The sequence below is a fragment of the Ochotona curzoniae genome, unplaced genomic scaffold, assembly GCF_017591425.1.
Source record: "Ochotona curzoniae isolate NIBS_2020 unplaced genomic scaffold, NIBS_Ocur_1.0 contig_2210, whole genome shotgun sequence".
Taxonomy (NCBI): domain Eukaryota; kingdom Metazoa; phylum Chordata; class Mammalia; order Lagomorpha; family Ochotonidae; genus Ochotona; species Ochotona curzoniae.
Genome location: NW_024465369.1, coordinates 53,751,093 through 53,823,181, shown reverse-complemented (window position 1 = coordinate 53,823,181; position 72,089 = coordinate 53,751,093). Strand labels below are relative to the sequence as shown.

At 40.0% G+C, this 72,089-nt stretch overlaps 1 pseudogene; it reads right to left on the bottom strand.

Moving 5' to 3' along the window:
* Nucleotides 1-41,728: 41,728 nt before the first annotated feature.
* On the bottom strand, nt 41,729-69,586 carry LOC121150547 (annotated as a pseudogene).
* Nucleotides 69,587-72,089: the final 2,503 nt, after the last annotated feature.

Sequence of the window (72,089 nt, the reverse complement as noted above, 5' to 3'; positions counted from 1 at the left end):
TGGATTCCAGTGCCAATAAATGGTCTAATGTATCTTGTTTCCAGGCATTTCTGATTAAAATACTCAGAAAAAAACAAGCCAGAAGACAAGAGGGGACTAGAAAGAGGCATTCGTTAGCAATCTCAAACTAAATGGTTATCATAATCCATAAATTATTGACCCAATAGTAAGAAATTTCCTTTTTTTAAAAATCAATTAACATTTATACATGAGCCATTAAAAACTCGTCATACTTATATGCCATTACAGTGTGTACCTATCGTATTGATCAGCATACAGTCAGTTATTAATTAATGATGTCGGAACTCTCAAACCTCTCAAAGGCTTTTGTGCCTTCAAGCAACCCTCCACCTGCCAGAGCTGAGTCCTGCTCACCTGCCAGTAGTACTTTAGTACTGCTGTAACCCTGAGCAAGGCCCTGTTCACAGACCTTCTGCATGCCAATCCAGTGCATCAGTTGGTCCATACTATATAGTATGCCCCTCCCCTAAAGCAGCCCATCTCCTTTTGCAACTGAGAAATTTTATCCTTGTTTGTATGAGTGACAGCAGCGTGCTCACTTCTCAAAGCATACCCAGATGAAAAACACAGTAGTTTGTAAGGAATGGACAACATCTCTCATTGAAAGCTAACCAGCTCTTCTAACTCACTCTCACTCCATTCTTAATGGGACCCAATCATGTGGGCCCCAAACTATAAGAAAACAGTCTTTATCATGTCCGAAGTAGGAATATCAAATGTGTTTTCTTTAATCCAAAGCATGCCCGAGTACTTTTAACATTTTTATGCATTTTATACTTCAATTTCTAAGACGGCAGTCTCTTTAGAAAATAAATTTATCTTCAGAGCTTTAAAACTGAAAGTTTTAGTTCAAATTTCTATGAAAATTTAAAATAAATGAAATGCTGACTTCTACAGTTTCTGAAATGCTGCAGTGCAGTAAGTGGGAGGGAGCACACAATAAGTCAGAGGGCACAACAGAGTGGTACAGTGCAAGTTACCCTAGGGAATCTGAAATCTATTAAAGAATGCTAATATTATCCTTCTATCAAAATCAAATTAATCTCTGAGAAAAACAGACATGCCACAAATTAATTATTCACCCATCCTCCATTAACATGAATAAGTTAGTTATACCAATTCAGCTGATTTCAAATTCTTCAATTTTGTATTTTGGGGGTGCCAGCAAATTATTGTCCTCTTTCAGAGTCATTGCAAGTATAAAGAGTTAGATAAGTTGTGCTAATTAAGTCTATTGAGATTGCAATAATAAATGAACACAGTAAAGGCACGGCATGAACTCCTCCAGCATCACTCAGTATGGAAGAGGACTGGAAAACACAAAGTGAGATGATATGGCTGTGGTCATTTCTTTCATGATTCAAAGAGTTCCCTTATATTCAGTGACAGACCGAACTGTAAAAGCTCTGAAATAATGATTAATGCATGATAGGAGACAAAAAGTAGATTAAATAAGGTGCCTCTCTCTAAAGCTCACATTAGAAATACATATCTCTGATTTGAAAAAAAAAAACTTCTTTCACAAAATAATTTTTTCATATGGGATTTCTTTTTCTTTTCCTTTTTTTTTTTAAACCACAACAAAGATATGCTTATTTCTCCATGAAGGAAGACATCTTTTTTTTTTTTTAATAAAATTGGCAGTGAGGTTATGTGTAAGGCAAATTGTGTCTGAGCCAATAATCTGTCATTCTTGCCATCCAGAATGTTCACATGGAGATATAAACAGAAAAAGAAGCCACTTCATATGTAAGGGGAGAGGAAGAACATGCTTCTTAAAGATCTCGAAAGCTTGGATTCTCACCCATGGCGCTCAACGAGGAGTGAGGTGAACAACAGAGAGGGACGAAGAAAGAGAGCAAGGACCTATGAGAGTAGATCTCCATCTCACTTCCCAGCAGGGCCTCCCTGCAGCGAGGGCTACACGCGTGCTTCCCCTCTGCCGAGGGAGGCTTCGCTCGCAACTTATCAGGACCAGAAATCATAAGATGCTCTGTGACCCCCAAGGCAGGTACACGAATGCTTCTCTTCAGAAGTTATAACGCAACCTCCTGTACTCCACTTGCCATGCTATAGCATCTGTGGGTTCACTTCACAGGCACAGGTGCCCTTCCACACTACATCTGAACTCCCAGCCACGGAACCACGAATGGATTCAGACTGGACTCATGGTGAACCTTGCTGCCTCTTCCCTGCCTTCCGCACCTTGATGTCCACGGCTTTAAATCATTGTGCCTTCCTTCAGGGGAAAGCCCACAGGTATCTGAAAGCTGTCATTTTGCATTGTGGGTCCATCTTAGTGGTTTAGTAGTTATAAAGAGATTGGGTAATTTAAAAAGAATACATTTACTGACCAGAACAAAGGAATATACATAGGTCGGCCATATAGATGAGTGATACCAGCTAACCAGTTATTTGGAGCAGATCATTTTGCTGGCATTTTATCTTGGATGTCACAGCCAGTCAACTTCTATGAGTTCCAAAGTACAGCAAGAGCTCTGTTTACCTAAGAAAATGCAATTACACAGTAATTTCTTTCGAAAGAATTAGGTGGACTCTTTCATTGAGATGAAAGAAAATGGAGCTCAAAGGAAGCAAGTGTATGGAGCATCTTTTAGGAGTCAGACAGTACCGTTGGTGATGTGGGGACTGAGCTCTCACAACAGCATCCTTTTGAGAGAGGAGGAGCCTAAAGCCCAGGGTAAAATGTAACTCATAAGTGCTGACAGTTGAATTTGAACCCAGATCTTGCTGACTCCAAGACCCACTTACCACCTTCCTCTCCACTCCACCTGTCTTGACATTGCACTGGGTTTGGAATCATGATCATACAGTTTCTCTAACGACAGAGCTTATACTATTGCACACATAGACAGCCAGGGCAAGGTCCCTTACCTCTGTGGTTGCTGTTATCCACAATGCTGAAAGCAGAGGTGAAATTTAGACAGGCCATCAGGAAACATGACCTGTCAAGTTCAGCTATTATGCAGCTCAGAGATTCCTGGCATACAGTCGGCATTTACTATTTATCAAGCTTTCTTAAAAATAATGGAAGCAACAGCATGAGGGCCGTGAATAGTCTGTAAATTGTAGTTTCCTTCCATGGCAAAGAATATTACTGTTCCGTAAGACTTCGGTAGAGCTTTAAAAAAAAAAAACAGTCAAAATGAAATTGAAAGCAATTATTTAAGCCTCTTTAAAAACTTCAAACCTGAAATTTAAAAACAACAAAAATGGCAAAATTAAAATTGATAACAGCATGAATTTTCATGTACACAAACACACCATATAGCCATGTGTGCTTTAAGGGAAATGTTCCCTGTCTTGTGAAAGAGAGGCAACTTGTTATGATTTGTGCACACTTTCATGAAATACCACAGAGGGAAAAATCCCTCCTGTCACTTGTCAGCTAGTGCAGTCACTGCTGCTGTAGAGGGCCCATAACATATGCACGGCCCCTTCTGAAACTGTACCCAGAGGGGCCTGCACAAGCATATCCTATGTGCTACAGCCAAAATGACTTACATTCTATTCCCTGATGGATCTGCACATCAGATGCATAACTGATTAGTGACAACTGACACAGAAACAGAGAAAATGTTCAGTGGAGGGACGCACACACAACTCCTGCAGGAATGCTATCAGGATGGCATGTTACACTTTGGTATGTACATAAAGTATGTTCCTCTCCTAAGAGAAAATTCTACTCCAAGAACTTTGCCTTTTAAGTACAAAGCATGCAAACTGACTTGGAAATATTTCTTCAAACCAGACTCACCAAAGAAGAATATTAAAAATCTTTCTTCAAGTGAAATTCTTCAAGAATGCTTATGAATTTCATATAATTGTCACTAAAGCTTATTTTCAAAGTTCCACCTTTTAGTTAAAAATAATGCACCTCTATGTTACAGTAGGAGATTTTCTTCCTTTGCCTATCTCGTCATGTCATGATACATTTAAATGTCTGTTGTGATAATATGGGGGTAAACAGCGAGAAGGAAAATGGGGAGGAATAATGGAAGGTGGAAGGATGAATCCATACAATTAAAAAAACTGTATCATGAAAAGGAATTTAAAAACAGTAAGAATAATAATTCATTCACAAATACTTCTCAAAGGCAGTGGATATTCTGTACAGTGGATACTTCATCAAAGCATGACAAAAGAAATCTATACAAACATATAAATTTACATTGGGAGTATAAAGAATTTAAAATGTAATTTGATCAAAATTACTCATACATTAAATAATTCTGAAAAATCTCCAAAAATGTCAGATATCAAACTTTCCATTACCAAAGAGGAACTTAGACCAAAACAGAAAGAAGCATCAGACAAAAAGAAAATATTCACTATAGACATGAAACACAAAATTAGGAAACACTGCATGGGAATTAGCTTCATTTTTTTCTTCATGAAAATTACAGAAATATTTCAGCACCATATGGAAAGCCATGTCATAGCAATCAGAATAATAAAGAATAGAAATCAACCACTAAACAGATTTATAGAAAAAAAATTTTTTTCCCAAAACACAGAAACACTTATTAGATATCTGCCACACGTTCTCGTATTTGCAAATATTATATTAAGTGGCCTTAATTTCACTTAGCTTTTCAAAAGACGTATTTTATTTTCTTACAAAGTATTTCACTCCCTAGAATTCGGCATGATACATTTTGTGCTGCCTTTCTTCCCAGACTTTGTGCTGGCGTTTCAACATACAATGAGAAGAGTGGTACCCAAAATCTCTGCTAGCCAAAGATATGGCTGCCTAGATTTTGCTCTCCATCTAGCTTTTCTTTTTTTGAACAGTGTGCTTGGTTTGGTCACTCTTCCAAGCTTACCTCCTGCTCCTACCTACCCAGCACCCAAAAGTGATCAACCACCCAGCTCCCTGCAAAGCAGGCCTCCTGCTGTCTGCTCTGTGGATGCAGATGCCATGGCAAGGGAACAGTTCAGGAGAACATCTTAAATCAGTGCTAAGGTGCGCATGTGCACAGCTTGCCGGCCTGGTGGCGGCATGAGACATCCATTAGGGAGGGTTTCAGGCCAGTTTCCCCAGGGGCATCTGCACAGGAAGAACAAAGCAGCAGTACACAGGTTCATGGGCTGACTTCTTTGGCTCAAGAACTTGGGATCACAACTGAGTCCGCTCTTGCTTCCACGTGTTTTCAACAACGCCTTCATTTCCTTTCCTATCCCTTCGTCTCCCATCTGGGGAGAATGTTCACAAAAGCTAGCTGCATATGCTGAATGGGAGAGTGATGTCGCGGTCCCCCCATAAGCACTCCACCCTCCGCCACTCTGCCCAGGACTTGCTATGCTTCCAGGGGGCTTCCAGCCTTGGGAGCCCTGCATGCCCCAGGCTGCAGCCACCATGCCAATACCACATTCTGATTTCTGTGAGACAGCCAGCCGCTCCAGAAGGCTGTGCAGTTAAAGTTTTTCATTTCAGAAGAACTGCACAGGGATAGAGAAGCATTTCAGTAACTCTGTGAGAAACAAACACCAAAACAAAACCCTGGAGCCACTGAGTCACCCTCTTAAAGTGAGAACCTAAAAAGCCAAAATTCTAGGCTTTTATTGGATAATTCCTTAGCTTTCACTTGACAAGTGGTTGCTTTTTTCATTGTTCTTTTAACAAAGGAAGGATAAACTCATGGATTTTAGATAAATTGTAAAAAAAAAAAAAAAAACCTGTTAAGGCCACTTCTTATTGCTATAGCCATTGGCACTGATTGGCATTTTTCTCCCCCTCACTTGTCTGGTGTGTTTTTAACACATTTTTGTACCCTTGGCTCAGTATTCTAACACATCATGCAGGTTTCCGATCCCTGCCTGTATTATTTGCCAGGATGGTATATAGAAAACATAGCCAACCTATATGGAATGTAACATCTGAGAAATATTTCAAACTTATGAGAAAGAAACTCACAGGAGAAACTACTGCTAATTTCTTAAATCATCCCACATGCCAGTTAACAGCCTACCAGAATGCTACCTCCTTCCATGAGCTGGCTCTCCTTTGCACCACTTTCTGATATTCACAGGGGTGATAAAAAAACTGTAAAATATAAAGGCACAGTATTACCAACCAACCTGTTGATATTTTGAACAAGAAATCTCCCTGCACTTCACCAAGTTAAACACTATCATGAAATCTTTGGGGCAATATTCTAATGAACTAAGAAAATCCCCAGAGGTTTTACTTCTGATCCATTCACTTTTAATCATTTTTATGATGCAAAGTAGTTCTAAGATAAGGCACATCTCCAACCACCTACTAGTTGTGAAAGTCATTAAATTCTCATAGATCGAAGGTGGAAAAATAAATTGTGTGTATTTTAGGCCCTGAATGATCTTCCTGTAGCAATTTTAGAACTAACTATGAAGAATTCTGCAATTTTAATCTCCTCAGTAGCTTCCCATTACTAAACAAGCAGAGTGCCACGGTGCAAATGTAGAAGTTACACGTCATCCTGATCTGCTGCTTTTTTCTTTCATTAAAGCTTTAATGCAGCAATTACGGCTACGTTGCCCTATAAAAAAAGGAAAAGGCAGTTTACTTTAAAAAGTGAAATTGCATAGCCTACTATTTAATTATACACAAATGTAAATGGCCTATTTTTCCATAACTGGTTATTACAGCACTGTTTTACTTTCTGAGTTTTCACAATCTCTAAAACCTACAAAGCTTCCTGCTATATAATTGTTTTGTTACATTATTGTTTTCATCTTATTTTTTCTTTTAATGTGAGTGCAGCGGGATAAATCTTGGTTTTAAGCCAGCCACTACTTCATCTACTTAAGCTTTTATAGATGAAGATTGCTGTAATTATCAGAATACCCGCTTATTTCTGAAGTATTATCCTGGCAACCTGCTGGCATTTACAACCAATTAACAAGCTTTGCCATTAGTTGCATAAGGGGTATCGCAGAGTAAACCCATTGTGTGCTAATTTTCTATTTTAGATAATCAGTTTGGCCATCCAGAATGGAAAGAAGAAGAAAAGAAAAGGTTTGACACTCAGTGGCAGACATGTAAAAATTACCGTGTGCCCCCTCGAGACAAAGGCATCCTGCAACTCAATGATTGCTTCGTGGCCGTCACTATTGGTTCTTAAGTATTTCCCTTTGTCTCTTTTGGAAGAAGAAAAAAAAAAAAGTGGGGATTCAGCAAAGTAATCATGTCCTGTCTCACACACTCTGTCTTTTAAAGCTGTCTAGCTTCTCGCGCTGCGCTGTCCTGCCCATAATTTGACCAAATTGAACAAGTGTTAAACACCTTTAAAAAAGACAGAAAGAAATGGAGCAGGAGTTCTTTGGTTCTTCTTCTTTGTGTGTGTGTTTTTTTTCTTAACAATGCCTTTCAACCTCTTTTTTCCCCCCTCCCCTCATTCCTTGCTATTAGAGTAAATTAATGCATGAGCTTCCACCAACTGGGTCGCCTTAAAATTAGCTGGCAAGCTGGGTTTAGTTAAAGCAGTGTATTGCCGTTTTATTGCTCTGTTTAAACTTTCTCTGATATTAACATGGTCTAAAGTTTGGTTTAAAGCAAGACAAGAAGCTGAAGCTGTGCTTTGCTCTTCAAGCTCAGTCTTTACCATGAAATAAAGAGTATCATCAGACCAAGATCCGACCGAAGGCCTTTGGGGTGTTTGCAGAATTAATCTGTCACCTAATTTTGAGAGATCCTTATGATAGCTTCATCCCAATTAACTCTACATCTGACTGAAAAGCTCTCCAAGTTCAAAATCTGCTTTCACAGGCAATACCTCAGCAGATGTAATTGTTCTCCAAGACAGAAAGCACAGATTTGCCATGACCGGTTGGCACCCCAATTTGGTGCTTTTAAAGCTCTTCCATCACAGAGTTTCTTATATTTAGGCTGTAGAGTAGAATCTTCAGGTGTGCATTCCAGCTCAGCAGTTCAGATGCCCACAAACCACTGTGCAGTAGCTGGCTGCAACATTCTTGTCTCTAGCTCCTGACTCATTTCCTACAAACGCAGACCCTGGGAGTCAAAAGACAATGACCCAGTCATTTCATCCTTGCCACCCACATAGGAGATCCAGACGGTGTTTCCAACTCCTGGCTTTGGCCTCTGCCAGGACATGCTGAGGATTCCCACAGTGAACCAGCAAATGAATTTCCATCTCTCTCCCCCACACTACCCACCCCCTCTCTCTTTCTCATCCTCCCTCCTTCCCTCCCTCCCTCTCTCAGTCCCTTTTTCCCTCTCTCCCTCCCTAAACAAAACAAAGAAAAAAAACTAAAATGAAACGTTGATCTTTGCCTTGACTTTCAGCACCTGTAATGTGGATCATAAGGTATCAGTTCAGCCTATACTGAGTGGGATCAGCACATACCTAGCCTCCTCCTCTTTGAAGGGCCTATCTCAGGCAACAGAATTGGAAAGTGCCCAACTAAGGACAGACACTGCCTCACCAAGAATTGTTCACTGTCCCCTCCATGTCCCAGCAGACAAAATCCTAGGAGAAGGTGTCCACTTGCCCATGCATCCGGTTAAAACGTCTGATAGTTTTCTTTGCTGCAACAGTTTGGCCCAGATGCAGGTGATGACTGTGTGTAGAGGCAGAGCCATGTTACCAGGCCATGGCACAACTGTCTCCATAGAAGACGGTTTTTCTATCTTCATAGAAGATGGTTTTTCTATCTTCATAGTCAAATTCACAATTCATTACACCATTGTATTTGAGTACATCTTTCCAGCAAATGAAGAAATCATTACGGGTCTCAAAAATACAGCTTATTGAAATCAAGGCGCGTATTCTTCTCAAGGCTTGTTACTTTCTCATACTGTCATAACATTCTATGAAGAAGATACTAGCTGACTTTCCACTCTCACAGCAAGAGGATCTAAATGCTCATGTTTTGTGCACAAAACTACCTATTTCCATGGCTCACTTTCCCCATCGAAAAATCAGAAGCCCATTAAAACCTTGAAAGGCAATATAGAAGTAAGAAAAAAATGCTGAAAGTCCCTTTGTTGTTGTTCCTAGCTCATGAATATTTAAGGTGGCTGTTAGTCCTGTAAATTGTGTTTCTTGTTATGGTTGCAACCTTGTAGCTACTTTGATAGACTTTTGATATCCTTTACTTATTATTGCTGTACTAAGTTCCCATTTTAAAAACTATTGCTTTCACAATGTAATGAATTGACTTTTAACCTTGCTTGATGCTGTAACAAAAGGAAAAAATTACCTTAAAAGGACTTTTTGGAGAATGTTGAACTAATAGGCTCAAGGTTAAAGAAACCACCTCTGAGACTTGCACCTAGTAAGAACAAGGGCCTGAAGACATTTATGGGCCCTACCTGTAAGTCCCAGCGCTATAGAAGCAGAGTTCTCTTCTAGAAAACATTTAACCTCATGACTGTGACTATCATACTTGGATGAAGCTTCTTCAGCTCTTTTTTTTTAAATGTTTGATTTATTTGAAAGTCAGTTACAAAAAGATAGGGAGAAAGAAGAGAGGGAGAGAGAGACCCTCCACCCACTGGTTACTCTCCAGTGGCTGCCAAGGCCAGGGCCAGACCAAGCTGAAGCCAGGAGCCTGGAACCCCATCCATGATTGCCACGTGGGTACAGAAGGCGGGGCACATGGCTCATCTCCTGCTGCTCTCTCAGGCATATTAACAGGGAGCTGGGTCAGAAGTAGGGCAGTGAGGACTCAAATCAGTGCCCATATGCCGTGCCAGTGTCACAGACAGCGGCTGGGTTTGCTGTGCCATTATGATGGTCACAGCTTTGTCTTCTTGACCAAGGTATGCCTCTGCTTTTTCCATCTATAAATCTGAATGATAGTATTCACCTCCTAGATTTACCTTAACAAAATGGAACAATCCATGAAAAATGCACAATGTGTTCCAAAACACATAATAAATACAAGTGCAACTGACACTTCAGTAATTTTTAGTATATTAATGATTAATCAATTACTATCCTTAATCACAGCAAGGGGTCCTCCCATGTAGGTTTTCTATGATCACCTATGAGCTACTGGAAGAAGCTAAAAAAGGAGTAATGTAAGATTGTTTTACAATTTCTCCCAGAGCATAAGTGAAAACTTTGAAATATGATTTTGGCTTTGTTAAACAAGTATTAAGATAAAAAGATTGCAGAAAATGATAGTTAATCCAAAAAGAGTATATTTCTATTGTGCTAATCTTTAAAAATCTAGTATGAGCAAAAGAAACAAATGGCAGTATACAGCTAGTATCAGTCAATATTTGGCATTTCAAACATGTATGACTTCTTTTTTTATACATTTATTTATTTTTATTGGAAAGTCAGATATACATATTGGAGGAGAGACAGAGAGGAAGATCTTCTGTCTGATGATTTACTCCCCAAGTGACCACAACGGCCAGTCCTACGCCGATCCAAAGCCAGGAGCCAGGAACCTTCTCCAGGTCTCCCACACAGGTGCAGAAGCTGAAGGCTTTGGGCCATCTTCAACTGCTTTCCCAGGTCACAAGCAGGGAGTTGGATGGGAAGTGGAGCTGCCAGGATTAGAACCGGCACCTATATGGGAACCCGGTGCATTCAGGGTGAGGACTTTAGCCACTAGGCCACGCCGCCGGGCCCCATGTATGGCTTGTTAAAATCAGTAGATAGAGTTTAACTTATAACGAGATTTTCTTTTCAAAACTGCCACCACTAGGCTCGGTGAAATGTGATCCTCATAAAGAGAGGAAGTTGCATTTCTTTTCCGTGAACTCATGCTGGCAGAGAGAGGAGATTTTGCTTACTGCTGCATCTCCAGAGGCTAACCAGTGGTTTACATAACAGTTATTTGTTGGATGGATTAATAAATGATTTGGCTTTCTGTTGGCGATGCTTCTATCAACCACTGGTTTTAATGAAATATTAACTCAGTGTTTAGTATCTAATGCTGTGTTAAATTCATGGAGTTGAAATGCGAAGAAAATAACATGGGAAATTTTTGTTTCTAAATAGATAGCTTTAGAAGCTGTTTAAAGTTCCTGTGAGAAGGTTGCCAAGTTCAGAACCGTATTAAGCTTTGCTACAAACTCCAGCAGGAGTCACAGCATGCCACTGTCTTGGTGTTGTTCTTTTTAGTGAACATGTAATTGGTTTTTTTGTTTGTTTGTTTTACAGTATTTGTAGGGAACAAATTCAAACTTTCTGCTTTATGAAGACGCAGCAAGAATGAACAACTGTTCACCAAAATCCAAAGTCTATTAACAATCCCAAATTTGCTTTCAAGGTAGCTTCTAAGGGTCTGTGCAATTATTGGGATAACTCTGAAAATTTGAAAACAAACCGTTTCAAAACCAAAAAAAAAAAAAAACACCTATAGCACTAGCTAAAAATTATTAGATAAAAGCAAATAAAAAATCAATGAGCTCATTTCTTTAAGATTATATTTATATATTTGAAAGAATTTCAGAGGGGAAGAAACACTGAGAGAGAGATCTTCCACCCAGTGATTGACTCCCTAAATGATTGCAAAGGCCAGAAGCCACAAGCTTCTTCTGGGTCTCCTGTGTGGGTGCAGAGGTACGGGAATTTGAGTCATCTTCTGCTGCTTGCTAAGGTGTGATAGCAAGGATCTAGAATGAAACTATAGCATCCAGGACTCAACCTGGTACCCGTGTGGGATGCTGACATTGCACATAGCTACTTAATCCACTGCACCACAATGCCAACCCAGTGAGCCCATTTCTAATATAACTTGGTAGGTTTTAATTTTAGGATGGAACCAAGCACATCTTGCAAGTTGAAACAATCTGAACTACAAATTACTACCAAAAGATTAAACTGGGAATAAGCACTTAAGATGCTGCTAGGGACACTCACATCCCATGTCACAGTGCCAGCTTGGAATCACCAGTCTGCTTCAGATTCCACCTGCTAATGTTTACCCCGGAAGGCCACAAGTGATGAGTAAGTATTAGGCTCTCTGTCATCCACACGGGAGACCTGGATTGAGTCCTTGGTTCTTAACATGGACTAGGCTTAGTCCTGGCTGATAAAGGCATTTGGGAAGGAAACCAGGAGATGGAATCTCCCTCTCTCTCTTTCTCTGCTTCCATTTTCTCTCCCTCCCTTCTTCCTTCTCTGTCTGCCTTTCAAGTAAAACATTTCTTTTAAAAAAGAATATATTATTAAACAGAATTAAATTGAAATGTTGAACTGACTCCACCTCCCTGCAGCTCACCAAAGGTCTTTCCATTGCAGCGTTCAGCTGCCGTGCCTCACATTTTGATTTTATTTCATATGATTTTCCAGTGTGTTTTTTAATTGTCAGAAACATAAACATTTCTTCATCACAGAGTTCCCTTTTAGATTAATGAGAGCAAATAAATCCACGAAAGACCTTCTTCTGATTTTATATTCATGTTTTCCTGCATAGAGTTAAATTAAATAATATCAGGTCTAACTTTGGAAGCCTTCAAAATGAAAATACTCCAGTTCCAATTAAAGACAGTCAAAGCCAGTCCTATAAAATGTGGCTTGCTAGATATTCATAGCTTTTAAAGAAGACCATTTTAACATGTTATGTTCATAGCTCAATAATTAAGAACATGCTTTGTCATTGGTTTTTAACGTTAAGTTAAACCATCTTTTTAACTTGTGTTAGTCCACTCTAAGGCATGCAATGCATTTCTCCTGAGCTCTTCATGTGTTACCATGTACATGAACAAGAGTCTCAATTCATCCCAAAGAACATCATGCCAGATTTTACCTGGGCTACCAAAAATTCAAGTCCATTCCGTCACTGTGTCCAAACCTGTAGTTGTCTCCGTAACTTATCTCCTACTACAGTTCGGAATGTTGAATAAATATCAGGAATAGAGCTATGACATTCTCCTTAAGATATCTACACAGACTTTAGAGAATAACTTCAAAACATCTACTTTTCCTTTGTTTTTTTTTTCTGTATTTCAGAACTCTTCCTGTTACAATCATACACATCACTCTACTATTTTTAACAATTTCCTTCAAAAGCATTTTAAAACAATCACATACGTAAGACTACATTTTGAAGATATTCATAGAAGGAGTCTAACTTAAAATAAAAGTAAATGAAAGTACACAGATTCTTAGAAATATGTTTTACTCACCTCCCCTTTGAAAGGGAAAGGAATAAAGGTTAGGAGAAGCAGCTGTTCAACACAGCATCTGGAGAGAAAGAGAAGGACAGCCCCTAATGACACAAAGCCACACACACACAGGTGAGTGTGTGACTGGGGAAGGGTAGTTGTCTGAAAGGACTGTGGTGGGTGGTGTCAGGGTGGTGTCACAGAGCAGCCTCTTTTCTCCATTCTGTAGTGTTCGAATAGCAGCCTAAACTGGGGAGCAGAGCTGGCCAGTGGAATCCATGCTCAGTTCCTGAAGATGGCCATGACACCCTGATCATCTCACTGTCCTCATCCACAGTGTCAACCATATCCTGATTACAGACCCTCTCATTGTGAACGTTGCAGAAAGACAGAGAAAAGAAAAGAAAACTAGTTGCTACAGTATAAGCCAAAGCCTAAGAATCTATAGCCTCCAATTTCATCAAAGGGATCCCTCACGCTGGGCTTCAAATCATATTCTCACCACTTTCCAGCTACCAGACTTTAAGTAAATTGTATGAGCTATTTATGTTTTAATTTCAATGGAGATGATAACTACCTCATAAACTTGGTTTGAGAATTAAATGAGTGCAGAAGCTTTATGCAAGTGCTTAGCACAATACCCAGTACACAATTGGTTCTCTATAAATGCAAGCTATTATTACCATTTTTGTTATATGAACATGATTGTCCCCTGACCACTGATACTATCATATCATCTCTCTTTATATTGGCCTAGAGTATTTGTGTCCCTGTGTGTGTGTGTGTGTGTGTGTGTGTGTGTGTGTGTGTGTGTGTGTCAGTGTTTCGATGCTTTGTGGAGTAGAGTAAAACCATATCCATGGAACCACTGCAACTGGAGAACCCACTGGTCTTGCTCAGTACATGAAGCAGAATGTTGAGGGGGGGCCCAGAGGCCAACAGGGATTTATTGGTATGGCAGAAGTTCCAAGGGGAAGCAGTAACACCTGGTTTGGAATATATTGTTTTCCACTTACAGCTTTGTAAACATTTTTGAATATTTCTTTATTTATTCAAAATATATAGAGAGAGAGACAGGCAGACAGACCAAAACAAATCTCCCATATAGTGGTTCACTCCCCCAAATGCTACAACAGCCAGGGGAGAGCTAAGCCAAAGTGGCGAACTTAACCTTGGCCCCCACAAATCAGGAAGAGACTTAGCTACTTAAGCCATCACCTACTTCCTCCCACCAAGCACCTCCGCTGGAAGCTTGAACCAAGCATGGAGTTGGAGCTCAAACCCAGCCACTCCAAGCGGTGCCTCAACTACTATGCCAGATGCCTACCACAGTAGAATGCTTTAACTTGATCAAATTCAATGATCTTTCTAACATCAATTTTTTTAAAGTCAAAAACAGTAGTAATTTGCTAGCAAATGCTGTGGGAAATTATCAAGTTACCACAATAAAGATAAAAACATGTATTTTATTACCTAGTACGCAGAAAGCACTCAATAGGTAGTAGCATAATTACCACGATCAAAGAAAGGTAAATTATCAACCCAAAGGAATCAAGCTGAATCAAGGTCCTCCAAAGATGTCCATGTCCAATTCCTGGAAGTTATGAAGCGTTTACAGTATATAGCAAATGGAAGTTGGCAGGCATAATTAAAATTTAAAAGCTGGGCTCGGTGTGGTAGCCTATAGGCTAACGTCCTCTCTTTGAATGCCCAGGGATCCCATAGGGGTGCCAGTTCTAATCCCGGCAGCTCCACTTCCCATCCAGCTCCCTGCTTGTGGCCTGGGAAAGTAGTCGAGGACGGCCCAAAACCTTGACCCGTATGGGAGACCTGGAAGAAGTTCCTGGCTCCTGACTTTGGATCAGTGCAGCACCGGCTGTAGAGGTCACTTGGGGAGTGAATCATCAGACAGAAGATCTTCCTTTCTATCTCTCCTCCTTTTTGTATATCTGACTTTGTGATAAAAATGTTAAAAATAATAAAAAAAATTTTTAAAGCTTGAAGTTGGGATATTACCCTAGATCATCTGAGTGGACCTGAACTAACCACATGGATTCTTAAAAGTGGAGAACTTCCTCCAGCTGGAGGCGGAAGAGTTTTGAGGTAGAAAGAGAAGTTAGAGAAACCATCATCTGAGAAAGATTTGAAACCCTGTGCCTGACTCTGGGGCGTAGGGACCACATGAACAATGCGGTCTCTAGGAACTGAAGGCAGTTCTTACCTGGCAGCCAGCAAGAAACACAACAACCTGCGTGACTTTAAGCAGCTCCTTCCCTTTGACTACTGTTAAGTCCATTCCCTGATCACAATACTGTAATCAGCAGCAGATACACCAGCCACAGCAACCTGGACTTCTGATTTGTAGAGCTGTGACAGAAGAAATTTGTGTTTTCCAAGTGCTAAGCTTGTAGCCATTTATGATGGTAATAAAAAAAATGAACACAGGAATTACTACTATAAATAGGTCCCACCACTGATTATGTCAGTCTTAGTTGGAATAAGAGCTTCCAGGAAACGGGGATATATATTATCAAATAATAACACCTTAGGATTTTGAGCGTTTACTGAGTGGGGCACCACAGCAAGTGCTTTCAACATATTATCTCCTTTCATCTTCACAACATTCTATAAGACATATGCTATTATAATCAGTGTCTCACCAGTGAAGAAATAAAGGCATTAAAGCACAGGAAGGTGAAAAATATGACACTTGTCAAACAGGTTGCCCTTGGTGGAACCAGGATTCGAATTCAGGGAGTGATTCCAGAGCACATGCTATTAGGCATTCACCCCTTCTTCCTCCAGCACAATTCTCGGTTCACCTTGGATTTATACTCCATGTTCTGCTCAGCAGTTGAACAATCTAATGAATGGATACAAAGAACTAATACATCTCACCTTACTTAACCAGATCCTAACAAACCTGAATCAAGCTGTCCAGTTATTTCACTGGTGAGAGATAAGCTCAGCTGTGCTAAAGTAACAGCCAGTCCTCCAATTTCAGTCCCTTGACATTTCAAAAGTTCGTTTCCCATTGATAAAATGCTGAGTTCATTCAGGTAACCAACCACCCAGGGCAACTGTCTTCCAGTAGGCTTGAAGAGTCTAGACTACTCTGATTATACAAATCTGCCTTTTCAATAGGAGGTTCTATGTATCGCCAAAAGAGCAGAAATACCACGCACATATCATGTCTACTGCAGCCTAAAACTAACATCACTTGCATGCATAGGCCATGGGCCCGCAGTGATGTTACCCTCGTTTGCAAAGAGCCTAACACCCGTAGACTTCCAAGTACCAAGGAGGAAAAGAACTGATAGCATCAATCAAACTTTTTAAATACCGCTCTCTCCAGAAAAAAGTTTTTTTAGTGTAATAATTGCTTCATTTGTTGTAACAATTGTCTCAAGAAACCTCCTGTTTCAGCAAAGAACATCCACATGCTGCTTTCCAGTCTGCACTTGAAATCCTTTCTGACAAAGGAAAATTTGCCTTCATCCATGCGGGCCGTATTTTCTTCTCCTTGTCTGTACAAAGTCAAGAATGGGATAACAATTTTGATAGTCTACTTGTCTTTCAAAACTATGAAAACTTATATGGAACTCTGATGCCACCAGTCTTGTCCCCCCAAATAAAGGGACAATCCATGTTAACCAACACTAACCAAAAAATTGTTCATCCGCAGGAGACAGGATTTAAACAGCAGAGAAGACAAACCGAAGATTGTTTTGTGTGCAAGATCAGGGTAGCATGCATGGTTGTATTAAGAATTCACCTCTGAATGTAATCCCAAAGTTATGTAAAGCTCCCCATGCAATCAGTTACCACTTTTACCAGGATCATTTGTGTTCCTACTTCTCTTTCCCTGAGTTATTTAGTGATGAAATGAATTATCTTAAACCAACAAAGGCACGAGAGCTGGACATTTCACTCAAATTAAGGAAAATTCCCCAATGTACATATCCACTAGTTCACTACTACCACTCATGTGTAACATCACAAATGAATATTTTGATTTTCATATGTTTACTTTTTTACTATGTAAGTAAAAATTTACTTATATGGTAAAAATATAAGTGAACAAATGTCATGTAATTCATGACACATACTTAAAAGCATAACTACACATCCCATGCTACCTCCCTGACTGCACACCCCACCCACACTCCTCCTTCCTTTTTTCTTTTTCTTTCCTAATTTTGACATCCATTTCACTTTGAGATATCAGGCTTAAACCTCCATTATGAAAAGATATCAAATCACAGCAAGATGACTGAATAAAGAAAGTGGGAAATATGCACTATGGAGTATTATTCAGCCATGGATAATAATGAAATATTATCTTTTGCAATGGAATTAGTGAATAAAATTGGAAACCATATGCCTAGTAAAATAAACCATTCCCAAAAAGACAAATATCATGTCTTTTCTCTGATCTGTGAAAACCCATGAATCTTAACTTGTAACGCTAGTAGGACTTTGGATAGACTGGCTGCATCTCTTATTATCATTAGTATCTGCACATTTTCAGAAATTTTAATCCTAGTCTTTGCCCCATGTCTTGAGAATGGCCTTAAGACACTTTGGTATTTATTTTAAAGAATGTATATCAAACTATAAACCTAAAGCAACTTTAAATACATTAAAATGGAAATTACAAGTTATTTGACCAAATGCCTTATTCTGCAGGTGTTCTATGTGGCAGTAAAACTACTTTACAAGAAGCAATCCAAGTGATGCTCTAACAACCAGTGCTACCTAAAGTGGCTAGGCTACCAAATGTTTGTTTTGAAATAAAATAAGGAGCACATGTTAGACTGTAAATCACACACAGCGTCCTTCAGCAGCAACAAAAAAGTTCAATTTAACCACGTGTTTGGTAATTAGGGTAATTTATATTCGGGAGCCCGTATACTCATGCACATTCCAGACTCTTACATGGAAAGATAGCATTCCTTAAAAAACCAGCTTTATGACAACACTGTGATGTAGGGTTATCAATTCTTGTAAGACACTAAAATTCTAGACCTTTAATGGTGGAAGGCTTAAGGTTGAGGTATACTCTTGTCCTACTTCCTGATTCCTTTAAGACTAGATATAAATACAGCTACAATTCTTCTGGACTTATGGGCTCTGCAAAGCGCAATGTACAGCTAAGCCTATATGATTATCCCTGGTACCTGGTTATTCATTGAATCAAATAAGCTTCTGGTATAAAAATATTGTTTTTTCATTCAATGAAATCTAATTAAATCAACTGGTTTTTAATTAAATATGGGAAAATCTAAATTACTCCTGATTATGAATATAGTGGGTCAACTCTAAAACAAACCATCAGAAAAAACAGAATATGTACATTTCAGCTTTGTAATAAATTTTAATATATTTACCATTAAATCATGCCCATGGTTAGGAGAACTCAGTCCTGTAGACAGAGTGAAATTCATTGTACAATACTAAAGTATCAGTGCAATGAAAAATGAGTCTAAATGTGAGTTTACTATTGAATCCTTTCTTAAGAAATTACAAATGTATTAAAGATGGAAGAGCAAAAGTATGACTCTCAATACTTTTGCTGTAGGAACTTACTGTTTCAGAATCATAAGTGCACTGTTTCAGTTCAGATTCTGGTACATGCAACAGAAACTGAATTTCATGAATCTCGCAAAATGAATAGGAAGCAGAAGACTTGGAATGGACAATAACCAAGTATGCTACAAAGAACCCAGAAACATATGACACAATCTAGTACCCAGTTTATGGCAGATTACTGGTCAGATGCCACTAGTACTACTGCCATGCCATCCAATGCCATGTTATAAATTGTTATAATCAGGTTTTTTTGGTAATGATCTGATCATTTCCTGAGGACTAAATGTACCCAAAGAGATTAATAGGCTAAAGGTAACACTCGATCGCCCTCTGCCTGTACTAGTGTGACAGTACTGAGTTGTACTAGAAGAGATGCAGTTTCCTAAAAGAAAGGGAGAAAGCACCAAACAAATAGTAGAGATTCTAAACAGCCAAAATAACAGAAGGAAAGTCAATGGGACAAAGCATACATTAAAAAAATTATTGGAAAAAAAAGTTTATTAGGAAACAATAAGGAAAAAACACTTTTAAAGACTTTTTAGGGCCCTGCGCGGTGGTGCAAGTGGTTAAGTCCTCCCCTTGCACGCCCGGGATCCCATATGGGCGCCGGTTCTAATCCCAGCAGCCCCGCTTCCCTTCCAGCTCCCTGCCTGTGGCCCGGGAAAGCAGTCAAGGACGGCCCAAAGCTTTGGGACCCTGCACCCGCGTGGGAGACCCAGAAGAGGCTCCTGGCTTCAGATCGGCATAGCATCAGCCGTTGAGCTCACTTTGGGAGTGAATCATCGGACGGAAGATCTTCCTCTCTGTCTCTCCTCTCTGTATATCCACCTTTCCAATAAAAAAATAATAAAAATAAATCTTTAAAAAAAAAGACTTTCTAAACTAAGATTTCCATCAATGCCTGAAAAATTGAATTCACTGTTATCAAGCTTGTTTTTTTAATAGTTGTTACATATAATAACATATGGAACATGTAAATTATTTTCTTCAAGGTCTGAGCCACTCAAACTCATAAAAATTGCTGATTTAAAAAGAATAAAGGCACTAAAATTTATTCATTGGTTTAATAAAAATCACTCAAAGTGACCTTTGAGATGGGCTTCTATCATTCCAAAAATGATGTACAACAACTGACTTCAGTCATTGAAGTCCAAGAATTTAATAGAAAATTTAATCATAACGTGACCCATGTTCTGTATTCCTTTTCATAGTAACAATACTTAGCATACAAATAACATCTTTTAATAATAGTACTTTACTGTCCCTAATCCTCACATTTGACCTATGTCCTCAGCTAAAAACAGTTTTCTGTTCACTTTAGAAAACTGTCATTTATCCAAAGACACACTACTTATTTAGCATACAAATTACCAGAAGACCACCTATGCTTAAGTTATACTGTTTTTCAAAATCCAGCTATCATTGCAAAACTCCCACAGATTTAGACAAGAACTATGGATAACTTCTGTGCCACAGTCTCATCATTCAAATTTTATTATATCTGAAAATATTGGATAACAGAATACAAAGTGACAGTGAGTCAATACTTGAAGTGTTTATAGGACTAATTGTTTCACTGGTAACAGCAAAACCTGGAGGAAGGAAAGAATAAGCCACACCTATAAATAGCAGATGAATCAGTCTATGGCTCCAGAGGTTTGTCTTTTACATGATCTTCATGCAGAGTACAGACTACCACAGTAAAAAAAAAAAAAAATGTACCCTCCTCATCTAGCGTTCAGCTCTTTAATGAGAACAAACTGATTGCAGTAGTCATTTATTTCACACAGAAAAATCTTCCTTGTGTAGACAGAAAAACGTTATTGAACCCAAAGTTTACCTTTCACAACTACAAAGCACTGGATTTATATGAAGAGCAAATGAGATGCATATATATGTCATAACAACACATGTGACCATACTCTGTGAACTATAAAAGAATATATTCAGATGTGCCATAAACCAATAGCAAGTGTGATGAAATATCAGAAAGACCAGTTCAACAACCTTTTAATAAGTAACAAAGAAATCAATGTTTAAAGATTCGAAACAGTAACTATTAACACTTTTCAGTTTTGCTACCATTTTTCTACAGTACAAAAAAAAAAAAAACAAATGATCTCCATGTTTGTTGTGATGCTGTTAACACTAGAATACTCTTACTGTGTACACTCAACCCATACGAGTGTCAATTTGAGTCCTAGTTACTCCACTTCAGACACAGGTCTGTGCTAAGGTGCATAGGAAAGCAGCAGAAGGTAGACAGTGTGCTCACTCCCTGTCATCAACATGGGAAGCCACAATCGAATTCCAGGAGTCCCAGGCTCCTCGCTTTGGCCAGACTTAAATGCTATTGCTGCAGTCATTTGAGAAGTGAACCAGCAAACACAAGATCTGTCTCTCTCTAACTCTGTTTTTCAAATGCCTTAAAAAATTATTCTCCATACTTTTTTCTCATCCCTGATTCTTTGCTGGTCTGGGCACTCCATTGTCTTATACTTTCATTTTCCCATTAGACTCTTAATAAGACAGAAAACCATAACATGATCTTATTTTTTTCAAAGATTTATTTATTTATTAGGCACAGCTATACAGAAAGAGAGAAAGAGATACAAATAGAAAAACCTTCCGTCTGCTAGTTCAGTTCCCAAATGGCCACAGCAATTGGGATTGGACAGGACTGAAGGTAGGAGCTTGGGGCTTTATCTGGGTATCCTAGGTGGGTTCAGGAGCCCAAGCACTTAGGTCATCTACCATCAGTTTCTAAAACCATTAACAGGAAGCTGGACTAGAAGCAGATCAGCCAGCACTCAAGCCAGTGTTCATATGGGATGCTTAAGTCTCAAGTTGCAGCTTAAGTTTTACCACAACACTAGCACCAGCAACCTGATCTTTAAAGCTCCTAAAAAAGTGTAGAAAGTTAAAAATATTAAGAACTATCACCTTTCCCGAAAGAATGGGCATGCACATTTTAAGATGATTATAATTTAAAAACCCAAGGGATGAAACAACAATGGCAGAGTTATAGCTATCAGACCAATGAAGGAAAAAAAAAAATCGTCTAGATATCAGAGCTCTGCTGATAAGCCAGAAGCTGTATTCCTTAAATCATCATCCAGTTGGAATAAACTGAAGCTGAAGAAAGGTAAATTCCAGGGACAATACAATATTAATGACCAGTAAGCATACACTATGCGATGTTCATAAGTCACCTGCTTCTTCTGATTTGCCCCTTAGACAGTTTGCTATGGATATAGTTCACCTGCTGGAGTTGACTATCCTCATATTGGAGTCTGCAGGGAACATTTGACTCATAGTTTTGTTTTAATTTGTCCCATGCTGTCTTACATGGATCATTGATTATAAACAAATATCAAAAGCCTGGGCTCTGTGTTGTAGGGTAGTGGGAAAAACCACCTCCTTGTGATCCCACATGAGCACAGGTTTGAGTCCCAGTCACTACACATCCAATCCAGCTTCCTGCTAACACTCTCGGAAAGTAGAAGAAAACAACCCAAGTGATGAGCCCTGCTTCCTTTTGGGTGACCCAGGGAAAGCTCCTGGCTCCTGGTTCCAGAATGGCCCAGCTCCAGCCAATTTGGCCATTTGAGGAGGGAATTAGCAAACGGAAGATCTCTGTATCTCTATTTCTATCTCTGTAGACAAAATAAACAAATCTTGAAAAAATATATATAAGAAAGTCAAGAGCAGACTAACAAAGCCTGAAACGCTGCTCCAGGTTTCCTTCACAAGCTTTATGAAGGCCTGGAGATTTGGGGACAAATGACTCTACTCTTTGCAACATTTAGAAGAGATGACACAACTTTCATCAATCCAATAAACATGTATGGACCATGTGTTAGCTGTGCCTTCAGGCACCAATGAAAAAAGAAATACTAACCAGAAAGCAAAGTTGATGAACTTGAACAGAAAATGTGCAAAGTGTCTTTTAATTACCTGTTTAGACAGAAATTGGGGAAGATGTTTAAATAAATGAGAAAGATTATTAACTTTCTAGTATACCCTTCCTCAAACTCACACATAACCACGCTCTTCCTTTTTCTGACTTCCGTTGTCTTTGAGCTACTTACACCTCTGAGTTGTAGAAAACTAATGGCAGTGCAAATTATTCTAGTCCACAGAATACCAACCCAGTGTAGCCTACTGAACATATTCAACTACCCTCCTGCACTATTGATCAATTTTGTGTCTATTTATGATTTAATTTCATCATTTTTTCTGTTTATATTTGTGGAATGCAGATTTGAATTTTTCCTTGACCAGGCTGCAACATCACAGTTCTTACGTCATTAATTAATGAGTTAATTAAAATCTTTAACACATGCACATTTTATGTTTGTATAAGAATCATAACTATACCTTTTTTTAAAAATTCAACTTTTAAGAGTTCATTATCACTATTCATTAAGGGACTACCTGCCTCAAAATAATATGTTGTAAATTATTTGGAAAGCTCTTCAAATGTAAAGCATCAAATGCAGGGAAATGCTATGTTCTTAATGTAATAGTGGCATTTTTTGGACACATTTGATAAGGCCTCAAACTGCCCTGTTTTTACTGATCCAGAGAGGAATAGGGCTGAGCTGTGGGGAGAATAAGAATCTAAGAGTCTTTTTTTTTCTTTTTTTTTCTTTTTTTTTTGCTCAAGAGAAATAATAAACTGCATTGTTGTAACTCAGTGTAAGTAGATTCGAGTAAGGCAACAGAGACGGGTGCCAGAAGCTACTCATATCGTTCTTTAAAATGGAAATTTACCGTCTGCTGCATCACATGGACAAAATACAGAACTATTTTTCACAGCTTGTTCACTGAACAGATTATTGTAGAAAAAAAAAACTTTTACATTTTCTGCAGATTCCCAAATCTCAGTCAAAAAACTCTTGGCAATTTTTAGCAGTGAAACAGATTTCACTTTCAGATTGAGATACTCCATTTAGCAGTAGTCAGATGATCTTCCAAATAAATATAGACTCATTTCACTCTTGATTTTATTTAAAAAAAAAATGTTTTCATGAGGTGTCTTGGAGGAAACTTGCACTTATTTGGTTTTCCCAAGCTAAAGCAAAGAAAGATTCAAAGGTCTACAAATCAAAACTAAATTTAAAAAAACAGGCATGTTAAACCGAAAATGTTATTACAAATAATGCATGTTCATCACAGAACCAATAAATAAATAACCTTTGAAAACTTAAGAATTAGTTTTAACGATGCTACAGTCTTTTCCTCCCTAAATCTCAGCTCCCCAAAATATTACTAAACAGAAGTGCATGTGTTCAGTCAATATAACAGGCAGCAATATGTTGAGATAACTTCACACAAAGAGGTCCCTGGGCCATTTTTCTCTTTCTTGATTGGCTTTAGCAGTTAGGTATAAGGCAATTGAACTTGGGAGTTGATTTCTAGAACCATTTTCCATTTATGCCTCATGTAAACAATGAGGTATATCAAATGTAACAAAAAGATGTGCCTGTGACTAAAATGATATTCATAATTTTAATCCAAATTCTATATTCAATCCGCAGTTCCACAGACCTTATGATTCCTCCCCAAATTCCTTCAGTAAGATTTACCAATGATTTTTCTACCCACAAAAAAATTTTATATTGTAAATCATTAATGAAGTCCAGAAATCTGACTTGAACATTTCTAAAAACACATAATGTGTAAATGAATACGGTGGAAGGTCCACTAGATTTCCCAAAATGTTAATACTATTTTTAACTAAGTTTTTTGGGGTTGTTTTTAAAGTTTGTCTCAGTTACATTAAGGTTGATTTCAATCATAAGCAAAAAAAAAAAAACTTGGGGTTAGTTTAGGTTTATTAGGTACAGAGAGAAAACCAGATATTATTCACACAGTTAAAAGTACTTTCTCATTCTTTAATGCAAATTGTGCTATCTCAAAGAGATTCATTGTATACAATGCCAAAAACCACACTTACATGGTTAATATGACATAGGAGAACAGATTGACTTTTTGAGCCCATTATGACTCTGAAACGCTTCAAAGATAAACCTAAGGTTTTTTTTTTAACATCCTAATTATGACACTACAAAAATGTGGATATTCAAAAGAACAAAATTATTATTTTGAAAATAATTTTAATAAGAAACAAATGTACAAAATGTGAATATTGAATAGATTGATATTTGTCATAAGGATATGATGAGGTATCAAATTCTCTAGACCTTCAATGAAAAAAACTAAATTACATAGAACCAGAGTGATAAGCTTTTGAGGCAAGCTCTCTGTGTTTCTGCATTAATGTGTTAATTTGGGTTGTAGATGAGTAAGTGAGAACCAGTGTGATGAATGACACAGGAAAATGCAAAGGGTTAATGTTCAAAATGAGTTCAGAAAGATAAAAAATGGAGTGTAACTTAATGTTTTTTGAAATTGCAATTCAAACACATTGGCAAATAAAACAATTTACAAAAATTTCATCATCATCGAATAATATGTTTTTCTTTCCTCTGAAGAGAATGTCTGGGAAACAGGAAAGCCAAATAGCTGGATCTGTAAATGTACACAGCCAATGGCAGATCCGTTCTCTGTGGCCAGTAATAAGCAAGTGAGTTGAGATACAAGAAGGGCTGCAGAAGAAGAGGAAATAGCAATGTTTGCACCTGATTTTTCTAATCACAGTAAAATTAAAACATAAAAATGAATAGGAATTATACACAAAAGTATTCTTATATGGCTCACATGTATCAAATTGTGATATTAAAAACCACCTAGGATCCTAATAGATCAAGAGACATAATGAGCTAAATAATCAATGTGATTAATTATTTGTGATATTAATAATAACTTATATTAATAATAATAATAGCTGTCCCTAAAATTAAAGATTATGCCTGGTTCTCATATATAGCTTTTGAGTTTGTATTTTTTAGGATTATATGTGATGTTGGCTACTAATGCATACTAGTGAAACCTAATTCCCAGTGTAGAGAACCCAGACCTGTACAACCCCTGTGTTCCTGATCAGCAAACTTTTGGAGTCTCATACCTCCCTGGTGCCTTTATTGGGCAGCTGAATTTAGTGTATGATTGGGGCATCTGTCATTGGGGCCTACTGTCAGCAGAGTACACACTGGCTACTAAAAATTTGAGTCCAGGCTTATGGCCTCGTTGCAAGACATCTTCTGTGGAAAGGTTTAAGGCCACTCCACCATAGCTAGCTTTCAACTTTGGTAATCCACCAGGACACTCAACTGATAGCCAGTTTTGTCCCAGCAAATGAAAAACACAATCATGAAAGCTGAGGCTGTGGATTCACTAAATGGCTCCCTGTCCACCAATCCCTGACAGTCAATGATGCAACATCGCAGACCTCAATTGAGTCAATTGGGGTTTTCCTAAGCAGGATCACTATGAGAAGTACTTCTTTAGTAGAAGTGGAGTTAAAGTAGTAAAATATTCTTTGAGCGAGTTCTAGCACATGTCCCTTTTGTTCTGACCACCCAACTTCCTCTTTACTTTCTGAGTTAGCCACTCATTCTCTGATCTGTACATTTCCCTGATCTAACTATTTGTGCACACACTTGCTCAAGCCCTACCTGATTGCCTTGCCGTTCGTTAACGTGCCTTCATATTTTTCATGGTTACAAAATAAAGCATGCAAAAGCTGGAAGTCCCCTGGATCCTAAATGGAACACCTGTGATAAATCTATGCACAGATAGTTATCCCACCTGTCTCACTCGTGTCACTGTTTTCTCTTCTTTGGCCTTTTTTGTTGTTGTTCCAAAGTGAAGAAGAGAGGAAGTGTTTTACTGCTGCTTGCTGAGTGTCGGCTTCTCAACATTGATCTGTTTTTGTAGGAAGGCCTATAAATTTTACTCCAATAATGCTATCATTCCCAACAGTCATTTTACTTTTCCTTGTCTTGATGACCTTTAAATGATTCCTTTGTGCATGATAAAATTCCTTTTCTGGTTTCTTTCCAAAGCGGGACATGTAACAGGGTAAGTTAATAAGAGATCAATTAACTAAAAAATAAAACTCCTTTTGAATAAGAATGGAAATTGAAAGTTATTTTATTTGCAACATCCATAGGAATAGAATTTTAGAGTTTTCCAGAACCCAAAGATCATCTATTCCCAAATTCTCATTTTTCTAGAGAGGAAACTAAGACAGCGAGCTCAGGCAGATCTCCGACTGCCTCCCTATTCTCTTTAAAAAGATGAATATGGCAATAGCATATCTAGCAAACTTCTGTCTTATTTTTAACTTTTAGCTTATAATATCTCAACAAACTAAGAAATAAGTATTATTGCGTTAAATCTTCAGTTACTTCACTTTGTAAGGACTTCTTGTATGAAACTCCTGACACCATAAAAAGGTGCTTAAAATTATTATGCATTTGCTTTATGGCTCAACTGTTCATGAGGGCAATACAACATATTGTCATTCACTGCTAAGAATGTTTGTAGTCACTGACTATGGCACATAGGTCAGTCTCCTGTGGGTTGATAATTTACAAGAATTTAAGTGTAAATGTGTGTTTATTTTTCTATTTAGAGTTTCATGGTCCCTTTTATTCCAAAGAGTCATTTTCACATGAGTTTTACCTCCAGGAATGAATGTTGTGATTCCCTTTCAGAATCAACCTCACCACTGCCCCATCTGACTAAATCCCAATTCCTCCTCAGGGTCAAACAACCTCTCTCTGAGCCACAGTTTTTTTTGTTTTTAATTCATGGCTTTTGACGCTGTTGAGCATTTGAGGGCCACCCTTGCTTGGACCTTGCTCACAAATAAGAGTAGATTGCAAAAGATATAGTTTACAGAATAAATTACAAAACATAACATCCATTTGAAACTCTAGGGAGAAAAAAACCTTTACAGTAACGTGAGCCTCTGACTTCCAGGGCAATCTGAGCTTTTTGCACTTGAAAGGGGTTTGGGGATCATTCAATTGATATCAATGCTTATCAAAATTAGCAGAGATCAAAGCGTTCGATGTCTTGACATCTCTGATTTTTATTAAAAGTTTGCCTTAACTTCCTGGCTTTACTGCTTGTAACAGACCCTAATGAACCCTTGATAGCAATGTTTCAGATTCTAATTCATTAAGCTGGGTATTGAAACCATGTTTTGGTTACAAGAAATAATTTGGAATAGTACAACAAATGATGAAAAGAAACGTATTAATGAATTAGAAGGAATATTCTTTAGCCAGGTGCAAATTACTCTATGCAATTCACTTTTAACTTAATGGATGAATCAGAAAAAAAAAATCTCTACTAGTATGTACAAAGCAAAAAGCCTTAAGCAAGAGGAAAGTTATAAAGATGAGCAGTGAATAAGTAAGCATTTATTCTTAAATTTCTTTCTTTCTGCAGTCAGTCAACGACGGGGAACCCTAGCACCCAACTGACCACAAAGTCTTAACTCGTTGGTTAGAACATAATACATAAAATCCCTAGCAAGAAACAAAATAATTCTATCCTGTCGTCTTTGTGATTGAAAGTCTACTTTGTGAAGTTAGGAAGATTTTTTTTTTTTTCAGAAAATAACCTAAGTATTTAAACTCTCTTTTATTACATAACAATTTAAATTAAAATATGTTTTTCTCCTCTGTCAATGAATTTTTAGTTTCAATCTCATTGCACTTTTAAAGGCCTATATTCTGTTCTTCTCGTACTATCCCTTCCTCGACTCTCAATGAGCTAAGTTTTTCTCTTTTAAAATAGCCTTTTCTATTCATCTACTACACAAGCTTCAGATGAAATCCCCACGAATTTAAAATCATAAAGAATTCTTTTTTCCAAACAGCCAGAAAAGGCATCTTTAATGAATTGGGCTTTTTGCAATTATACAGAATGTTTTTTATTTCATTTTTAGAAAATAAATATAATATCATATAATCTCTTAACGTTCATGCCTTGCCATGCAACAAAAGCAACTTATAACTTTTCTTCATAATTCACCAAGTTTGCAATTAGAACTTTTTCCTGGCTATTTAAATATGCTTAAACTAATGGTTTTCCATAATTTGTCCTTTTTTTCCTTCGGATAAATACCGTGCCATTGTCAGTTTTTAAAAAGAAGCAATTTCCTGACTTTTGAGATTGAGTCGGTCAAGGAAAAATTACTACTGCTGAAAACCTGTAATTAAATGGAAAATGCAGCTGCACTCATGGGAAACGAAAATTAAGTTTATTCTATTAATACTTCATTCTGAAATGTGTTTTTGAATTTTCAGTTGAGGGTTTCATTTAGAGCCATACCTTATCCATACTCTATCTTCCTGATTGCTTTTCATAAGGAACATGTAAGAATATAATAATCTTAATCTTCTGCAGAGACATGGTGACCTCTTTTCTTTCCTACTTAAAATATCAGAGATAATTTTAAAGAAGCTAATGAAATATTCCCCATCAATTTGTATCATTATTATTCAAATAAGTATATATTCTCAAATATTAAAATTGTATTCTAAGAAATACTTCAAGCACAAATTTTTATTTGCATAAAATATCACATTTTAGAAGATAAAATAATGTTTTGCATTAACTTTCACATTAATTTTGCTCTGTGTTGTACATATTTCATGAAACAATACTCATAAATACAATTACTAAAAATAGAAGCTAATTGTTGAATGTATGAGATTACCAGATCTATTTCCTGATTATAGCTCCTGTATGAACAATTCATCAGAGTTAAAATATTTTGTATCAACATAAGCCTAATAAACAAATACAACCACTTAGAACAATTTAAAAAGTCATAATATTTGTCATTGCTTAATTTCAACGGTGCATTTCAACAAATCAAGATAAACACCCTTTAACCTCCCCTACACAACTCTTGGATTGAGATCTGAATAACATTTACATAAAATTAAGTATAATGTGAAAGTCCCATTAAAACAAATGAATGACTACTGTAAAGTTTTTTGTGTTTTTCAAAAGGTAGCATTCGCCACTTAGAAGCTGAGACTGAATAGTAAATATACATAACTACTCACGGCATCTTTAATCATGAAATTTAGTGTTCACAAGTGCATTTTAAATGGCACAGGAATGTTTTTAAAATAGTAGTTATTTAACTGCAGATATACCTAAAATCTTAAGTTTCAAAACTTAGTTCTACCTTGGAAAAAGTACACCTTTTTTTCTGAGAAGGAACTTTCAATTTTGTTTCACTTTTGTTTAGAATCAACCACATCCTCAGCCAACGTTATTGATATCTTTAATCTGACTAGGGACCCATGAAAATATAAAATTATGATACAGTGGCTAGGAGACATAAATATTAGTTGCTCTTTTCAGTTACTAAAAAATGCATGAAATAATACCAGGCAGCAATAAACGCATATGGTTTGGGTAGGAAACATTACAGTAAAACTCGGGCTTTAGTGAACAGAGTCCTCTGACATTTGAGTTCTGTCCTGTTACCTGCGTTGTTTGGTCACTTCTGGTCACCTGTAAATGTGCTAGAGCTCTTGGAATTCTATTTTCCAGATGCTACTGTTCCACAGAGAGAGGAGAAACTGATCCATGAAGTTGCTATTTGCATAAGATGCAGATGCATATGTCCCCTGGCTGAGTTCTGCATCCAGGGATCCTGCTGCTGGTCGGCCTCAGGAGCAGGCTCCCATAGAAGTAGGAGCACCTCAGGGAGGACGGCGTCTTAGAATGGGGCAAAAACTCCATCAGCCCAGAGTATTGACAATATTTTTCATCAAGTCATGACATAACATGACATAACTGGTCCTGCCATGCGCGCGCACGCACACACACACACGCACACACACCCCAGCTCAGACTCAATCCAAGAACAATCGAAATTGATGACACTTCTCAGAAAATATGTTTTTTATCAAGGTCATGATGAATTAATCATAATCACATTACACATCATTACGTATCACAGAGGATAGAAGTCGGCAGGAAGGTTAGGGTTATTCACGGCGCTTTTTTTATAGGGAGGATTTTGCTTTGCTTTTTCCTTTGCTTTTGTCTTGTCTTCTCTTGAGTCTAATTAAAAGCGTATCAATGGGGATATCTTTGTGCCCACTTCACACACACACAGAAAAGGAAATTGCTTCTATTGCTAAAGTAAATTGTAAAATCAGGATGAATTAAATAAACTTTAAAGAGGGTGCACTTCAGTTTAACTCTCTTTCCACATTTATTCCTTCATGACACTCAAACCAACAATTACACGTGTCAAGTTCAGTGACAAAAACTGTCTATAAACTCCATTACTACGATGTGGCAGAGAAGTAGAAGCAGCTTTCCTCCAGGAGGAACATAAACAAATTTGAATTAAAATTATTTCCAGTTTTTCCTAAAGCATATTTTAAATAGTCCTCAAAGTGTCTGGGCAGTAATTCTGCGCATACAGCAATTTTTAATATTAGTCTGCCTCCATTTTTCAGTGCTGAAATATTCACTGCTACCTGTTTCCTGGGGATAGTTTCTGCAATCTGTCTGACAAGGTCTTTGTGAGTAGACGGTTAAGAAGCCAGCATAGTAACCAGTTAACAAATTCAGACTTCAGAATAATTACAGTTCTTTATAACAAACCAGTATAATTGGACTAAAAGTTTCTCTGATGCAAGTTCATCAGTCAGCAGTAATCAGATAGGAGGCTTCTTTGAAACTTTTCTGATTCATAAATAATATAGTAGTTTACAAAGAGGAAGTTTGTGGGAAGCAGCAGTAAACAGTCTCGCCATCCATCTGTTATTATGGAATCCAGAAGAGCTGAATTGGGATCTGCGTTGTTTATGATACAAAAGATGCTTGGGAAATGTTGCTGAAATAATTATTAACCAAAAATGTCATGTTTTTACTTTTTAGGAGGCTGAATCATATGCGGCTGTGATGAAATGTACCCACCTGTGTGAGCAAATGAGGGAAGTTTACCTGGCTTGATAATTTAACAGAATACCAAATGTAGCCTTTGAAATGTGTTTTCAAAGGCATAGTGAAGTATATACTCTTATTTTTAATTGCTAGTTAAGTTTTTAAAGTAATTTTCAAATATGTTATCCTTATGAACTAAATAAAGCTTTAAAATCTGAGCTAATCAAAAATCTAAAGTAGCTTCAGTGCTTTCAGTGAAATGAAAACAGCCAATGCTATTCTCTCATCTCCTAGTCTTGACCTGGCACCACTTTTTTTCCTCACCATAACCTCAGCACACTCAGAGTCAACAGGAAAAAGGAAGATCTGGTGCAAGGTTGTTCATTTTATCTCCCTTTGAGGTCCAGCAATTAGTTCTCCAGTGTGCCTAGCTTGATATTCATTTGACTGTTTAATATTTTAGAAAGAACCAATCAACAAATGTGTTAGTGCAAAGGCATTTTTACAGTGAGACATGCTTTGTCTCAGATTTAACTCTAAAAGAATAGAATTTCTGTCCAAAGCACGATGATAATAAATATACAGTCTCATAATGAAGCAAGTGACCACAATCGGAGAACATACAGATACCTAATTGGAGCAGAGATTTCCAGCATTCAAAAGAAAAAAAAAAAAGGAGCAATTATGTCTATGGATTTCCAATAATACTAACTTCAAAATCTAATATAGTTAGTGTATCACTTACTCTTAATCAGCTGGAAATAGATTTTTTCCCCATTATGGGGAAAATGCACTAAAAATCTTACTAAAAGAGAATGCCAATATAAAGACGTAACAATGCTGGTCACAAAGTACACAAAGACAGGTAACCAGATCTAAAATACCTTCCACGTATTACAGCTCTTGAGAGACAACTTGATTTGGAATTCTTTGTTGTATTTTACAGAAAACCCATTAAAAAATCTACACATCCTCTTCCTTTAAGTATATTTTGTTGGACTGAATACTACAGAAACCAGCTCCATAAACAAGACTCGGTTATTTTTCCTACAAACATTGACAATAGTGCCATCTTCTGGCTCTAAAAATTAAAGCAATTCCTACATTTTATTTTTATCAAACTGCTGAGAAGTTGATTATTCAAAGAATGAATAATCCTCAGGCAAGATTTCAAATGCAGCTGCTGCCATTCATAAAGGTGATGGTCTGCCCTCATCATCAGGACTGACACAACTCAACTCCTGTGTTTCCCTTCCTGTGGCAATCATACTTTTGTAGAAGAAACCTCTTAATCAGCGCTGGCTATAAACTATTCCCTCTGTTCCATCCTTCTGTAATTTCTGGTATTTATCATTATCCTAAGCCTGTATGATAGACCTCTTTAGTCCTAAGAACTGCTTCTCCACCCATAGTGTTCCATATGATCCCTTGTTGTGTTTGGTCTCTCTGGTTCCCTTGATCACTTTTATCACAAATTAATCTCATACTTTAATCCTGCATTTCTGTTTCCCTTATGATATTCTCCTGGCCCCTTTCCCCATTGAAGCTACCTCTGTATTTTTCCAAGGTTGTCCAAATTCATAAAGATTCAACAAATGAGTGAAACGTCATCACTGCGTTGAAACACTCTTTAGCCATGGAATGATCCCTGTGGTTGAACAGTACTTACAGCATCTTTTCATGTACATTCAGCAACAGACAAATAACCAAAATATCCATGTCTCTTTCACCCCTTCAATATGTTTAGTACAGTTAAACACCAAATGGAGCAATGGTGACATGCAAGAGGGATTCTGGATCTTCTGAGTGCTTAAAAGTTCCCATGGAAAGAAAAGTGCGATGGTTTGGACAGCACAGGTGATCCAGGCATATTGGCTGAAAAATTAGGTGAGCAGAACCCAACAAGGGTACAGGACATTTCACAAATGAAAGGAAAACAAGCTAGAAAGGAGAGGGAGAGAGTGTTTCTCAATTTCCTGATCAAATGAGTGCACAAAAGATATTTGGGCTTTTGTTATTTTTTTAACGCTGTGTTTTGCTAAGCAGTAAGCTTGTCAAATTTTAATAAGGAAGATAGATGAATGACAGATGAAGAGTAGCAAATGGGAGCGATTTCAGGGAGCAGAAAAGAGACAAGTGAAAATGGAGAACAAAAGCTCCTCCAAGGAAAGGGCAGAGCAGGGTGGTGGGAGGAACCCAATAAGGCAGTAGGGAGTGGGTTGCACAGGGTAGAAGGGGCCTCAGAAACGCAGGTGAACTTAAGTTTTGTATTTAACCAGCACAAGGAAAAAAGAGGAAAAGAAAGAAAGCAAGAAAGAAAGAAAAAAAGAAAAGAAAGAAAAAGAGAGAAAGAGAGAGAGAAAGAAAGAAAGAAAGAAAGAAAGAAAGAAAGAAAGAAAGAAAGAAAGAAAGAAAGAAAGAAAGAAAGAAAGAAAGAAGAAAGAAAGAAAAGAAAGAAAGAAGCAGCTAAACATCAGTCATTCCCCTGAGGCTCTAAAGTGTTGTCCAGACCCAAGTGAGGAAGCAGAGCAAGTGGGAGGGTGCCTGGTGACTTGGGAGGACAAAGGAAACCTGCAAATTCCTGTGGAGATTACAACTTAGCTACAGGGCCCTGCACAGTAGTGCAGCCCCGCTCTCCCACTGCCAGTGGACCCCAGGCTTGCACTGCTGATACTAGTAACTGCACTTGAATACAAACCTTTGAGGGTCTAGCAGCATTAACACACAGTCACATAGTTTCAGATCCTACGCATGTCCCAGTGTGCAGCAGGGTCTGGAGACCACTGAGCTAAACTCAGAAGCTCCTCCCAGGCAGAGTTGGTGGCTTGAACCCCATTTGTTCCCCTCAGGGCACTCAGTGGCCTAATGGCACATATTGGCCAGTGAAAGTCATCAACTAGCAGTGACCTCTGTGACTTTCTATCTTCCTATGTGTCTCTGAGGCATGGACTTTTCCAAACCCATTTTCTCCCTCTGTAATTGCAAGTCAAATGTTCCTTGTTTCCTCCTTCTGTGGCCTAGGACAAACTCCTTAACTCTCTGTCTCTAGTTTTTTCCTTTGTAAAGTGGGCTTTATCATAAAGCTGTTGAGAAGATCAAGTGAGATAATGCAAGCAAATCCCTCAGCTTAGTGCCTGCCAAACAGTCAGCACTCCAAAAATGTCAGCCGTTATTATTATCCATTTATTCATGAGTTAATTCCCTGCCAACATAAAGGATTTTTCAAAGAGTCTTTTGACAAAGAAAGTATCAAGAACTTATCACAGTAGCCTGGAAAAAAAAAAAAAAGGAATGTCCAAAACACCAGGGAAAGAAACAATCATTTTTGACAAGTTAAGGAGAAAATCAAAGACGAAGCCCAAGAATAAAGTAATCCCTTTAAACCCAAAGCAAATGAGTGCCTCACCTTCCAGCCCATACCCCCAATTAAAGATATAAAAGTCAGAAAATAGAGAATCCACTGGCTACCTGGAAAAACAAAAACATGATCCAAGGGAGAGAATATTGTAATACGTAGCAGGTAGTCCCCCACTACCTCCTGGGCCTCCAGCCAGGTCCTTTGAGGGCAGACAAGCTGAGTCTCAGGCCTGCTGGCCAGGGCCACCTGCAAGGCAGTGTAGGTGGGAGCTGCACCAGGAGAGTCACCTTCTCACCCACTTACAGCTGGCCCACAGGGGAGACCTGAAGTAGCAGAAAAAGCACAACGAGTCCCTGGATCATGAGTCCTTGAATTCTGACTGCCCTGCTCCTCTCCTCCCTCTCTCTTTCTCTCTCGCTCTCTTTCTCTCTTGAATTTTGGAGATTCTCAGCAAGTTGTCCAATTATTAAGAACTCAATTCCCACTCCCGAAATGAGGGGTTGACACAGCAGGAGAAGCTCTGAGGTGGGGCTGCAGGGCCAGAAGAAACTGCACAGCGTACAGACGTGTGCTTATAATTGAGTTAAACGTATTATCTTCAAGCAGTTGAAGTCTGAAAGGCAAATTAACCTAAGAAGCCCTCCATAACCATTATGGTGGGGTAAAAAGCATATCGTTCTAGGTAGGAAAGGTTTCATCAAAGGCCAGGAAAGCTAGATGATTGGCTATTATGTGTAAATTGGAATCTGTTTTCACAATAATCAACTTGTTAATTTTCAATGAAATTATTTCAAAGAAATTTTTAGCATTTCCTGAACTCTCTTTATTTGCCACTATCCCTTTCTTTCACCAGATGGACATAATGTCAATGTTTAAAAGGAAGTATTTATGCCTTTCTTTCAGCAGTTAATTACTACCTGTCACGCAATTGGAGATTTCAGGCAAGCTGAAGCAGAGGAAAATGTGTAGCCTTTCAGAGCAGAAATTCACTCATCCAACAAATGCACGTAGTACGTGATGTGCGAAGGGCCTGACGGTTGCCTGCTTAGAAGCTGGTCTATAAACATTTAGCAGAAGGGAGACCATTACCCTTCCATATTAAACTTACACAAAGAATTCAGATGTTAGCTGCTGAATTGAATTCTACACGATTCGTATGCAGATGGTCAAACTCATGTGTCATAGAATGTGACTTTATTTGTAGCTAGGACCTTTAAAGATGCGATCAAGTTAAAATGAGGCCTTTAAGGGGAGTCTGAGTCCAATCTGTCTGGCATCTTCATAAGAGGAAGAAATTTGGAGCACGAGTGTGGGGCACAGAGGAAAGACAAAACCAGATGTTGAATGGCCATCTGTAAACCGAGAAGCCTAGGGAAAAGCCAACACCGCTGGCACCTTGGGCTCTCAGCCTCGGTAACTGTGAGAAAGTCAATTCTGCTATTGAGGTCAGCCAATCTGTGATTTCTGTTAGGGCAGCCTCAGCAAACTAACACAGTCGTATTTCAAGCCAAATGTTTACAGGGCAAAAATGCCTTAGCTCTTCTTCATCTGAAGCGAAGTTCTCATTCCTTCAGTTACTAATTTTTAGCCTTTTTTGTCTCCAGAAATCTTTAGCTCGAAATTATCCTCTGAACCCTCTCGACAAAGATTACCTCCAACAAATGAGTATACAGTACTATCCCATATCCAAAAACTATTTTAGTGAGTTACAGAAACAAAGTGCTTTAAAAAGTATGTGACAACTGGTTACCACCTCTTAATTCCCTTTAGAGTAAGAACAATAAAGTTAAATTTCATTTTATTATAGAATATAGTTTGTACAAAATAGCTGTAGTTCTACTCTGAAAGATTAGTTCTGCCTGGATTCAGTACATGTGTCATATTTCTGGAAAGTCGTTTGACATGAATCAGTCTAAAAAAATAAAACAAGCAGGTGCATAATATATTACCCAGAATAAAACAAACATGGCTTCATTTTTAAGTGCCAGAGTCTATTCCGTCCATGAAAACTCCATCAGCTCGTACATGTTTGGTGCCCTCTTGTGTCCACTTGGGGATAGGTTTGCTCACAGAATTTGTGAACACTCCATGCTCTTATTCAATCCCTGAAAATTGCACAAGAATGTTCAAGAGAAATCAAACTCCCCTTCTCTTTACTTTACAAGTTATAAAAATACTACTTGGTTTTAAAATACATGTTATAAAATTTCAGATGCTTAAATAAACATCATTATGCCCATTTGATTCCTTGAATTCAGCAGCTATCTTTTCTGCAAATTGTTCATTTCTCAAAGTTTTGGTTCCAAAATATGTCTCTTCCCAAGAATGCTTTAAAAATGTTAATTTTATGCTCAGGTTTCTACAGGGCAATATTGTATGAAATGTTTTTACTAGCCAAACCATAATGACTTCATGTGTACAGTTTTGCTTGAGTTACCAGTTGCTAATGCCACCATTCATATGCCTACAAAGAAAAGGAATAATTATAAGCAAATTGCTGCAACATGACCTCATACAGACTAGTGTGTTGACAATTACAGTACAAAAGGTCACATTGCACATTAAAGTTAATTTCCCCAATTCAGATCTAATAAGGCAACCACCTCAGTGACTTCCTTGTTTGGTGTAGATACCATAAAATCTGAATTGGCATCTATATCACAAACCATCTGAGCCTATCCCTATTTCTCATTACTAAAATTTAGTTGAAACAGCATACATCAAAATCCAACGACTCAATTTATATTGACATTGTACTCAGATGTAAAACCATGGTCATCTGGGGTGTGGCCATTTTTCTCCTAAAGACACCATTAAACTCCCCAAGTACATTCACTACGCCTACCTCCACAGGCAAGAGAACTGACAGAGAAGGGCTATCCCAGGATCTCCAGAAGACTCAAATGCAAAATATCTTATCAATCAAAAAGAGACTGACAACTGCTGAGAAAAAATGAGAAGCAGTCAGCAGCTGCTGCCAGCCAACTGACAGGCTGGCTAACAGGTGGAAGTGCTTGAGGTCAGCAAGGCAAAGCTTGTGCCTTAGCTGCTGCACGCCCGTGTCCCAGGCCTGTGTCACATCAACAGAGAGAAAACAGGGCTCACTTTTTTCTTCTTAGTTTATTAAAAGGAGAGCAAAAACTAAATACTTAGTGAAATGGCATGGCTTTTAAAAGAAGCCTTTGCCTTATTGGTGAAGTTTAAACATTTAATTCTTATATGTGGACAAAAACAAATACATGAGTGCTTTTCTCATTCTTGGGAAAACAATCTGATTATATATATATATATCATATATCATATATATATATTTTAAGATTTATCTGTTTTTATTGCAGAGTCAGATATACAGAGAGGAGGAGAAACAGAGAGGAAGATCTTCCATCCGATGATTCACTTCCCAAGTGACCATAATGACTGGTGCTGTGCTGATCCGAAGCCAGGAGCCAGGAGCTTCTTCGGGGTCTCCCAAGTGGGTGCAGGTTCCCAAGGCTTTGGGCCATCCTCGACTGCTTTCCCAGGCCACGAGCAGGGAGCTGGATGGGAAGTGGAGCTGCTGGGATGAGAACCAGCGCCCATAGGGAACCTGGCACTTTCAAGGCGAGGACTTTAGCCACTGCACCACTGCCTTGGGGCCCCAATCTGATTACATTTTTAAGAAGATTTATTTACTTACTTATTTTATGAAGTTACAGAGAGCGAGCAAGCTTCTATCCAATGGTTCACTTCCCAAATGGCCACAGCAGTCAGTCTGAATTCAGGAGCCAGGAGTTTTCCCAGATTTCTCTTGTGGATACAGCAGACCAAGGACTCAGGTAATCTTCCACTGATTGCCCAGGCATGTGAGCAGGGAGCTGGATCAGGAGTAGCATAGCTGGGACTCTAGCCAGCGCCCAAATGGGATGTCAGCCCCCAAATGGAATGTCAACCCCGCAGGTAGTAGCTTTACCAACGATGCCACAGCGCCAACCCCATATCTTTATTCTTTTAAACTCTGAGAGTGAGCTTGAAATTAGAGCAAGGTGCTAAATTGTTTTTTTAAAAATCAGCTCAGGAAGTCCTGGTCTGGATTTTAGAGGACACTTCCTCAGGACAAAGAATTCCAAGTCTTTCTTCATCCCCCTGTGAAACAGACAGGGAGATTGGAAAATTATTTCTCAATTATTTCTCTCTCTCCCTCTCTCTCTCTCTCTCTCTCTCTCTCTCTCTCTCTCTCCCTCTCTCTCTCTCTCCAATAATGTTTATAAAGTACTGTAAAATAGACTCTGAAACATGCCGGGCCTGGTGCAGTGACCTAGTGGCTAAAGTCCTCACCTTGAATGCGCCAGGATCCCATATGGGTGCTGGTTCTAATCCCAGCAGCTCCACTTCCCATCCCACTCCCTGCTCATGGCCTGGGAAAGCAGTTGAGGATAGCCCAACTCCCTGGGGCCTTGCACCTGCATGGGAGACCTGGAGGAAGTTACTGGCTCCTGGCTTCAGATTGGCACAGCACCAGTCATTGTGGTCACTTGGGAAGTGAATCATCGGATGGAAGATGTTCCTCTCTGTCTCTCCTCCTCTCTGTATAACTGACTTTGCAATAAAAGCAAATAAATATTAAAAGAAAAAGAAAAGAAGAAACATGCCTATTCATCACATCATTGTTTTAACTTGTCACTTCAGCAATGAAAACAAGGAACAGGTGAGGACTTTTAGCCACTCTTCCTTCTCTCTCTTTCCCCTCACTCCCATGCTTTCCAATGGGAGTATTTGGCCAAGTATTTTAACTATTGAATCATCAGCATCTGAATAAATAATAAACAGATTGTACAGGAGATGAGAAAGCCTCCTCCAAGAGTAAATAACAGTAAATAACAGCCATGGCAGTTCCCTATTTCAACCTGTGGCTGGGAGAAGAAACAGCCCCATTCTCAGAGGGCCAGAGAGCTGTACCTCACCTTAACAAAATGGAAAAGGAGGGGCACTGTGTCTCAGTCATCTCCTGTCCAGTGCCTGAGACCATGCTGTAGAATGCCTACAGACTGTAGGAGAATGCCACGATGTGGTACCAATTCCAAGCTGAACATCCTAGGAGGCAGGCTTCGTACCCCAGGGCAAGCTCAATCACTACTCTGAGCTCCCATCTCCTGCCCTGCAAGTTGGATAAATACAATCTCTAAGGCTCTCAAAATGATTGGAAGACCAAATATGACAATGCACATGCAAGAATACTATACACAGTACACCACTGCAAATCAGGTAATCAATCGATCGAAACCCAAATCCCTTAGTTCCGGGGCAGACATTGGTGCTGTTAGGGTGAAGGCGCCACTTGGGAGACCCACCTCCCATATCAGAATGCTGCTAAGTCCAGTACACACCTCAATCCAGCTTCCTGCCAAGTCGATGATGGTGCCGGGACTTGGGTCTCAGCTACCCATGTGAGAGACTGCAATGCAGAGTCTAGCTCCTGGCTTTGGCCTGGCTTATCCCAGGCTGTTGTGGGCATCTAGGCACTGAATCAGTAGAAGAAAGATCTCTGTGTGTCTAATTAGATGAAAATACTTCTGTTGAAAAAAAAAGCCTCAGTTTGGTGGTATACATATAAGAGGAGTTAAGTGCTCATCATGCTGTATTATTAAATTACATAACACACCTTTATGTAGCAGAACACAGAATGAAAGGCAAAGAATAGATGAGTGAAATTTATGTATGAACTTACATAGGCCAAGGTATCCAGATGTTTGGCCAAACACCAGAATTTATGTGGGTAACAAGCCATTTTTTAGATGCAATTTACATTGAATACTACAGACTTTTTATCAAGCAGACTGTCCTCTGTAATGCGGGTGGGCCTCATCCAATTGGTTGAGTGTGCACACAATAAAAAGACAAATCTTATCCAAGCAAAAGTGGATACTGCAGATTTGTTCATGCCATTATCCATAATAGCATGAGCCAGTTCTTTAAACTATCCTCCTATACACACACACATACACATACAACCTCTTGGCTCTGTTTTACTAGAGAATCAAGAAATATGTATCAATACATATATATCACATGCATATATACATATAATATACATATTATGTATTTGTGTTTTAAATGTTACATATTACATGTTTTACATATATTAAGTGATCTCAAAATTTTCATAGAAATGGAATTTAAAATAAGCTTATTTTGGTGCAAAAAAACCACCATGAACTCCATGTACAATTTTTTTCCATCATATACATTTCCCACTAACTTTTGGAAATACTCCTGCAGATATATGAGGAGTACTTGTGTGTGAGTTTCCTAGGCAACCAGGTCAGATGGATTCTTGAGGAGGAGGCAAGATACTGCCTCCTGGGGAAGCAAGAGTTGGACGAGGAATACAAATTAGCCATCAGTGCCAGGCTTGTTTCGAACTCCAGTCTAGGATCATGCTACCTCCCCAGAGCTTGCTGTGAGGTGCAAAGCTAGCATGGCTCACTTCCCTGCCATCTAAGGCAGGTGCCTCTCACCCAGTCTGATTTCAGTCCTGCTGCCCACATCTTTCTGATCCCTCCAGCCACCACGTACTCACCACAACACTCCCCTGCTCTAAACCTTTGCATGGCTGTTACTCACCCTCCTTGCTGTCAAACACCATGACTTAATGTCTCCTCAACCACATACCTACTTATTGTGTAAGCAGCTCCCTTTTCTTACAACCCTGCTTCTCCTGGTCTTTTCTTACCCAATTCCCATCACGCCAGGGAAGGCCTCACCTTTCCAGGGAAGCTTCCACTGCCAACCTCCAGCAGCAGAATCCATAGCTGCCTCTTCTGAGAGGCTTCCTTGACTTACACCCTCTTAGAATCAGCTGTGTTCTTCTTTACCTTCAAAGCCTCCAAGCGCAATGCCCAGCACTGCGGCTCCTGGCTGGGAGTGGACTGGATGCGCTGGATGCCCAGGTGCAAGGTGCCTTGAACGGCTATGGCCCAGGGAAGCACGGCAGGATGCCTTAGTTGAAGCTCCAGCACAAACCTGTCATCTTTCTTTGAAGAACAGATTGGAAACCTGCACTTGGTGATGTGGTGAGTGGCTGAGACAGGGGCCATCTGAAGGTGGTGCCTGAGGAGTGTGTAGGGCTGTAAAGATGCATAGAATGAGAGTAGTGAGGGTCTGGTGTGATAGCGTAGTGGTTAAAGTCCTCACCTTGAATGCGCCGGGGTCCCATATGGGTGCCGGTTCTAATCCCAGCAGCCCCACTTCCCATCCAGCTCCCTGCTTGTGGCTTGGGAAAGCAGTTGAGGATGGCCCAAAACTTTGGGAACCTGTACCCACATGGGAGACCTGGAAGAGGTTTCTGGCTCCTGACTTCAGATTGGCTCAGCTCCAGCCATTGCGGCGGCCACTTGGGGAGTGAACCACCTCTCTCTTTATCTGCCTTTCCAATCAAAAAATTGTGCAAGAAACAAGGAGGGTACAGATGTACAGGCTGATGGGCTCAAGACAAAAGCTAAGAGGCCTCAGGCTTTGAGAAGGTCCAGAGTAATGTAGTGCTATGAGAGTCTGGGAAAGGGTAAAATAAAACACTGATGGTGAGGTAGCAACAGAGACAGTGATCAGCAAGAAACAGAGTGGATGGTACAGCTCAGGGGTGGTGGGAAAGCTAGAGAATCAGCAAGCCTGTGCTGATGGGCGATGAGGGGCCAACAAGTACAGGCAAGAGTGACGAGTGAATGCTTTCATTTTCAAATCAACTGCTTATCTTAAAATGGTAATACAACTTGTCATTTTATTTTATACCTATATTTTTTAGGGAGAAAAACTTCCCTGGGAATGATGTGCGCTCATATGACATTATATAATCCTTTCTTTAAAGTTTCCATGAACTTCTCTTGGCTGTCAACATTAATTAAAGTATTCATCATAACTTTTTTTTTTTCTTTTAGAAAACACTCCTAGGAAGCATAGTCATGAGAAAAAAATGATTTAGTCTTAAATTCACATGAAGGAAGAAACTAAATATACTCAAGGAAATACCAAAAAGGAAAGGAAAGTCAGTTTTTTTTTCCCCCCAGGTAACTTCAATGAATCCTACTCTTTTTAAGAAATGCCTTTTAGAATCAGTAGTCTCTTTCTTACTTGACTATACAATCAAGTTGGTTCGAAAAAAGAAACCCAACCTTTTTACATTAAGAACAACTGGCATGGTAAAATAATTATTTATAAGTAATAACATGTTAGTCTGAAACTTTAGATAGCAACCCTGACTCCCAGAACTGAGAAAATGCACTTGGCCCAGTTAAGAAGCCACTGAAACACTGTGGGTTTGGCGTCTCAAGTCGAGCCCAATCCCTTTGCTATTTGAGTTCATTTATTCTTGGCAAAACTCAACTTCCTGCCTCTAAGAGGAAAGATTTTTAAAGTCTCATAAAATGATTCCAACATTTTCCTGGACTTCAAAAGGTTCTTACAAAACAACATTTTATTAGTTACATTTATGGAATATGGTGCATAAGGATTATATTTTCTTATATCTTAAATAAGCAGCAATTAGGGCAAAGCCAATGGGATACAGAATTTGGAGATGGTTGGCAAAGCAGAAATCCACAGGGGACCACTTTACCAGAAGTTACCGGAAAGGACTTAATCTCCAAAGAGAGCCTATGTTCTCTCGAGGAATTCTGGGACTAGGGTGTAACCCTGCCTCTCTTCCAAATTCCCAGCTCAAAGTTCACTACCATAGCAGGACTCTTACACCAAGATTTTGGAGAATAGAAACAAAAATGCTTATCGACTGGCCACCTCATTAAATAATGTGGCCTGTTTCTATCATCTTGCTTTGTTCCTCCCAAGTCTCGCTTTATGAGGCAAGAAAGACTGAATGTCTCTCCTCAGGCCTGTTCCAGTTACAAGAGTCAAAGATCACCAGTTTGTCCCCTTTAGACTCTATCTTCCTCAGTGGGTCATCTTCAAAGGATACAGAGTTTGAGAGTGACTTCTCCGAGTAACAGGTGAGCATTGGCACCAAGATGTAATTGAGGAAGTCTGAGAAATTTGTGGCCCTTTTAAAGTTCACAGTCTGGCACTAGCCAGTCTTGAAGAGAGAAGCCAAAGGATGCTGTGCAGGGCTTCCAGAAAACCAATTGAGTTGACTTTTTCCTATTATTTCTATTATCTATTTCTATTGCTTAGAAAAGTAAGCATCATCATAGCATCATTGCATGTTAACTAGTACACTGACAACTTAAAATTGTCCATCCCTCCTCCTCAGCAACCCTGGTTGGGTCCATCCCACATATAAAACTCAGGTTCATCAGTTCTTCCCTGGGTAGACTGTGGGTGTAAATGTTGACCAACATGATATTAAAGCACTGCAAATTAATTGCAGGGGGAAATGTGAGCCTTGCAGAATCTAGACATTTCACCGAGTTAGTGAAAACAACTTCAGGGATCTGCTCAAATAGGAGGTAAAGCTTTCCACACCCTACCCTGCGAGATGGCTGGACAAAACAGGCAGGAATGGGACTTCAGACAGCTACAAAATGGCACGGGTGGCAGAACTCAGTCAACAGGCTGAAGGACAACACTCAGGATGGACTTGGGATCAAATAGCAGGTGACAGAACTCCAGGGCAGTATGACGAGTAACAGGAATAGTGATAAGAGATTTAAGAATCCTGCCTAGGGAATCAAAGGCAACAATTTTAAGTATACAAAAGCGAACTTAGAACAAAAGGAAGAAGACAAGATTTATGATTGTCATCAATTATTTCAGTCAATAAAGATGACAGGAATATAGGCTTATATCTCTATCAGTGCATATATATATATCCACAAATATAATGTATATAAATATGTAATCACACCAATTTTGTTGCTGTGTGTGCATAATATATAATTAAATGAGCAATAGAATAAATTCTACCAGAACAAGAAATACAAAGGGCTGATCTAGTATCCCAGTTTTTTATAATAACAGAAGGAGTCATATTTAACTAACTCTGATAGTTGAACAAAATAAACAAATAAAATAAGCTTCAACACTGTGTTAGAGGAAGACGAACCAAAGAAAAGCACTCATTAATTACGCGCCCTGAGCTCCTCATCTCCTTGGAGCTACATAAATCATTTAGATAACCCACAAATCATTATTATACTAATAAGTAAGACACACTTCTAGTGGTGCTAGACAGGAGGTTCATGAAGCGTAATGCCATGGGTACTGTTCAACCATGAGAAGCTGAAAGGATATTTGCTTTCTGGGAAGACATCAAACCTCGACAAATTAAGATTTGGGGTGGTGTCAGCCAGCAGTTAGCACTCTCTTAGGACGCCCACATCCCACATCAGAGTCTAAGCTCAACTTTCAGTTTCTTCTTCCTGTTCCAGATTCTTGCTCATACATGCGCTGGAGGGCAGCCATTCACGTGTTAGATCTGACAGAATTCACAGCTCCCAGCTTCTGTCTGGTCTAACTGCAGCTGCTGCTACAGGGAAGCAGCAGCTGACAGAGCTGGTAGCTTGCATGTTCTGTGTGTGTGTGTGTGTGTGTGTGTGTGTGTGTGTGAGAGAGAGAGAGAGAGAGAGAGAGAGAGAGAGAGAGAGAGAGACTGAGTGCATGTGCATCTTTCAAATAAGCACATTTTTAAAAATTAGAATTTCTCTGCAGACTTGGACTGACGACATAACTTGAAAGAAATGGCTACTACCGGACATTGAGTCTAATCATTTGGCAAGAATAAATAAGCAGATTCCCTCGCCATGCAAGGGTTTTCTGTCTAGATTTCTTGGGTTTTGTAATAACTTCTGCTGGTCTGAAGTCACACCTCTTTTGATGTTGGTTCCAGTTAGGTTACTGTCATCTGAAATTCTAGGAAGGCAGCCGCAGAAATAAAAAGAATATGGAGAAACACTGCAGTAAAAATAAAGACATGAATGAAACCTCATTGATTGTTTTAAGTGGTACACTGAGAACTTTTATAATTCTGCTAAGTTTGTGTTTGGTCTATTTTTATGAGACATTTCAATCTTTTTAGGAAAATCTGACTTCTTGAACATCTGACTTTAATTGTCTTTGGTGTTTGCTTAAGTGCACAAGTACAATTTAAACTTTGGGACTACTGTTTTTAAGATAAATGTTTTCATTGGTATATGAATATTTGCTATAACCACTAATTTCTTTTATATATTACTAGCTGAGGCCACCATTGTGGTACAGCCAGCTAAGCCAGCTCTTATAACACTAACAGCCCATTTTGGAGTGCTGGTTCAAGTCCCAGCTCCCTGTTTCTGATTCAGCTTCTTACTAATGTTCCTGGGAAAGCAACAGATGCCATCTCAAGTACTTGGTTGCCACCATATGGCACACCGGGATGGAGTCTGTGGTCCCTGGTTTTGGCCTTCCCCAGATCTGGCTGCTGTGGTCATTTAAGGAGTAAGTCAATAGATATAAGTTCTCTCTCTCTCTCTCTCTCATGCTCTTCCTTTCAAATAAAAATACATCAGATAAATAATAAAATAGTTAACAAAGAGAAAACTACTACTACACAAAAACCATCTTGCATGCTTTTCAATTTTCAAAAAAGTATTTCAATGAGGAGGAATCTATTTTTGAAAAACTTAGTTATGGATTTATTGGAAAGGCAGAGTTACAGAGAGAGTAGGAGACATGGGGGGGAGAGAGAAAGCGACAGAGAGAGAAAGAGAGAGAGAGAGAGAGAGAGAGAGAGAGAGAAACCTTTCATCTGCTCTGTCACCCGTCACCCTCCCTCCCCAGTGGCCACAACCACTGGGGCTGGGACAGGCCACAGCCAGGAGCTTCTTCTGGGTCTCCCACATAGGTAGCAGTGGCTCGAAGGTAGTCCATCCTTTGCTGCTTTCCCGGGTGCATTAACAAGGAGCTGAATCAGAAATGGAGTAGCCATAATTAGCTCTCATATGGAATGATAGTGCTATAATTCCATGGCTTAACTTGCTGTGTCACAGCGCCAGCCCTAAATCTAGTTTTATTCATTCTGAAACTAATGTAGAGTTACAATTATTATTTGCATCCTTTTACATTGCATTACGTAAGTTATTTTGAGAAATTGAATTCAATTCTTCCAAGCTAAACCTTGTTGTCAATCAGCTTGATCTCCTTCAAGTTAGCTTGGAATGGATATTCTCCCTAATTCTATTTGTAGAACTTTCCAAATCAACACCTTTTAGAAGAGTAAACAGGCAAGAACTATATGAAAGCTTTCTTTAAAAATGCATTCTTTATTTTTCAGAAAACAGAAGTGAGCAAACTTGTCAATGTTTCCAAGTAGTTACTATTGAGAAAGTAACCAAAGCCACAGAAGCTGAGTGCTGGGGGTAGTGGCAGTGATCACTGGCAATGGCGTCTCTCAGATCCGCCCTGGCTCCAGTCCTCCATTCACATGCCCCCCTCAGCGGGGTTTTTCCTCAACTTAATCCAAAAGTAAGATGCCAGGAATCGATGGTAGCCAGAGAAGTTTCCTTGCGAGGTGAACAGGCCCAACAGGGAAAAAGGAAGGAGAAAACACCTCCAGGAAGGGATCCAGGAGATGGGGTGCCCTTGAAAGGAGAGAGGAAGAGATACCAGGGTTTTAGGAAGGGTCCTGAGTTTTATCCTTCTCTAACTCTAGGGGGCAGGAACCTGAGGAGAAGACATTCCCCGTTGGTGGGCTCTCAACCAGTTAGGAAATGGCTGGGCAATTTGTGTGCCACCCACGAAAAAGTATGGCTTCCTGGCCAAGATTTTAGCATGCTTAGATTGTCTCAGTTTTATACGGAGATGAGCACTTAGGATAGTAGTCAAGGTACTAGTTAAGACACAGTATACTACTTTGGAGTAGCTAGATATCTGGCTCTGGCCGTGGACTCCAGCTTCCTGGCAGGCATGTGTCCTGGCAAGCACCAGGTGACGGAGCAAGCACTCGGGTCGCTAGCAGCCACGTGGGAGTCTCAGTCTGAGTTTGACCTCTGGCTTGGAGCACACAGCCAAGCTCCTGCTGCCAAAGCATTTGAAGTCTCAAATAGCACAAGGAAGCACCATTTTGTGTGTGTGTGTGTCTCTCTCTCCGTCTCTCTCTCTCCATCTCTCTCTCTCTCTCTCTCCAGCCCTCTCCTATTTCATGTTTGAAACCTCTCACTTAGGGTCTTCATCAAAGTAATAACAAGTTTTTTGTTGTTGTTTGTTTGTTTGTTTGTTTTTTGTTGAGAAGATGACCACAGGAAGGATAATTCTTCAGAAAAGTGGCTCCTGCTCCTCAACAATTCTCCCACCAGGAAAGGCCAGGTGGCGCTGTTGCTGGTCTGTTGTCCCATCCCTAAGCAAGTAGGACAGAGTATGAGGATGTCACCAGGGCCCCTCTTTCTGCCACGGGATCTGCCCCACCCACCAGGCTCTCTGCAAAGGCTAGCAGAGACGGGAAGCCCACAACCAGGTCTCAAAACGTGCTTATTTATAAAACAGAGCCATCACTGTGCAGCAAAGTGAGACTTCTTTTTCTCCAGGCTCAGTCCTAGAATTCTCCAACCTAAAGAGAATTTCATGTTCTAAGACTTCTACTGAGCCGGGAAGCCACCCTCTCCTGCCTTCCTCCTTTAAGGAGGGCCTCGTGAGCAGATTCAGGGCTCCAGCCTGGCTGCTGGTCCATGAGATCACATGCCAGCAGTCAGCAGGGCATCCCGCGTGCCTTTACCTGACCCTTGCCAGGGGTGAGCAAACTTTTTTTTTTCTGCCAAAGGCCATTTCAGTATTTATAGCATCATTTTCAGGTCATACCAAAAGAACAACTTCAAAATTAGCCTGCTATATAGATTTATTGAATTTCAAGTCCCGCCTGCGGTTGCCCAATCATTTCACCTTAAACAGCCTGTGGGAATGTCAACTGCTGGTTAGATCTGTGTTATCTCCGGCCCGTAGCTTTTTAATCCAGGCTGTTGCCTTGGACCCAATTCTGTGGGGGAATTCTTTGACATTGACCAGTAATATTCCAAGCTCTTTGAAGCACCTTTTAGTTGCTGAACACACTGTACCTCCTCTTGGTCGGACCTGGCTGGGGAACAGGGCTCTCACAGTCACCTGGCATCATCACCACAGAGTCCCCGCCTCATTGCCAAGGGCATCTGCCTGTGCAGAACCTGGCAGAGACCCCTGTGACAGGTACAGTGTCCAGTTGACTAGGCACCCAAAAGCTTGGTCAAAGAGTATTCAGGGCCTATGTGTAGTTTTGGAAAAGTTGAACACTCATATTGTGGACTGAGCAAAACAGCTTATTTTCCTTAATGTAAGTGGGCTTCATCCAACCACTGTCACAAAGAAACTGAAGAAGCTGAACTTGTGATGAGGAGAGGAAAATTCTCCCTACTGTCTGCTGGCTTTCAGACCGGGCCTCCCACGCTTCCAGCTCACAGCCACATGTGCCAACACCTGTCATCCTTGATCTCACGCACGAGCCAGTTGTCATCTAAGCATCTCCACAGTTTCAAGGAATGCCTAAGAACATCTGTAAGGGTGAAATATTTGGAGGTCATCTAAATTCCTCAAAGGAAGAAAAGAAGAAAGAATATGTGACTTCAATATAGCAGAATCTTGCCAAATAAGTGATACTAATGATAAACTTCATATGTATGCTCTGTTACATATGTATGATACTGGTTTTCAAAGAAAAAACTTTAAGTACGTAAAAAGTTGAAAATCCCAGAGAAATCCCATATGTCCCTCAAGATAATGCAATGTCACATTTGCTCATGTGTTGTCCTATCAGATTTTATTACGTTATCTTGAAGAAGAAACTACCCATTTAAGGAGTGTTCTTTGGCGATGATTAAGTGTCCTGAACCAAGAAGAATGAAGTTACTGAGGCTGGTGTTGTAGCACAACAGGTTAAACCGCTGCCTGCAGTGCCTGCGTTTTGAGTCCTAGCAGCTCTACTTTCAAGCCAACTCCGTGCTGATAGATCTGGAAAAGCAGCGTTAGACAGCTGGAGTACGTAGGCCCTTGCACCTACATGGAAAATCCTGACAGGATGTGCTTAGCACCTGGCTGCAGCCTGGCCCCGCCCTGGCTGCTGTGGCATTCTTGGATTGAACCAGCGAACGGAAGTTCTCTTTCTGCCTCTCCCTCTCTGCCACACGACTAAAAAATGAAATAAAATGAATGTCTGAAAGAAGCATTATTGTTAAGAATTTTGGATGAGGAGTAGTGATTCCCAGAAGCCAGATTTTTTCTTTTTTAGATGCAAAGTGGAGAGCAGCTTTGTTAAAACAAGAGAATTCAATACTCATTGGCACAAAGATAAACAGTAAAAATTACTGCTTTTCTACTCTTCTACGCTAATCAAACAAACCACCATCACCATTGGTAACTTCCTTGATTTTGTGTCATATCAACTTCTGGGTGCGCAAAGCGTGGTTCTCTGAGCAAAGCAGATTTGTTTGATTTAGGCCAGAGCTGCGCTCAGCTATTTCTGAAACACTCTCTCCAGGAAGGTCTGAGGAGGGTCAGGTTAAGATGCTTGTGCCGGAACCTTAAGAACAGGTAACACAAGCGGGAACGTGTACTCAATCAAATTCTAAGCCTTGCTTTCCTTCTAACCAGTTAAGGGATTTCAGACACAGTACTTGCAAGCTTCCATAAATACAATGTTCTTTGTTCTTTAGTTTTTGATTTTTATTTTTTCTTTGAATAAACAGGAACAGTGGGCAGATTGCCTGGTCCTTCCAACTCATAATCTTGAAAGCGTTTCCTGGGTCAGAGATCACTGCATACCCGGTTCTTTTAATAGAAGAGGAGTCCAGTCCGAAGGGAAAAAACCCAGAGCGCCCAGCAGTTGGCTGAGCTGGAGCACCACTCCAAGCACATGTTGGTCCTGGGAGTTTCTGGGATTAGTCCATCCCCTTGCCCCAAATTTTTTCAAAGCTGGTCCAATTTCCCGCCAAAACACTGGAAGACCAGATGTCTCATCTCACAAGCTTCCACTAGATGGCAGCAAACACCCGCGACAGAATCAGTCCTATGGCAGCCCCACATCTCAGATCAACCGTTCAACCAAGCCTGTACCATTGAGTAGATTGTGAGTAACTACAGCTGTGCTGGCTGGGGTCTCTCCATACACCTCTTAAATCTGTTTTCCATGGTAAGGACCCTATATGACATAACACAAAAACCATTATGGTAGTTGAAGATATAATATGCAGAAAAAGAAGTACTTCTTCCCTCGTTGGTTTAGATACATGTAGGCAACACGGAGAACATTCAGATAAACATTCATTTAGGCCACTGATACTTACTAAGCTCCTTCAATAATCAGACACTGTGCTAGGCTCTAAGGATACAGAAACACACACACACACACACACACACACACACCTTGTCCTAAGGAACTTGCACCAGGAGGGAGTTAGGCAATAAACTTGGGTATGATTTGTACTTCAATACAATTTCTTAATTTTACCCCACAATATTTGTATAGTATATGATGCCTCTTGGAGTTTTTAAGCCAGCCAGCTTTGTTAAATTGCAAAATTCTCTCGGAGCCCTGAACAGTCTGTCTCACTGTCCCACCACAGCATAGCAAGCATCAGATGACCAAGTCGGAGCCATGCATTCCTCGTGCTTAGCCAGACTTCACAACGGTTTGAGAATGCCCTGCTGAATGCAATGTGGGCTTCTCAGAGCTCTGTTTGTTACACCATGGAGGACTCAGAGCACTGAACAGCTAAACACGCCATAAAGATTAAGGCATTTACAATAACCTCATCAATAGTACTTCCTAACTGGAATCAACATATTCCTCAACATCGCTCTTGTCTTTCCTCAAATCCATACCATGCAGCGCATTGGCCACAAGCCACTCCACTTGAAAGGTGATTGGTCCAATCTGAAATGTGTTATAAGGGCAAAATACATACCAGTTTCAAATTCTTAGTGCCCAGCAAAGGATGCAATGTGTTTCGTTAATAATTTTTATGCTGATCCCATATCAATGTGATAATATTTGTGTCGAATAATTCTGTCATTAAAATTAATGTTTCATTTAACTTTATATGTAGCTCTAAACCATTAAGACGGAGACAGAGAGACAGAGAGGAAAAGGTGAGAAGGATAAAGGAAGGAAGAGCAGAAAGAGAAGGGAGACACATTGGACAAAGAGCATGGTTTTCGCAATGCTGGTGTGTTTCCTCTGGTTCGTCCTGACGCTGGGTTCCAGGAGGTGAGGATTCTTCTACAGTTCACAGGGGTCCCACACTCACAGCCTGTGGAATCACTTTTATCTTCAAGAGAAGAAATAAGCTATGTGCTTCCTTTGATCAGCTGTGTGCTTCCTTTGATCTCCCGGCCGAGTCTTCTGCTCCTGCAACTCCTGCAGGTGGAGTTTCTTCTCGTGATAAGTGTTACCGAAATGGATGGGAGATCTGCTCTGTGCATTGCAGCTTTTAAGACTTTTATCTTCCACAATGCAGATAAAATGCTTCAAGTCTCACCCCGTCAGGGCACAGTTCATTTTAAAACATAATAGCAATAACAGGGGTTGATAATTTCCTTCTTGCAATGACTTAGAAATTTACAGAAAAGGAGAAATGGAATAAGTCTGTTCCTGAATGTTAGAGGGAGTATTAAATATTGGAATGTGTATGTTACTAGTTTATACTTTTTTGTAACTGCAGTATTAATCTGTGTAAATTGTTAAAATATTGCAAATTGATCATTTTAACAGTACCCTTAGAAAGTAAATAAGTCATATCATGAAAGAGTATCTTAGAGTACTCTAAGGATTCTGTATTGCCACTTATAAATCAAGCATACTCACCACGTTACCTGACACCACGTTACCTGACACCACTCTTCCACTCAAGTTTTGGAGAAGACAAACTGAGAGGTATAAATGAGCTCTAGGCAAACAAATTTCCTCTATCTAGGTATTAACTCCAAAGACAGGATTACTTTAGTCAACAGTTAACAGTTCCAACTCCATCACATCAACAAATATATACCTGATTATACACATTAGACTATTTTTTCTTTTTTTAAGATTTTTTTTATTGGAAAAGCAGATTTACAGAGAGCAGGAGAGACAGAAAAAGATCTCCCATCCACTGGTTCATGCCCCAAATCTACAAATCAGCCGGAGCTGAGCCAATCCAAAGTCAGGAGCCAGGGGCTTCCTCCTTCCTGGTGTCCCATATGGGTGCAGGTGGTCAAGGCTTTGGGCCATCCTACCTTCCCAGGATGCAAACAGGGAGCTGGATGGGAAGTGGAGCAGCCAGGGCATGCACTGGCTGGGTGTCCATATAGGATGCCAGTGCTTACAGGGGAAGGATTAGCCAATTGAACCATTGTACCAGGTCTTTAAGTTACTTTTTTTCAGTCGTGTAGAAAGCATATGCTAAGATTTAGAGTTTTGTTTTCCAATGTAGAACACTAAGGTTTAGGATGTTAATATGACTGGCAGGTTCTAGTAACACAAAGCCACAAAGATGACAATAGCCACTGCTCGTTTATCTCATACACTGATTACCTGGAACAAAGACCCCCCCAAATCTACTAATTCAAACACTAATCTCTGGAATCAACCAGAATGGTGTTTGACCAACACTCTGGCTACTGTGGCCTACTCAGTTTGACAAACAAAATTATCTCAAACCATGGAACAGATCTGAAAAAATGGAAAGAAATGCATGCATATGTCAGGAAGTACCTGTCCACATGGTGTTAGGAGGCCTGTGGGGCTGGTCAAGGCTGTACTGCCCTCGCCACTGCCCCCTGGCAAGGAGCACTATTCCTCCTCTGTGGCCCAGAGTTATCAACGCTGATTGAACTAAGACTCTACCCAGGCCTGGTCCTCTGAAAGTGGAAAACGAAAATGAACCTCAACCCAAGGGTTAAAATGAGTAACAAAACAGATTATGTATCGAACACTTTAAGATGTTAGATGCAATAGATATTTTTGTAGGTATCTATTTTATGTCTTTTAATATAGATAGATTTTAAAAACCATAGATACTATAGTATGTATTCATACTATAACACTTTTCAAAGAAAACATATGGAAGACACCATTAGTAGTAAATACAGGCACTAGTAAACCATTTAGTGTTGGATACACACATACGTGACACAAATCTGAAGAATTTCAGTCATACTGATCTTATGAAGTCTGACAGGAGACACCCAGAGGCCAATTTCCCAGGGGCCATCGCCAGGCACTCTGACCCTGTTCAGAGATCTGCATCTTAGGTCTCCGGGCACTTGATCTGTTTCTGAAGCATCCACCATTCTACCATCCTCCCTTTGCTCCCCCAGTTTCCTACATGGAAGCTGCTTCCTGCAGATGCTGTTCTAAGACACCAGCATGCCTACATTTCATCCTTCATTACCCAGATAGTAACTCTAGAACTTAGCAATCCTTGATCTGAAACTCACTTTTAAAAAACAGTCTACCGGGCCCAGCGCGGTGGCGCAAGTGGTTAAAGGTCCTCGCCTTGCATGCCCGGGATCCCATATGGGCGCCGGTTCTAATCCCAGCAGCCCCGCTTCCCTTCCAGCTCCCTGCCTCTGGCCTGGGAAAGCAGTCGAGGACGGCCCAAAGCTTTGGGACCCTGCACCCGCGTGGGAGACCCGGAAGAGGCTCCTGGCTTCGGATCGGCATAGTATCGGCCCGTTGCGCTCACTTTGGGAGAGAATCATCGGACGGAAGATCTTCCTCTCTGTCTCTCCTCTCTGTATATCCGCCTTTCCAATAAAAAAATAATAATAAAAATAAATCTTTTTAAAAAAAAAAACAGTCTACCTTTGTCATTCGATAAGGTTCTGAACCAAATATTATTTAGATTGTTTTTGGAATGACATGTATTTGCTTTTTTGATTCATACCCTATAAATTTTATGAACAGTCTTTTCTGTTAGGCATTTTATCACATACATATCATGAATATACCACTCCTCTGCTTGGAATTGACTAGTGGCTTCCTGCTGTGCTAGGAAAGATATCCAAACTTCAAACCTAAAACTAGTCACCACTACTTCTGTAACAGCTAAATAGAATCCAAGTTTGATCACATTTTAAAACTTTCAGAACAAAACTCTTTCATATGAAAGCACTCTATTCTCTCTCAACTCTATCTCCACTCTTCCCTTGTGCTTTCTTCTGAAGGGTGGCGGGGGGGTGGAGGGAGGAAAAAAAAAGCCTGCTGAAATACTGAATCACTCCAAAAGGTGTTAGTAAGTGACACCCTTCCTGCTTTATACTCCATTCTATACAGAAGCCTACAGGTCAGAATGGACCGTCAGCTTCCTTTTCAATCAGTGTCCCTCCAATTCCAGGGAGAAGTCTGCAGGGAAAATCCCTTCAGAGGAAACCCAGATAACCACCCACACACGCTAATGCAAGTTAAAATTTCATAAATGTGAATGCTTCAGAGAGCATAGCTCAAAGGCCAGTAGTTTCAGCATCACCTGGAGCTCACCAGACATGTAGTTCTGATTCTCAGGCCTCCTTTAAGCAGCAAAGATGGGAAAGATTACTTCTCAACTTGTGACCCCATTCCTGAAGCCCCACCCAAGAATTCAGTGCAGACTCCATCTCCAAACCAGGAACTCTGTATCTTGCAATTCTAACATATGCTGACGTTTAAGCACCCCTACTTTGGAAACAGATGTATGTCCAAAAAGGCAAATACAAAAAAGAGAAAAGAAAATGTTTGAAAAGATAAAATAATACATGCTAGACAGTCCGCCAAAAGACATTAAAGAAGAGAACAAATACAATAAAGGTAAGAAGTAGCTTTGAACGCTAAACACCCATTAATAACCTAGAAAGATGAATGAAAGTAGACTCGGACAGGCATTTGGTCTGGCTGCTAATGTTGTGGTCTAGGTTTGGGCCAAATATCTACTCCCTAGGTTCCTGCCTCTTACTTAAAACACAGGTATCGACATGACCTAAGCAAGTGGAAAGAGAGTGAAGCACACAGACCAACGTGGGCCATATCCAGGGACAGTGAGCCAGAAAACAAAAGGGAGAAAGATGGCTCCTCTGTCCTCAGAGTCCATCTGCAGGAAGCGAGAGAGCAAGAGAGCTGGACACCCAAAGGGTGCTTCAAGAGGACTTGGACGGGGAGCGCTTACACAACAACACAGTATACCCCCTCCCCCAGGTTCCAGATAAATAGGTGAGTGTCATTTGACTCATAAGTGGGCAGAAAGAATTACACAGGTGGGGGAGGTGTGACTTTCTAACTCATGACCCTGAACTAGCTGCCCAGGACCAAATCACTACAACCTCATAATGGAGTGCTTGAGTTCTCCCATGCACAGCTCCTGACTCCAGGAAACACTGATGATGGCTCACGTGTTATGCTGTCTGCCACACACCAGAAAGACCTGGATTGAATCCGTGGCTCCAGCCTTCTCTCTGACTAGTTCAGGCTGTTTGGAGTATTCAGAAAGTGAACCAACAGGATCTCTCTGGTCTCTCTCTCTCTCTCTCTCTCTCTCTCTCTCTCTCTCTCTCTCTGTTTCTCTCTTCCAACCCTCCCTCTCTTTTAATTTTATTTTTAAACTTGTAACGTGAGAATAACTCCCTTGAAATTGGATACTCCATAGATGGTGAGCAGCCAGCAGTGCACAGGGAAGGAAAAGGGCAGGCTCAGCACAGGGAGGAATGACTATGAATGTCCCGCAAGGGGGAAGAGTTTAGTTAACATCCTAGATCAAAACGCATCAGCCCTGTCTAGAACACATGCTGAGCAAAAAGGTGGGATGCACAAATGAGGCTAGAAAAATAATCAGGGGAAAAATACATTTAGACCAGGTAACTGTGGTCAGGAGATATGAAAATCCATAGTTTTAAGCACAAGTATCACTCTGCATGTGTGTTAAAATAAATGGCAGTTATTGACAATGTGACACATAGATGGGCTAATAGGTAGTTCAGGTCACCTCTCTTTTGGAATGAGAAGATGGGGAGTTTCTAACGGTCTACAAAATGATTTCCTTTGCCCACAAGGTACTTACAACGAGAAAAGTGACCTTTCACCCTTCTGAATTTTTACCTGATGATGAGCAAGCTATATAGGATCACAGCTGTGGCCTACTGAAGGGCTTTGTCCCTGCCTTTTTTGTTAGCCACTGTTCTGCATAAAATTGTACTTAAAGGACAGCATTTTCAGTATTTTCTTGGATTTTTCCTGCCTTGGAGCTCCCCTCCTGATGGTTTCATCTTTAATATCTTGAATAAATCTTGCTTTGCACACTAAAATTGCCTGCATGAAAATTTTTCTTTCATGTGAGATAAGAACTGAGTTCCCTTTCGTCTTTTACATGAAAATTCCCTGCAGCAGTAATATGTTGGCAAATTTGTGGAGAAATTAAATCCTGTGCATTGCTGGTAGGAACCTAAAATGGTATGACTTCTATAGGAAAGAGTTTGGTGATTTCTTAAAACATTAAATACGGAATTAACATATTACTCAACAATCTGACCTCTAGATTTATATTCAGAAGAACTGAAAGCAGGGACTCAAACAGATATCTGAACAATAACATTCACATCCACCTTATTCACAACTAGTCAATATATAAAAACAATCCAATGTTCATTAATAGATGAATGGATAAATAAATTATGAAATATATGTAATAGGACATTATTCAACCTTAAAAATCCTGAGGCATACTATATTGTGCATGAAATTTGAGGATATTGTCCTAAGCGAGTTAGACAAAAGGACAAATGCAAGTTGATTCCCGTATCTAGAATGGTTTAATTCATAAGTAAAAAGCAAAACAGTCACAGTGGAACTGGATGAAGTGGAGAGTTACTGCTTAACAGGTGTGGAGTTTTAGTGAAAAGGTGAAAAAATTCTAGAAGTAGATATGATGATTGCTCAATATTTATCACGACTAAACTGTAAACTGAAGCTGTGAAAAGAGTAAGCATTGCTAAATAAATTTCACTATTTTTTTATGTCCATAACTTAAATATGTATCACTGCCTTTGAGGTTGAATGAAGCATAGATTGGAGGGAGACAACAGTGAAAGCAGGGTGACAAGCCCGCAGGGTGACAAGCCGGATGACTGTGGCAGCAGAGCAGTGACATGAAATGGAGAAGTGGATCACAAAGTGTAGGTCATCGTCACTCACTGGGGAGGTCATTTTAAAAACTGACTCTGCCAAGACAACAAGAAGCAGGTACCTTCCCTTCCACCAGCACAGCAAGCTGAACAGGAATCCCTACATTCCTGTTCCTAGGAGTTCTACTTGGCATCATTTTAAACTGGACAAACAAAAATCAAAGCCCCTGGGGATGCCCCCGTGGGTCCATGCATGCAGGTGCATTGTCAGCAAGGATATAGCACTACACACTGAAACGAGAGAAAGAATGCATCTAAATCCACAAGATAGACAGTTCAGAATTCCAATCCTCTTCTTATGTCAATGACATTTTAAAATCACAAAGAAATTAGATAAGAACAGGTCTATCCCCTCAATATGACAGACGTATGATAATCCTAAGGATTTGACACTTATTTATTTTAACAAATATCAATAATAGCTGGGTTTTATGAATTTCACTCAATTTTGAAAACAAAACTGGATGCTGGGTTTATATGACATATACATACTGATTAAAATACTGACTAATATGGTTTTTAAAATATTCTTTGTACAATAAGTTCATTTCTGTTGAACACTTGGGAATCTCTCTCTCTCTATCTCTCTCTCTCTCTGTTTATTTTTCATGTCAGATTATATTCCTCTGATTTCTGCAGTATAAACCAATCCTAAGGGCAGCATTGGGTAAGACTGCCACCTGCTATGCCAACATCCAACATCAGTGTCATTTCATGTTCTGCCTGCTCAGGTTCACTTCCAACCCAGCTCCTTGCCTGGGAAATGCAGCAGCATATGGACCAAGTGGCCCTGCTCCCCACGTGGGAAACCCAGATGAGGCTTCTGGCTCCTAACTTCAGCTTAGCCAGGTATTGGCCATTGCAGTCATTTGGAGAATGAACCAGCAGATGAAATGTTTATCTCTTTCTCTTCTCTTTCCCTTCCCCCTGCTTCCTGCCTCCCTTACTCTCCCCCTCTTCCTTCTTTTCATGTTTTCTCCCTATCTCTATAATTCTTCAAAATAAATAAAACTTTTTTAAAAGATCTTCCTTTATATGTTGTTAAGATGTGAATGCTTCCTGCGTATGAAGTCTGCAATTTACATGTAGTATATGTATTATAACATAAAATTATATGTAGTATAACACGAAAGCACAAAGGGATTTTTTCAAGGTGTTGCTTAGCAGATTTGGACATAAACGACTCCCTTTGTCTGATGCCTATGTGCAAAATATGAACACCTTTCAATCCTCACAGTCTGTGTAGGGTTTTTCTGTAATGAAATAAGGCTTGTCTTCAGGAATACTATTTGCCTTTTCTTTGATTTTCTCTCCTCGCTTCATAGCTTATGAAAACTTGCAAGTGTATTCACTTGGTGAAATATTTCACAGTGTATTATTTAATTCATCTGTTCTGAAAGGAACATTATAAAACAATTCCCACTGGCGTATGAACAAATAACTTCCATTTGTGAAACAATGCCGTTCCGGTTTTTAACTCTCTGACTTCCTGAACGTTCTTCCCAAAGCAACAAATCTAAAATGCTGCATTTTCTTTGCTCAGATAGAACTGCTGCTTCCTATGAGTTCATGTTCCAAAATCCCTATGCCTGCTCAGCAGCCACAGTTCTGTGAACCATCCATGTAATAGTAGCAGAAAGCAAGATGATGAAGAGGGAAGGTCTGCCCAAATCCCCTGCAGACCACTGTGCAGCCTTGGAGCACGCACTGGGGAAATCTTGCTTCTAATTGGAAGCATTCACACACTCAATGCTTTTGCCAGCTGCAAATCTGAAACTTTTCAAATGGGAACGGAAAAATGAGCTAAATGACTTTTCAGCTGAAGGATTTTAGAAACTGATATTTTCACATGGCTACTCCTGCACAGCAAATAGCTCACCGAATGAACCATTAGAAAGAGCTCGGGAGTAAAACCAATTAAAAATAGTGTCATTGACAAGTTAACTTCTGTTTTGTTTTCAAGGAAAACACAGCTTATCATGATTTTCTACAAAACCAGTTATAACTCTTTATGTTTACTATAGTTATTCGGGATTTCAAATTAAACCATATCACAGCTTTTAGCTTGACCTAGTCCCATTAAATATATTCCACCCTTATGGTTAGTAATTTTATCCTTCCTAAAGCTTGTGTATACTACAGTCATTATGTTCTCTCTTTTTTTTTTTTTGACATTTTTATGCTCTTTCTTTTAAGAGGTTTATTTATTTTTATTTGAAAAGTAAATTTATAGAGATAAGGAGAGACAGAGAGAGATCTTTCATCAGCTGGGTCACTTTCCAAATGACCTGAACAGCCAGAGCTGAGCCTGTCCGAAGCCACAGCTGGAAACCAAGAGCCTCTCCAGGGTTTCCCATGTAAGAGCCGGGCCCCAAGGGCCTGAGGCATCCTCTGCTGCTTTCAAATCGATAATCAGGGAGTTGAATTGGAAATGGAACAGCTGGGACTTAAACCGGTGACCATATGGGATGCCGGTGTCAAAGGTTTAAGCTTGATCCAATGTAACACTGCAGTAATCCCTAAAGTGATTATGATTAATGAATCAAAGTAACAGGCTTTTTAATCTTATACATATATGTAAAATAGTACATATGCATGCGTACACACAAGGTAATCTGCTTTCAAAATCATCAAGTTTAGAATTTTATATTAAATCTTCTAGAAGACAAGAGATGACTATATATTAATTTGCAAAACCACTAAATTGCATTTTAGCCTCCTGTAAAAGTGTCCAAGGTTTACTTCAGCTGAGTTACAGCAGAGCTCTTAAAGACATCATATTTTTTTAAAAAAAGCATTTTGGCATGAATATCACATTTAATAAGTAAAACTAGCTGTTCCAAAGTACAAATTAAATTGTCATATAAATGCCCATGGTTGCCTTTTTATAGATCTTCCAATGAAAATATTGCTATTGGGTTCCTATGAAAGCCATATAAATGCTGAAGTCCAGTAAGTCTCCCACTTCTATGTGCGTGTGAATGTAGTGGGGAACAAAACCTCGTTGCGAAGGAATTAGGCCTGGCACAAAGCCTGGGCAGCCACCATTCTAACAACTAGAGGGGCACGCTGTACATCATAACCATCAGATGCTGTATTTACCATCTATGTTTTACACATTTTGATGTAAAGGGTGTTCCCCAGCTATCGTCATGTGAGGATGACAGATACCATTTTGAGGGAGGGGAATAAAGTATTTTTATAAGCCCAAGAAGAGGAAAAAAATTTTTACAACAACCATCAGAATCATTTCCATTCCCTATAGGCAAGGCTTGGTTTTATCATAGCCTAAAATGCCTGTTGTTTGGGAAAATTGTCTGAGTCACTCTGAGTGTAGAAACTGGGATCCTCTAGAAATGGTCCAAAAAGAAGTATCAAAGCAGAACGCTAGATTATGCCCAAAGGACAGGCACAGCCTGGGAAGTGATAGACCTGAGTGAGTGAGACACCCTGAGAGGGAAAGAATGGCCCTGTACAGTAACACCACAGGCAAACTGCCCTGCTGTGTTCCTAGGCACCCTCGTGATAAGGTCAGCTTTCAAAAATGGAGACATGCTCTTATGAAACATTTGCCAGCTCCCCTCACCCTTGTAAGAGTAATCTCAGGATTTAGAACAAGGGGCCGTATCCCATACCAAATCTCTGCAAAATACTTGACACAGGGAGAGTAATTCCACAGTGACAGCAGGAATTGAAACAAGCTGTGACCAAGAGAATGGTTTGTTCAGCTCCCAAGAATCTCTAGAGAAATTTCGAGGGATAAATATTTTCTGGTATAAAGGAGTAGCTGTGGTGTAAATTACATGTAAAATTATGGGATGCACAAATCACATGAATTGAGGCCATCTAAGCAACCAATAGTGATATGTAGACATATTTTCAAAACAGACACCAAAATGTTAAACATATATCTTTTAGTGATGGGATTATCCATGATCTTGTATTTGTTAGTTTAAGAAATAAAATGTGTGATCTTGAAATTAGAAAAACACGGTTTCAAAATAATATTTTTACTGCCATCACTACCAAATGATGTCCCATTGCAACATATGTGATCTTCTGGCTGAGCCCTAAAGAATGATGAGCATTAGTGAGGCCAGGAGTGGCAGTGGGTGGGAGAGTAGCCCATGGGCCAAGGTCCTGGGAAAAGGGAAGAAATAGCTTCTTTGGGAAAGCCTAAGAGATTGTGTGGTTGGAGTGGGATTATAAGCAACAGAATGACCTAGGCTGCAATGGCACCAGTCATCAGTAAACAGGAGATGATTCCCAGAACCTCAGGGGCCAGAGGACGTTGGCTAACTTTATTCTGAGTATGGCAAGCCATTGATATGGGCAGTGACATGACCTGATTTATGTTTTTAAAATATGGAGGCAGGGGAGGGGGTAGGAGTGAGAGAGGAGGACGGGTATAAAAGCCCAATCAATTAAGGTACCTCTGTACTCCCAGGCAAGGGCGGACAGTGGCTTTTGACTTTATGTACCAGTAACGAAGTTAGAATTGACAGATCTTGGAGACAGATAGGCTAAAACACTGGAAATTCTAAGACAAATGAAAAACTGACAGATTCAAAAAGCAGTCTCCAGAGTTATCATTTTCTGAGGAGAAATGGGTTTGGGAAGGCAAGTAAAGTCTTGCTTTAGAAATGTTAAGTTTAAAGTGCATTGCAAATTATCCGAGCAAAGGTGATTGGTAGAAGATTTGATAAATGATAAATCACAGATAGTCAGCAGTACCTAACACGGAAATACATGTGTATGTATATTTATAATTTATAAATGTATAATTAGTCTCCTCACCTGGGCATTTCAGGGAGCAGGAGAGGACTTTTGATGACAGCCATAAACAGGGCTGCCTACTGGAGGATATTAAGGGACAAAAGGCAATCTGGAACAAATTTCAGATGAATTCCAATATTTCTTTTATTTTTTGAACAAACATCTTTTAATTTCCCACAGTTTTCTGAAAGTGTTCCTGTACTTTCATCACACGTATTCGTACTGTCACAGAAAATCCAGCCTAAGCTGTATTCACTTATCAAAAGTGGGAGTGTAACCTGAAAGCTCAGAATTAACGCAAGGTTTGTGTAATACCACAGAGCAACAAGAATGACAGGGAGATGGACAACCAGCAGGAAGCAAAGCAATCAGGTAGGACAGAATGTCAGGCCCAGAATAATGGCTCAAGTGGCTAAATCCTCACCTTGCACACATTAGGATCCCAAATGGGTACAGGTTCATGTCCTGGCTGCTCCTCTTCCCTTTCAGCTCCCTGTTGATGATCTATGATAGCAGTAGAGGACAGCTCAAAGCCTTGAGACCCTGCACCCATGTTGGAGATCAGGAAGAAGCTCCTGGCTCCTGGCTTCGGACTGGCTCAGCTGTGGCTATTACAATCACCTTAGTAGTAAAGCAGCAGATGGAGGATGTTTCTCTCTGTGTCCTTCTCACTGTAAATTTGCCTTTCCAATGAAAGAAAGAGAAAGAAAGCAAAGAAAGACAGAAAGAGAGAGAGAAAGAAAGAAAAGAGACAGAAAAGAAAGAAAGAAAGAAAAAAAAGAAAGAAAGAAAGGAAGGAAGGAAGGAAGGAAGGAAGAAAGAAAGAAAGAAAGAAAGAAAGAAAGAAAGAAAGAAAGAAAGAAAGAAAGAAAGAAAGAAAGAAAGAAAGAAAGAAAGAAAGAAAGAAAGAAAGAAAAGAAATGTGCTTCTCCTTTAGCAGAGGTCTGCATAGGACCTCACCTTGCAATACTCAATACTCTGGGTTTAGCAGAGAGACACACCAAGTCTGGTCCAGCATCAGAGTCCAAGTAAGCCCAGAACCTGGAATGCTGTCTGTATCTTACAATTCTAGACTTTAAGTTCCTCAGTGGAAAACCACAGCTACTAGCACAATTAAATCCAGCATTGGGGCAATACCTGATGACACAGCCATTCAGTACATGTTTGTTAAACAAATAAAAATAGTGTCTGGGGTCAGGAAGTTATCAAGAGAGAAATGTAAGTCAAGAGGCCATCAGAGAGAACCAACTCGCCTCACAGAATTCCTACCAGAAGAAGGAAAAGAAATTCTTCCACAGTTAAGGATTCCACACAGTACAATCTAGAAGATTTCCAAGACTGGCCTTCCCAACTTTTCTTTCAACAGAGTTCTCAATTCTTGAATCTGTTTCCCTAACATCCATATCTCAGACACACTTACTGTATTGCAATTTTCTCCCAAAACTTTATCTTCTGTGGACAAAAGGCTCAAGGCATTCAGATGGAGGGAGTGGTTTGTGTTCTCCCACCCGTTGCTGCAGAAAGACACTGCCTGAGTGTCCTTTGCTATCATGGCCTTTCGTGTGACTTTTGAGACTGTACTGAGTGCTGAGGGTTTTCTCACAGCCAGTACTGGGGCAGAAGAAAGTTCTTTCACGAGTATGTGCGCGGACATGAGTTTTAAGGCAGTGACTTGCTGCAAATGCTTTTCCACAGCCATCATGTTCGCACTGAGACGGCTTTTCTGCTGCGTGTGTTAGAATGTGCTTCATCAGATCACTGAGTGTGAAGTACTTCCTGCAGCCTTCAGATTCACGTCTGAACATTTTCCCTGGTTGAAGCCTCTGATGTGCTTTCAGCCTGTATAGTGTATCGAACGCCTTCTCGCGGCCCTGCACGTCGCACTCGAATGGCTTCTCCTTCGTGTGCCCTCGCACGTGGATCCTGAGGCTGTAAGAGGTGAGGCAGGCCTTGCCACAGCCTTCCTGATTGCAGACGAACGTGTATTATCCTCGGCGAGTCTTCTGGTGGGTGCGCAGGTTGCCAGCTGTGCTGTAGGTGTGTGGACAGCCCTCACAGGTGCACTGGTACTGCCTCACTTCCTTCTGTTTTGTGTCTGGACATTCGGACTGGGCTGTGAGTGTGGCACCCTCGTTGTTTCTGGGCACGGTCGTAGACCTGGGGTTTATGGCGTTTATGGCCAGGTGGAAATGGTCCAGTGAGCTGATGTGCACCACGCACCAGAAAAGGCAAGCGTTCCCCACTCTGGCCGACCTCCTCCAAGGCGTCGGAGTCCTGGAAATCTGAACAGTAGTCCAGTCGTACACGGTACCCGAGGAAGAAGGCACCAGTCTGTTTTTGTTCATGAACCTGAGCATCTTGTCTTCCGGTCCTAGCTCGTCGTCCTCAGCCTCGAAGAAGACAAACGGCGGAGTCAGGGTGCTCCCCTGTGGTTTGGTTGTGCTCAGCAAGTCTGTGAAAGATGGAAAGGGAACAGCCTGTCTTCGTGGCTCCTGGCAATGCTGGCAGCAGCAGCTTCTCCCCTCCCAAGTGGCACCATGATTAAATTCCAATATTTTAGAGTTAGAACTCGGGCCCCAAGGCAGTGGCCTAGTGGCTAAAGTTCTCGCCTTGAACACTCCAGGATCCCATATGGGTGCTGGTTCTAATCCCGCCAGCTCCACTTCCCATCCAGCTCCCTGCTTGTGGCCTGGAAAAGCAGTCGAGGATGGCCCAAAGCTTTGGGACCCTGCACCCATGTGGGAGACCCAGAAGAAGTTCTTGGATCCTGGCTTCGGATCGGCACAACACCGGCCGTTGCACTCACTTGGGGAGTGAATCATCGGATGGAAGATCTTCCTCTCTGTCTCTCCTCTTCTCTGTATATCTGCCTTTCCAATAAATAAATAAATCTTTAAAAAAAAGAGTAAGAACTAAAAATTCAGAAACAAACAAGAAATACGAGAGAATGAGGTGATATGGCAGGTAAAAGGGAAGTATACTTGACAAAAGAAGGAATTGAGCTCAGTGGTTCCCACAATACTGCTGGGAAACAGTGTACTGAGTGTGGTAACATAAACAACCTTGGCAAACATGGTTTGAGTGGAATAGTGGTTGCAGAAATCAGAGGAAACTGAGATGAACCAAGAGTAGAATTTGACGTAGAGACAGTGTATGTATAATTTTGAAGGAAGTCTTGGCTGTGAAAGAAAAAATAGTAAGTTAATAGCAGTGGCAATGAAATATGTGGTAAGGCTAGGCACCAGAGTGTGTCTGAATGGTGATAAAAATGACCCAGAACAAAACTTTTTCTGCTGGTAGAATAAATCTGTTGGCATACTCATAGTAGTATTGCTCACAGTCGTAAAAATCTAGAAGTAACTCAAGTGTATATCAAAAAGAGAGAAAATGAACATACCTGGTATACTTACATGAAGGAAGCTAATACAGAATAAAAATCAACTTTATAATCCACAACCATGTGAATGGATCTTGGTAGCATCATTGAACAAAATGTCCTAAAAGGTTTAATTAAACATATTATGATATACTCTTAAAAATTAAAAATACGCTCTTTAGGATTCTAAGTGCATGTAATATAAACTGTGAAAATTCAAAGGGCATGATGAACATGGAATTTTGGATAATGATCATTTCAAGTTATCTCAGATCAGAGACACAGGGTAATGAGAAGGTGGAGGAGCCTGGAGCTAAAATGGAAATCATGAGTGTCCAGTTCATGCTTCAAACTGTGGATGTGCATACAGATCACATGGTGAATTGTAAAAATACCCATGACTAGATTTCTGTGTGGAGTCTGTTAGGAATTGCACATATGATAGTGTTGACTGGGGTCTCGTGACCAGAATGGAAGTGCAGGAGCAGATTCAGTAGATCAGTCCTATCGTGATCATAGCATAGTTACAGGTGCCTCCCACTGGTCACACGGCCACCAAGAAGTAAGGCAGAGAAGAGGAGACCCCGCAGGGATAGAAACACAAGCTAAAGAGAAAAGCCAGGCCTTCCTCTCTACAACAAGGCAGTTCACAGCACTTGTTCCTAACAGTAGAGAGACATGTGAACCTCTGATATTTCCTTTTAATAGCAGCACACCAACAGATTTGTTCAGGGACTATTTTATTCCCCAAATCTGCTATTCTCTTTGCTCCAGTTACAGCTGTCACTTAGTTCTCTCTTGTGAAAATGATGAAGTGATATTTCCAAAGTAACTTTACTCATAGTATTTCTATTGATGAAAAACTAATATAGCCATTGCCTTTGCAACACACACAGCCTTCTAATTGTTCCCATAACAAGTGAACCCCCAAAGCTATCTTGGCAGGATTACTGAAGCTAGATTTTGGCTACTTAAATACAATATTTCCATTTCTCCCGATGTGACACATTTATTAAACTTTCTTTTACTGATTTCTGCCCATGCCTCTCATTTATCAAGATAAGATTACACTTCAAGAACACCTCCCAACCTTATTTGTAATGCTTCCCAAATTCTTATCAACCATAGACTAGTTTCATTGGAATATTTTCCACTTTTATTTCTGAATGCATTGGAAACATATGGAGAAAAAACTGAAACAGGTATTCAACACTCAGCTGGTCAAAACTGTATTAAGGGCATAGGAAGACAAGGTAGGACAGCCTCAGACGACTCCTTTTTCAGTGTTCATTTAACTTGGCTTTTGTTCTGTCCCAATCCACTCTTCAGCTTGGAAAGCACTGATTTCCTTGGGGTTATATTAACCAAATGTTTTCCCTAAAAACAGATTTGGCCCCATTCCCTCCCTCAGAAGTTGTCTTCTGAATAGCATCTGAAGACTACACAGTACTTCTGGAGTGTCTGGGCAGATGGCTTCCAGACTTCCACCTCTGCTTTGGGCTTTTGATTAATTCACTCTTTTAAAAACTTTATTCATTGACTTATTTAAATGATTATAGCAGCAAGCAGGCATTCAGCCTATTTGATCTTAATTAGCTATTGCACCATGAAGAGCTCATTGTGGTCCCTGCTTCCCATGTTATCTGTCTTGCTCCCGAGTGTAGACTCTTGAACAGAGAAGCAATGATCTTCCAATCCATGATCTTGTGATTTGCAAGATCCAGCATGTTGGAATATAAAAGGCTAAGCCATAAAGGAAATAAAATTAGAAACAAAAGTCATCCTATCACAAAAGATTAGGAGGATTTCAGGGAAAATTCAAGCTTCCCTGCCTCCACGGTTATGCTCTGGGAAGGACTTTAAAAGCTGGGAAGGGGTAGTATGGAGGCTGCCGGGCTCTAAGGCCGAGTCCTTGGGGAAGAGGAACATCTTATAACTGCCTGTGGGGATGACGATCAAAGCCAAGACATCTGAAATATGCTGAGTGACGAGCTCTGGGGAGAAGCCCTCTCTAAGTCAACAAGGCCTGATTCTTCTGCTTTCACCTGGTAGTTGTGTCCCTTGGGCCCTGGTAAACTTACTAATGGTTTATTTAAACCGTTCAACACTTTTGCAAGCAATTTCTTGATTGTCATAATTTTAGTTCCTTCTTTTTCAAACTGAGACCTGGACTGATCCTGACACTGTCTGTAGACTCGTGTCTAGTGAGGCTCAGCAATGGCAATGAAGAATGGCCCAAGACACAAGCAGACCTGCTACTGACACTGGCCCTGCCTTCTTCTACTATGAAAACTCCTATGAGAGAATCCAGGTGAGGCTCCTTATCAAAGTTCATCTGCCATGCAATCTTAATTCCACGCACAAACTTAATTCTCCTCTGCCAGGTAACATGATATGCCCCAGAAAGAAGACATAACTCTGTTTTGAATGCCAACGTGTGCTTTATTCATCAGAGTCATTCAGAAAAATAGAATCATTAGGGTGTATAAAGAGATTTACACATCAGAACTGGATCACATAATTATAGAGGCTTCATATAATATCTGACGGGGTGGAGGGGAGGCTAGCATGGTGGAGATTGACAGCAGAGTTGTACTTTGAGTCCAAACATCATGTGGTGCAGATCTAGCAAGAACTAAACTCTGTGTAAACATACTGCAGATGAAGTCAGAAATTAGCCTGCTAGAGATTTGTATTTCTCAGAGAAGATAAGCTTTTTCTCCCCATTTAAAGCTTCAACTAGTTAGAGGAAGTGCACTCATTTAAAGCAGGATAATTGTCTAGTGAAATCTTCCACTAACTTGGCTGGCATTGTGACATGATGAATTAAGCCGCACCTATGATGATGGAGCTCGTGGCTGAGTCCCATTTGGAGACCTGGATGCTCTGTTTCTGACTAATTAGCCACCAATGTGCCGAGGAAGGCAACCGATGGTGGTCTAAGTGCTTGAGAGAGCTCAAGGACCCTGGACTCAACCTGGCCCAGTAGTGGTCATTGGAGCCACTGGGGAGTGAATCATTGAAAACATGTGTGTGTGTGTGTGTGTGTGTGTGTGTGTGTGTGTGTGTGTGTGTGTCTGTGTGCACGCACATGAGTGATGCTTCCCCCCTGCTCAGTATCATTCTCTTTCAAATAAATAAAACAACATAAATAATTCATTAAACATTTACCAACATAAAACTCATCCAAATAGACTCTTACAGAAATTTGAAGAATAACACTTGGCCAAATATGTGAGTATCCTTACCAAACCAGTTGATACAGAAAAATGGCTTTCAGAGGATTACTCACACAAGGAAGAGAAATCCTCAGAAGGACAATTATACTTTTTCTAACTCACCCTCTAAAACTTGCTTCAGGACTTCCACCATAGAAGCTAATAAAGTCCTGGACATTTTTCTGTTTGACATACATCAACTAATAACCTAGCTCTAAGGACACAAAGTCTCATATGTCTCTCATTTTGAACAAAAAACTGAGACACTTGGAGGTCAAGTAACTTGTTAAAAGGCGTGTTCAGTGAAGTCAGTAGTCACAGATGGCCAATCTGGGACTCAAACCTGGTGGATTCTTAACTCTGTTCTTAGCCATAATCTTCACTAGAGAAGCACACAGGAGAGATACTCCCTATTGGGCACTAGGAAATTGTTTAGATTCCTCCCACCCTCCAAGTGAAGCAGAATACAAAAGAAATTTGCCAACAACAAGAGTTCCTAAAAGCACTCTAAAGTACCTAAAAGTACATCTAGAATTCCAGAACTTTTTTTAAAACCTGAGTCCCTTTATGTGAGCTACAGCCAAGATTCAGATACCCATCTCTGCTTGATAGTTTTGCTTCGTTTATGGCATTAGGAATAAGAAGGAGCCTGCAACAGCTCTGTTTCCTAAGAATTTTTTTATTGTTTTATGATACAGTTTAATAGGCACTAGGGTCTCCCTTCCTCCTCCCAAACTCCCTCCTCTTTGTTCTCCCATCCAGTGTTACAATGGATTTCTTTCTCTGTTGATTCTCTATCTGGTTTTGGTATTAAGGTAATGCTGGCCTCATTGAACAAATTTGGAAGAATTGCCTCCCTTCTATCGTTTTGAAGAGTTAATAGAGGATTGGGGTCAACTCTGCTTGCAATGCTTTGTAGAATTCAGCAGTGAATTCTTTTCTTGGGTGAGAGGGCTTTAAATACTGATTTGATCTCTTCCTCTGCTACAGGTTTGTTTAGGTTTTCTGTTGTTTCATGGCTAAGTTTTGGTAGATGGTGGGAGTCCAGGAACCTACCCATTTCATGAAGGTCTTCTGATTTGTTGGCATATAGTTTTGTGTAGTAATTTCTAATTATTCTATGTTTGGCTGCAGTATCTGTTGTTATATTCCCTTTTTTCTTTTTTGATACTATTAATTTGATAGTATTAATTCTTGTTTTCTCCTGTTTTTTTTGTCAGTTGGCAGTGGGGTGTCTATTTTGTTTATTTTCTCAAAGAACCACCCGCTCACTGCTGTGTCACCAAGAGAAATCTCTCCCTGAGGGACCCCATGTCTCAGTTTCGGGTGATTCCAGTGTCCCTCTGGGTGACTCACATCTTAGAGCCTTCAGGTGGGGGTGGGCTCAGATCTCCCTCCAGCCCATATGATTTATTCCCCAGTTGTCCTTTCCCCAATGTCGTTCCCACCTCTAGTAAGGGCTGCTTGGGTCCGTGCTGTGTCTTTCTCCTCAGGCTGGTTTTTTCCCCACCGGTCTCCTGATCTAAGAGTCCTTTTGCCTCCCTCTCTCTCCTATGGCACGTAGGCTAAGACTCCCACTGGGGTTACATCTGCATCAATTTGTGACTCCCCAGTATCTGAGTGAGTCCCTCTTTGCCCTGGGTGGCTTCTGCTTCCACCTGCTCCGGCTGCAGACTACAGTCTTGAGAGTTTTTTGTGGCCCTCTCTTGCCTGCATGGCACCTGCCTTGGACACACTGACTCCAGGGAGTTTAAGACACCTTTCCCAGTAATTCTCCTCTTCCTGCTCTGCTGAATTCCATTCCTATCCCTCTGCACGATCAGCTACACCAACTTTCCATGCTCAGTCATCTTCCCTCCTCTACCTGTTCCGAAAGAATTTTCTCATACAGATGCCATTTTGGATAAATCAAAATTCTGAGCTATCTCAGTTGTCCACTGAAGTCTGCAAAATAAGGCTAAGGAGAGCACAAGAGTTACAGCTTGGAAACCTATCGAGACTTCCTCATCTATATGTTCTCCAGAACATAGGACCCATGTCAGTAATGGGTACACAATAAATCAAGCCATAGACCAGACCATTTTTGGTTTGCCAATTTCAGTTATGATTTTCTAGATAAGTATAATAGTGCTGTTCAACTATTTTATATGAAACAATCTCTGTTTTACAAACAGTCCTCGTCTGATCTAATAGGAAGCAAGATGATAAAGGAAAAATGATAAATCTAAAGGAGTAGCAACATGATTTCTTATTTTAGTATTTTTCACACAAAAGATTTAGCAAAATAATGCACTAGAAAGTCATGTGGATGTCACACGGAGATAAAATTACACATGCTAACAAGGGTCTGTGGTCTATCCCCAAACGCATCTAAAATACAGATTTATACTCCTAGTCACAGAATCTGGCAAGCTGTTAAAAATGATACAAAATGTGGTACAAAATTAGAACTTCTTAATACAAGATTTATTTCTGAAGTAAATATGCTAAAACAGTACTTTCAGTTTTCTCTTAAATGTCTGTTGTCTTCACTGATAGAAACCATCGATCCATGTCTCCCTTCATTCTTAGCATCAGCAGTCAAGTTTTACCTAGTATCCAGCAGAAAGGGTACAGTCCAGCCTTCCTTGCCACACTGCTCATAGAACTCGGAGATGATAGCGGAACTCCTATATTGGAATTTCTTGGGAAGCTGCTTCA